Source organism: Natator depressus, chromosome 3, assembly GCF_965152275.1.
Source record: "Natator depressus isolate rNatDep1 chromosome 3, rNatDep2.hap1, whole genome shotgun sequence".
NCBI lineage: Eukaryota > Metazoa > Chordata > Testudines > Cheloniidae > Natator > Natator depressus.
The window spans coordinates 13,160,437-13,232,525 of record NC_134236.1 but is presented as its reverse complement, the minus strand read 5'-3'; the positions used below and the strand labels follow the sequence as shown (position 1 = coordinate 13,232,525).

Sequence of the window (72,089 nt, the reverse complement as noted above, 5' to 3'; positions counted from 1 at the left end):
GGAGCCATACATGAAAACAGCTGAGAGGGAGAAATTTTCACTCGGCCCTGGCAGAAGCACCTGTAGCCCAGAGAGTTTTGTTTTGTTTTGTTTTTCTTTTTTACATTGTTTTGCCCCAGGTGGGGGAGGTTTTGGTTCATCTGGGGGCTAAGCCACACACCCAACAGGGGACACTGAGGTACAGACGAAGTCTGATGATGAGAAGGTAAGCTGGACCCTCACAGCATGGATATAACCATGCTTTTCCATAGTAAAATTGTAATTTCAAATCACTCCAATCAAAAATGGCTGAACAATGGAACTCAGTTTGTGGCCTGGTCCTCTGTACAGTCTCCGTCCGGAAGGATCCAGTGTGAAAAATTGGAAATGATGAACATGTGAGAACTACAGATCCAGCAGGTGCAAGGCAGCATTATTGGAGCTGTGTAACAGAATTTCTGGGTAAAGAGCCTTCAAATACGAGGAGTCGCGTTGAGCATAAAGGTGCTCAAGTGTGTGTTTGTGGTATGGAGGTGCATTTGAGCACACGTGTGATGGCTGCCATGCCTTCTTGGCCAGCTGTCTGTGGTTTGAACCAGAGCTTTATTCTACTTTCAGTCCTTAATGTAGCTCAGTACATACTCAGAACCTTCACATTTCTCTTTTTAGAACGCCAGATCAATTACAAACCTTGGTGACTTCAATGCTAACATTGCCCAGAATTTATTTTTACTGGTTTAAAAATGAGGGTTCCTGGAGTAAAGTTAACATGGTCTCATTGCTTATCTGTAGCCAACTCTATCTGCGTTCTTCTTGTCACCTGCTGAATCTCCCTTTAACCTGTACAAGGTGCCTCCAAATGCTCACAGGGACAGGACTCAGAGAGAAGATGGGAGGGCTGAAACACTTTCCCAAACAACGTGGGCTTGTCTACACATAAACCCCTGCAGTGGCACAGTGGCACCACTGCATCGGCCCTAAAGTGCTACAGTGAAGATGCTGCTTGCACCGATGAGAGGGGTTCTTCCATCAGTGTAGGTACAGCAAAGGAGATGTAGGTACACCGTCCTAATTTCCTAGTATAGACCAGGACTAAAACACCAGAGAGGCAGCTTCAGGGCAGGGGATGTGAAGCTAGGAGCCCCGTGGTAGCAATGTCAGTGCTACTCTCCTGGCTGGTTCACCGAGCATGTACCAAGATTATTACGAGGCAGAGCTTCTAGCAGGAAACTGCCATGTGAATCAGGTCAGCTTTAGTCTTACATGAGCTGGAAGACAGAATAGTTCATGCATTCTTTAAGAATCACTTATTTATCACACAATTAACTAAGGAACTCCTCACTTAAAGTCATCCTGGTTAACGTTGTTTCGATGTTAAGTTGCTGATCAATTAGGGAACATGCTCGTTTAAAGTTGTACAACGCTCCCTTCTAACCTAATTTGTCAGCCACCTGCTTTGTTCATTGCTTGCAGGAAGAGCAGCCCGTTGCAGCTAGCTGGTGGGTGGTTGGACCCCGGGTGGACCGGCAGTCCCCCAGCAGCTCCCGGCTCCCCTAAATTCCCTGTGCAGCACCTGCCCCAGCAGTCTATCAACTGCAGGAAGTTCAGCTGTCCCTCCCCCCACTGCCATGTGCTGCTCCTGCCCTCTGCCTTGGAGCTGCTCCCCGAGACTCCTGCTTGCTGTGGAGGGGGTGGAGGGGAGGAAAAGGGGGCTAATGTCAGGATGTCCCCCTCCCCCTGCACCCTACTTTCCCCATCTTCCATAGAGCAGGGGGGGACAGAGGACAGGGCTCTCAGGAGGGAGGGAGCAGCAACTGCGGGCTCAGCTTGCAGATCTAATTAACAAGGTAGTGCGAGTCTCTGTCTCTGTCTGCCCTCCCTCCTTTCCTGCTGTCTTGTAGCATGTGAGAGTTAACCCTTGAGGGCTCAGCCAATTGCTAGTTCATTTAGCAGTAAGGCATTCCCTGGGAAATATCTCTGACTCCTCCACCTCAACAAGCTTCACAATCATCATCACTATGTACAAGTATTAAATTGTTTGTTTAAAATTTATACTGTGTGTGTGTGTGTGTGTGTATATATAATATAGTCTTTTGTCTGGTGAAAAAAATTTCCCTAGAACCTAACCCCCCCTCCATTTACATTAATTCTTATGGGGAAATTGGATTCGCTTCACATTGTTTCGCTTAAAGTTGCATTTTTCAGGAACATAACTACAACATTAAGTGAGGAGTTCCTGTATTTATTCTTTTAGTTTTAGCTATGGACAAAAATGTGTTTGAAAGAAAAGCTGCACATGGACGTGAGTCACATCCTTCTAGATCCTATACATTTTTGGTTTTATTTCTCTATATATCACAGAGATAATCAACATTTTTAAAGGTCACAATTTTGATTAAGTCCCTCAATGGAATTTCAAATTTAGACTTTTTTTTTACAGTTTTGATGAACATTCAGTGACAGTTATGTATCATATTTTAATATTTAATTTGCCAGGGTTCTTTTTTTAATCACCCAGCTACTTTATTGTTTGTGGTTGTCACTTTAACTGTGTAAAATGATAATAGGAAGGACTTTTGTAAGAAAATGAGAATCTGCTTCCTTTACTACAGAGTTAAGGGTAAAGGGAGGGGAGATCCAAGTTCAGAAGCCAGGCCATATTTACCTGGTAAGCCAGGTGGGCAGCCAGTACACATGTTTAGCTATATCTGACTATCTTCATTAAAAGTCTGTAGAAGAATGTTGCAGGAGAGAAAAGAATCCCCTGCTCTGGAGTTTACCAGGAATATCTGAACTCACCGTTCAGTGATGGGGAAATTCCTGCTCTGCTTTTGATTTGAAATGCAATGCCGCATTTTTCTTATGTTAATGGCTATAAACATAGAGTGTGAGAGTTTCTTCTCTTTTTGCAGTTCTGGGAGTGAGGGATGGCAGCAGAGATTGTCAATGCAGGATCTCTGGGAACCTGGCAGATGATGCCTTGCTTCTAAAATCCTTGGATCCTTTTCATCTGGACTGTCAAGAATCCCCTGAGCTGGAAGAAAACTATAAGGGAGCCCTTGTGTCACCAATAATAGCTTGTTATTCTCTTTTTAATAAAAGTAACTGGCTGTGGTGGTGTATTGCAAACATGCGTGGGAGTGATTTGATTGGCACACGGGGCTGTTTTGCTATTTCTTTTCCATAAAAATCCCTTTCTTCTTTTCTTTTAAATTAAATATAAATGAAATAAAAGGTCATTATCACATGTTAAATCTGCGCTGGCATGTTCAAGACCAGGGGACTTACATATTTGTATGTTTCAGTGAGCACACTGGTATAAATCTTTAAAGGTTCCTTACATCTTTAACAAAGCCGTTTGGCTGGTGGTATTGCCAGAGGGGTTGGGTTCAGTCATAGCTTTGCTACACGGTGTGTAACGCCCACACCAGTGCTCCACGGCATGTTGGCCCTCTCTGTGCTTCTCTCACCTCCCAAACCTCCTCACCACAAGGTCCCCTTCTCTTGTACCTGAGCTTCCAGACATGGCTATGTGCAGCAGGCTCCCTTCCAGGAATCAGGATGGGAGCTCAAATCCCAAATACCCATGATTATAGAAGCCTGACTAAATTTGCAAGTGTGGGTTTAACTGAGGCAGCCACAAGGGGTCCTCCCATGGAGAGGGAGAAACAATGGAACTCCCAGTCCCTTTGTCATTTCTGTGCCTCAGCAAAATATTGTTACCTCCACCCTTTCTCCACAAACCAGCTCCTTTTCTCAGTGCTCTATGCCCCAGCCCTGCTCCCAGCTCTCCCTCACAGCCCTTACTGTGACATCTGCAGGGACCAGTCCTGGAGGGACTTTTCTTTGCTGGGAAAAGGCACTGTGTTATAAAAGCTGTTAATACATGAAGAGGGAAGGCAGTGCAGCCTAGTGACTAGAGCACTGGACTAGGATATAGGAGACCAGTCTCTGCCTGTCTCTGACCTGGTGGGTGATCCATAAGCCTGCCCCCAAAACTAGTTTGACCAATTAGGGTAAATTCCGGGGTAGAGATAGGCATGTAACCCGAAGCAGGAGGTGTCATGAGACTCCCTCTAAGAACTCCTCCCACCACTCTTTGCCAATCAGAGTAGGGTTCAGGTGTATAACACTACCCCAAGAGTGGGTTTGACCAATCAGTTCTGGGATGGGTTGACCCATATGGAAGAGGGTCATGTGATGCCTCTAATAACTCCTCCTGCCACCCTCTACCAATTGGAGTGGTTTTTGAACCTGTAGGCCCTTGAGGAAGGGGAATACGCACCAATCAGAATAGTTATAGTGCAAAATGAAATTCAAGAAAGACAAATGTAATGTGCTACACTTAGGGACAAAAAAACAAATGCACAAATGCAGAATGGGGGATAACTGGCTTGGCATCAGCATGGCAGAGAAGGATCTGGGAGAAGTTGTGGAGCACAACTTCCTCCTGAGTTGGCAATATGATGCTGTTGCAAAAAAAGCAAATGCAGTTTTCAGTTGCATGAACAGAGGCATAGCATGCAAGTCAGGGGAAGGGATAGCACTGCTCAGCACTGGTTAGGCCTCAGCTGGAGAACTGTGCCCAATTTTGTCACCGCTATATAGAAAGAATATAGAAAAACTGGAAAGGATCCAGAGGCGAGTAACAATGAGTATCAAAGGGATGGAATGCAAGCCATGTGAGCTAAGGCTGGAGCAATTGGGTAGCTTAGTTTGGGAAAGAGGCGATTAAGGGGGGGATATGACAACTGTCTTCAAATACTTGTAAGGCTGCCATGAAAAACACAGAGAAAAATACAGTCCCTTCTAATCGTTTGGCTCTATGAGGGCAGGACAAGAGTCAATGGGTTCAAACTCCAGCACAGCAGATTTAGATTAAATCTCAGGGAAAACTTCCTACCTGTAAGAACAGTAGGACAATGGAACAAACAACCTTAAGAAGTCATGGAATCTCCTTCACTGGAGGTTTTCAAAAGGAAGTTGGATAGCCATCTGTCTTCGATGGTTTAGATACAACAAATCCTGCATCTTGGCTGGGGTATAGACTAGATGACCGTTACAGTCCCTTCTAATCCTTTGATTCTATGATTCTATGGGTCTAGGCTGGTCCACAGCATCATCCCCCATCATTTCATGGAAGAGGCTGTCTTGTTTCAAGAGCCTGATTTTAAGAAGTCGTTGAAACACCGAGAGGAACTATGGCCGCCTTTACTACCCATGGAAGAACTAAGGGATTTGTTGTAGCTTTCATGTGTTCCTGTAATAATGTCCCCTCCACAATACAGTTAAAACAAGAGAGACCCTTAAACCAGAGTGTAAACAAGCTCAAAATCAAAGAGAAAGAGACCACTGAAATGGAAAATTCTCCAGCATCAACAGCTGGCAGATGATGGAACCCCAGTAAATATATTTTCATTTTGTTGTTGTTGTTGTTTAAACAATTTTGATTTTAATCAAATACATAGGTGTGGGTGGGTTTTGTGAGAAAGAGAGATTGTAGAGGGATTTTTTGTGAATTTTGTAAAATGTTTATTTGATGCTAAATTGGAACATCTTTGTTTTCCTAATCAGGCCAGTGCAACTCTCCTGTTATGAGAACCTGGACTGGACATCACTGAAGCCATGTTTTTTGGGCTGGTTAGCCACCATTCCCTGGAAGCGAAAACACCACATCATCGGAAATAATTTGGCCTTTGTGTAAGCCAAGCAAGGAAACCAGCTGCACAGCTGCGGTTTTGCTAAGAATAAAGAAAGTGACAGATTCATAAGAAAGGGAGGGAGTGTGGATAACTGACCTTGGATCTGGGTGCCTCTGGTTATGAGTTTCTTGCTGTTGCTGTGACTAGAAGTTGCTTTGCTGACAAATAAAATAAAAGTTATTTGCTGAAGTTAGCAACATTGGTTATGTGCTGTATGTTTTCTTTGTTTGAATAACCTATACAAAAGATCAGTAAGAACATGCAATGTGGAGCAGTTCGGAGAGGATTTCTAAGAGCCAAGAGACTGACATCTTAATCCCCAGCACCTGGAAGGATGGTTGATCACCAGAAACCTGCTGTTGAACACTTGAAACCATCTCAGATTTTCCGTAACTGTATCTGGGGTGCTGTAGACCGGGATTCTCAAACTTCATTGCACTGCGACCCCCTTCTGACAACAAAAATGACTACATGACCTTATCAGATGCATTCAGTGGAAAATACAGTGAGGAAATCTCCTCACTGTATTTTCCACTGCATGCATCCAATAAAGTGAGCAGTAGCTCACGAAAGGTTATGCTCAAATAAATGTGTTAGTCTCTAAGGTGCCACAAGGCCTCCTTTTCTTTTTGCGGATACAGACTAACACAGCTGCTACTCTGATACATGACCTTAGCCACACTCAGCTTCGGTAATTATTGAGGGTTGGGGGTGTTTTACTAACCTGTTGCAGAGTGTGTAAGTGCTTGAGACTAAGTAAAGTGTAGCTTTAAGTGAAAGCACTCTTGTGTTGTCCTGTTTGTGCCAGCCATCGATCGATCAGATGGCCGAGTCTCCCCGGATTTATTTCCTGACACCATCCGGCACAGAGTAAAAGTTACCAAGATCTTTGGGTTGAAAGAACCCCGGGTAACACCACCTCCTTTTTTGCCTCCTAGAAAGTGAAAATTTGGTTAAATACCCAAATGGCTCAGGGTGTAATGTTTGTCATGGTTTTTTACAATATTTTTGTCAAATGATAACGTTTTGCTTTAAATAAAACATTTCTATATATTTTTTTAAAAAAATATACTATCTATGTGTAGTTTCTCTGATTTGCCATTGTAAAAAAATAAACAAAAAACCCCATCGGACATCAATTGTCTTTAAACTCCCACCTGGGGTACTTTATTGAGAAACATAGCTATGGAAGTCATTGCAAGATATACACAATTGGGCTTGTTGAAACATATTTTGAGTAAGCTGAGACAGAACCAGAGATTTTATTTTTTACAAAATACATCACCGTCCAGTCATTTTGCAGCACTAATTTATTAGAACACAGTTTTAAAATCTCAAGAAAAGATAAACTCTTGCTGTGGTGAAGTAAGAAAAACATGCAGGGATAGCCACAGGCAACAGAGCTGGGGTGGAGGGGGTTTTCTAATTGTCAAGTGTGAAACACAGTATTGGTGACTTTTTTCTCTAAATCTTTCATAATGCTTCTAGGAAAGAACACATAGTCCAGCTCCACCAAGCAGAAGGTGAGCCAATGTTCACCCTGTCGGTTGTGTAGGTATGTGTTGACCACCCAACCTTGGGTCTCTAAGATAGCCTGCCACCTTGAAGCCAGTCACAAGGGGAGACATCTAAGAAATTAATAAATTATCTTTCATATTAGGGTCTGCTGTAATTTCCACTAAAGGCATAGCACAACCAGGGACAAGTATTTTAGGTAGCTGCCTCAAGAACAGGTTCTCCTGGTTACTGATGCTGCTGCCTGTGGAGATGCTAAACACTTTCATCTCCACACAGTCCATGGGATATTTAGCATTAGCAATAAGCAGGGCTTCTAGTTGCCCCAGGCAGACACCTAGGGCCAACTGTAGTTTTTTCACAAAAAGGGATGCTGATATAACCTGTTTTTTTAAAGCCTGGGGTTGCATTGCCCATTAAGCAGAAGCAGATGCATCTCAGTTTAATTTTCACATCCATACCATTTCAACAGAAGTTTTCCTTGAACAAACAGGTTCCAATGTAGATGACCCAGCAGCTCTGTCTTCCTTCTCTGGGTCATCAGGTTTGCCCACCACACAAACACTTGATTCTCACCATCGAGCGCCATTGCTTTGTGTTGTCCAGGAAAGTCTTTATAACACAGACCAGCTGAAAATTGAGCGGTAAGGATGCCTGTAGCAAAGAGGTGTGTCCTCTCTCAGAGATTAACAGGAGGGAGGGCCTCACACATCCTGGTGGCCAGAACCAGGAAGTCCATGCCCAACATGCCGGAAGCAGAGGGGCCGGACAGGAACAGGAAAATGTAACAGGCAGGCCCTATAGCTTAGTTGTGCTGGAGCCACTGGGGGAGGCAGACGCATCCAGCCTGCTGATGAAGCCAGAGCCCGCAGGAGACTTCCACCGCCCTGAGGATACACTCAAGCTGCCAGACCTGCCAGACACACCTGATGCTGAGGAGCTTCTGGGATGACCACTGGCAACGTACTCCGGGGAGACAAAGGTGATGGTGATAAATGATGACGTGATGGTGATAAATTTGTTCCTTCCTCAGATGGGGATGCAGAGTCAAAGGGCTACTGAAAAGTCCCCCACAAACTGGTTTTCCACAATATCTATGTATATGTAAGCGGGGGAATAGTCCCGCTATTATTGTGGGGAACTTTCCTGGCTTCTGCACTACCCTGGTGAAGTGGGCTAGCGAAAGGATCTGAGTCCTCGCTCCCACTTCTTTTACCCAGTGGCCTCCCTGCCCTTGAGGACTCCCCTTCCACTCTCCTGTCTCATCAGTAAACATTTGTTCATAACTTTTTTCCAAAGCTCTTTTGGTTTTATCTGGTCTCATGTGATCACCTTTTCTAAAAGGGGCAACAGCCTGCTTTATTTTAAACCTATCTCCACAAACCATTTTCCATGCCTTCAGAGAATCTGAGGGGTTAACATCAGCGGGTCTTGTATGTGTTGCTCTGTTACAGCTTTGGTTGTAACTCTTTGTTTGTTTGAAACTCAAGTGATGTAATGAAAGGTCTTGTGGGATGTAAAATATCCCCTGCTTTGACTTCATTCTTGGTAACAAACTGGTAATCATGTCGCTTAAACAATTTGTTTAAATCTTCTTTTCCCCAATTGGTTTGTAATTTTTGAGGCACACAACCTTCCTTGAAAATAGCTCTGAAGGCCTTGGATACATTAGCACCCTCCTATCTTTAGGGCCTAAGGCCCAGGCATATTTAAATAGAATGTCTATTGCTGTTAAGATATCATTAAAAGCATTGTTGTGTTTGGAGAATTGCAACATATCCACTAAATCTGCCTGCCATTGTCCAGCCACATCTGAAAAAACACTTGCTTCTTTTCGAGTGTGTTCGTGTTGGTTTGTGTAAAGTATAAGCATCCTGGTGTGAAAGTCAAGGAGTTCCCTGTCTTCTATTCAAAGAATTATTATGTTTATCAGCCACTTGAAAAAGAGGATTCACCTCCCCAAACTTCCCAACTTCCCTGGGGATATAATATAGTTTCTGTGACAGAGTCACCTGTGTAGACATGACTGTTAGTTGCAATGCCTTTTACTAACGTGAGTACAGAGGGGACACATTCACAATGACACATTTATACAAAAACAAGTTTATTACTCACATAGTTTAACAGACCCTTTTCCAGTTGCCCGTGGAAAATGGAGGCCAGGACTCCAACCGTGATGGGTTCCAAGCTAGTTCATTCGTCCATTTTGTTCTTCTCTGGGGTCTCCTCTTGAGATCTGTGTCTCAGAGTGAGAAAAAACAACTGATGCAGGATTGATTTACCCCCACTGGAATATTCATATGTAGCTTCTCAAAGGATTCAAGTAAGGCATTGTTGATCTGTTGAGAAATTTTTAGAAAAGAAGCAGCTGTAAGTCCTCTGGTTTTAGATTTACGCATTCCCAATTAGATTCCTACCCCATCCTTGAGCCCAGTTTTCATCATCTAGTTACCCGAGTAACATCTTCTCCGTTCACCTTGTCCATTGGTGACTCAGAAGAGGATTGGACACTTTCCTTCCTGGGAGTAGATGACAAATAGCCATCACTCTCATCAGAGTGCCTCAAGAGTGGTCGGGTCTCAGGGTCAGATTCCAGTGCATCTATCAATGGCCTGGTCCAAAGGCCTCCTCTTAAGAACTGGGACTGATAGAGTGCTTTCTCTGCAGGTGACCAAGCAGCCTTGGAGCTCAAATGAATTCCAAAGTTCTCATGGGGGTAGTGAAGGAGCCATGTTTCCTCTCAACCTTTCCACAATTTCTGAAAATCACGTTCTTGAAACAAGACAGCCTCGTCCATGCAGCTATGTGGGGCAGTGCTGTCGACTATCAAACCATCAAGCTCCAGAGATCCAGGGCTCCAGCCTAGACCTTCATGCTATCCCTGTTCTGATTGGTACACATTTTCCTTCCAGGACATGAAACCCATACCAGTTGGGAGAGGGTGGTGGGAGGAGTTCTTAGAGGGGTCACATGATCCTCTTCCAGTTGGGTCACCCTACCCTGGAACTTGCCCTGATTGGTCAAACTCACCTTTAGGATGGTCTGAAACCCAGTCAAGCTGTTACAGTGTGGTGGGAGTTCTTAGCAGGGTTATGTGCCACCTCTTACTTCTGGTCACATGTAATACCCTCAGGGAGTGGAGCTTATGGTGGCAGTTTGGTGGGGTACCATGGGGATGGGGTCAACATTTAATTTACAGTACACTTCCAGACTAGTGCCCTTCCAGCTTGACTGTGAACCATTGATGATTGCTCTCTGAACATCGTTTTCCAACCAGTTGTGCACCCACCTTACAGTAGGTGCTCACAAATTGATTGATTGATTATTTGCTCCAATATCTTTCCAGCTACTGAAGTGAAACTAACTGGTCTATAATTCCCTGGGTTGTCCTTATTTCCCTTTTTGTAGATAAGTACAATATGTGCCCTATTCCAGTCCACTGGGATATCTCCCGTCCTCCACGAGTTCTCAAAGATAATCGCTGTTGCTAAATTGTATACTCAATTGCTTACCATCCTTTGGTTCATTACAAAATATATTCAAGAGGCCAAATAACCAGTTAGTCAGATTTATTAATATGGTACAGGAAAAGGGTTCTATACAATACTAATCTTCGATTAGCCGTCCCATGTAGCAATGTTATATTCACCTTATGCAGAAGGTGTTTTCCCCACAGTTAAACCTCTAAAGCCATCTTTTCATACCCAACTTGTTTACCAGTAAAAGGTACTGTAAACATCATTTGAAACTAGATTCAACTAATTAGCTGTTATCTTGTTTTTTCTGGTACCATGGTGTACCCCTTATCTTTGTTCTGAACCCATCAGGCATTCCAGATCATGATACACCCTTATGCTTGTTTTGGGTATATCCACTCCAGGTACCGGTCTGTGAAGGTTCTCCCCTAGCTTGCACTAAGACATAGGAAAATGTATCTTGATTTTGGCAAGTTTCCTATCTGCTTATGCCAACTCTTTACTTCAGCAAATGCAAAGAATTATATGATATTTACTATAATCCTGTTTATTTATGCTATCAGCCAATTTAGCCTGTGTCACTGTTAGAATATTTTTTGCGTATTGTTGGTGCTTAATGCATATTAATATATATAGTGTGTGGATAATACATATTATTAATATGATGATGAGCATATATCAGTCAAAATTGCTAATGGCTCAGAGATCTCTTCAGCCAGTTCCTTAAGTATTCTAAAGGGTATTTCACCAGGCCCTACTGAACTGAAGTCTAACTTGTCTAAATAATTCTCAACTCGTTCTTTCCCTATTTTAGTCTCAGATTCTATCCCATTAACATTGATGTTCACTATGTTAATGGGTCGATAAATCCTAACCTTTTTAGTGAAAACTGAAACAAAAAGGGCATTTAACACTTTGGCTATTGTGGTGTTTTCTTCCCTTTCCCTCCTCGCTGAGTAATGGGCCTTTCATGTCCTTGATTTTCCTCTTGCTTCTAATGTATCTGTAAAATGTTTTCTTGTTATCTTTTATGTTCTTAGCTATAGTAGAAAAGGATGTTGAGACATCAGCCCTTGTATCAGAGCCCCGGTGTAAGGCCTGAGGCCTGTACTAAAGTAGTGATCAAGCCTTGCTAATATAAAGCAAAGTTAGCAAGAGACAGGCTGTGAGCAGAAGTCAGGCTCTGCCTGAGTCCAGGATCACAGAACCTGTCAAGAACAGGGCTGATATTGCAAAAACACACACATTCCTGAGAAGTGCTAGGCTTGGTTTGCAATAAACCTGACTGAGTGCCTGTGCTATTAATGGGTCTCTAGTTACTGGGCAGTACAATCGGAGCCTGCTGTATGGGCTATCTGACCACAGCCAGTGCAACACGCAGAGAAAACACATACGCAGCTGTCAAGGCTAATTCCCCACTCTGGCACTTCAAGTGCAGAAGGTGGAGGCTCGCGAGTATTCTAAAAATTAAACCTGACCACTCCAGGTTTGTATTAAACTCCCAAGGTTACAGCTTTTCTCTGACCTTGGATGGATAGATGCTGCCATCACCCAAGTGCAGAACCCCTTTGAGAGCCCAGGAAGGCGCACTTGGGAATTCCTTCCTGTGGGGTACCCTCAAGCCCTTCCCCCCACACCCTTCAGGGAAGAGCTAATAAATAAAAAAAGGGAAACCAGCTGTTGCCACCAGCTAATTAAACAACATGTGCACAAACCTCTTAAGATACAAAAATCCAATTCTGTTCCTAACAAAGGTACATTTTATTAATAAAAAAAAGAAAGAACATACACCTGGGAACTCAGGCTATTCCTAGATTTTAAGAGAGTAATTACAAGGATTATGCACCAAGAATAGCTTTCTTGTGATCCAGTTTAAAGATTACAAGCAAAACAAAAGCACCTGGGGTTAGCACAGAGGAGTCCACAAGCCATAAAGAAATAAAGAGAAAAACCTAATTGCATCTTCCTAGACATTCCCTGATCTACTTAAATATCTGGGGTTTCAAATGAGTAGTTTCTAGGTATGATACCGAGGATTTTTCATACCTGGCCCCAAGCTTCTTACACCATAGTTGTTGCCCTGTTCGCTTCTCCCCGAAAGAACAAAACAGACAGCCAAATGGGGAGCCTTTGTTTCAATTTTAAAAAGTTCTAGCCTTCCCATTGGCTCTTTTGGCCAGGTGCCCCCTCCCTTCCTTTTACCTATGCATAGCACTGAGACTCTTTAACCCTTTACAGGTAGAGCAATTAGAAAACATCTACTAAGAGAGATTTTATAGCTACTGGCTGGCTGGGTGTCCATAAAAGGGAGCTACCCTCCTCCCTTCATTTATCACAGCAGCCAACCTCTGATGACACTAGTTTAATCTTGTTTTGTACCTTAGACTTTCTAATTTTGTCCCTTCATGCTTGTGTTGATATATATATATAAATTCTTCCTTTGTAATTTGACCTAGTTTACACTTTTTGTGTGACTCTTTTTTGAATTTCAAGTCATTAAAGTTCTTCTGGTTAAGCCACGGTGGTCTCTTACCATGCTTCCTATCTTCCCTATGCACTGGGATAATTTGCTCTTGCACCCTTAATAATGTCTGACCAATGGTGGTCAGAAAATAACGTCTGCCATTGGATTACACTGACAAAATTTAGAAGTGAGGGCTGTAAACTGAACATTTCATCACAGACTTAACTAAGTAGAGGGTGCCTCTTCCCATGATTGTCTTCATTGCCCTGCTGTAGAAGTCCAGCAGGCTGCACTGTGCTGGTTCCTACTCCAAGGCTGATATTTCATGAGGAGGAGCAGCTGTCTTCAGCCACCTTGGTCTAATGGTTAGCACACAGCACGCACAGCCAGGAGGTAACTAAAGGGCACATTAGAAAGGTAGATAAATTTCACCTTCTCAACTCCTCCTCTATTGAGGAGACCCTGATCTCTCCCTTCCCCAGATGTACAGAACTTCTCAACCCCCACATCAAACTGGGCACACTTGTCACTATGAGGAAATGGGGCTGGTGGTGGGAGGAGTTGGGCAGTGGGAAGTGGTTGAGTCCTGTCTTAATAGGCAGGGAGGGCTTGATGGTTGGGGAGGTGGGAGTCAGGGGCTTGGCTGTCCATGTGAGGATGACTCAGGTGTGTTTTAAGGCTGTAGGTGTGTGCGCTGGAAATCAGGTAATTGAGATTTTATTTTCACTGCTAACCAAGCTGCCTTGTTTACCCTGATGTAACTGATGCACGAGAGCTGCCCCAAGGTCAAACACAGTGAAGACAAGGTACTTTAGTTCTACTGCAAAGTAAAGTTGGCAAAGTCAGCCCTATACCCCCACCTGTTGTTGACCTGATGAATTTACCTCACAGTAGAATTAACGAGCACTGTCTTCAATGTGTTTTCACTTTGAAATAGCTCATGCCGGTTAGTCACCCCAAGGTGAGAAAAAACGCTTTTAGCAGTGAAGGTTATCCCTTACTTTCATCTCATGTGTCTCACACTGATTTGAGGATTATGCAGCATCATCAGTGAATCCCAGCCTGTGCCAAACACAGTGGTTACAGTTACCTAATAACTGCATTGTTCTTTCGTGAGTTTGTTCTGTGGGCCTGTCCCAAGGTCCTCCCAACCTGCAGCTTCTTCTGCTCAAGGATAGATTTCTATGCAACAACAGAATCCTTTTTTACAGGTGGGGAACGGGGGCCCAGAGAGATGAAGTGACTTGCCCCAGGTCACACAAAGAATGGGTGGCAGAGCTCAGAACTTATCCGTGACTTTCTCAGTTCCAGTCTAGTCAGTAAACCATCAGACCATCCTCCTGGGCTGTGTTTTACTTTCTGGCAATTACAGTCCATTAAGTCCAACTTCTACCCTACCAAATCAAAGAGTAAAAGAAGAGTGCCAGTGGAGAGGCTAATGGAGCCATGGGCAGGTTATGATAGAATTATACACTTATGGCTGAGCAGCACACGATAAATGTAATGTGTTTGAATTTCTCCAGAGAATTTAGTCCAATCAAAGGGACATTGTTCATTGACTTCAATGGGCTCTGAACCAGGCTGTAGGGTCCAAGCATCACAGGCATCTCTCTAGATAGGACTTTAAAGTAAGAGTTATTAAGTGGATTATCTGAGATGTGACTTTCGCAGTTGCCAGACATGGAGGAGGGGGCTCTCAGTAGCCAGATAATAACAGTCCCACTCGCTGTCTCACTCAGCCAGATATTTTCATTTCAGGGACTGATACTTTAACCAAAACAGCCTGTTTTATACAGATTCTGAAGGTTTGGTTTCTACTTGGTAAAACTGCTGGGGGCCAGTCAGAAAGTGACCATTTGTTCTAGTGAAGATTTCTAATGTCCAGCCACAATTTGGACTTTGGAATTATTGCAAATTTGGCTTTGGAAAATTCCATGGTCTTTGTGCAAAACATCTTGTGCCATCCCAGATGGTGTAAGATACGTTAGGCCACAGCGGTTTGTGAAAAACTTCTTGGGACATACAACGAACATTTATTGGTTTAGCTCCTGTCAGAAACTTACTTCTGCAGGCCACTTCCCATTGCCTCCCTGTGTTGTGTTCCTTAGCCAACCTGATATGACTCCATGTCCTTCTCCACGTGGCAGTTTCTTTGTCAGCACTTTGATCTGTTGCATAAAGGTCAATTTTGAAGTAAGGAGAGTTTACTTATGTAAAAGTCGTTTAGAATTCTGGAATCATAGAAATGCAGGGCTGACAGGGACCTCAAAGGGAGATCAAGTCCAGCCCCCTGTGCTGAGGCTGAATCAAGTAAACCTGGACCATACCTGACAGGTGTTCACCCAACCTGTTCTTAAAAACCTCTAATGATGGGGATTCCACAACCTCATTTGGAAGCCTATTCCAGAGTTAAATTACTCTTAGAGTTAGAAAGTTTTCTTAATATCTAACCTAAATCCCCCTTGCTGAAAATTATGTCCATTTCTTCTTTTCCTACCTTCAGTAAACCTAAGAAACAGTTGATCACCATCCTCTTTATAACAGCCCTTTACATATTTGAAGATTGTTATCAGGTCCCCCTTCAGTCTTCTTCCAAAACATGCCCAGTTATCTTCACCTTTCCTCATAGGTCAGTGTAATGGGGCACATGCCATGCCGCTCCTGTTTGGCCCCTCTCCCCCAAGACTCAGGGACACTTCAGGCTGGTGCAACACCCGTGATCTTTATTTGTGATCAAGCCCCCACCACCAGTTTCCAACTATATACAGGCTTTTTACAACAGCTTGGCCTACCACAGGCCTGGCCAGCAACAGATTAGGAGGCTCCCGGCTCCCATGTGAGTCTGAGCCTGATCTTCCCCTCCTGGTCTCTGCCCCCCACTCTTGCTCTCACTTCCTCCCAGCCTTATAACTCCTGCTAATGAGCTGGCAGGTGTGGTCTGTTGCCAAGTAAGTGTCAGGCTATCTACCCACCCCCAATCAAATCCCCCTGATTGGGACTGGAGTGGCAGGAGCTAATTAAGGCCTCTCTAGAAGCACCCTGCCACACACCTCCCCCCTTAAACTACCACCGGGGCGGGGCTGGTCTGGCCCCTTTTCCTCCTACCTGGGAGGCTGCTCTAGGGAGGCCCACTGATGCCCTCTGTGTGGGGTTGGTCCATCCCCCTGCCACAAAAGGCTCACTGGGTCGGGGGCAGACTGCCCCACAGGTCTACTGCTACCCACAGGTTCTCACACCAGTTGCAGCATCGCGGTCACCCTCTTGGCTGCTCCCACTTTTTTGTCAGCACGGGAGCCAGGTGGGCCTGTACCTTGTCCCGGCTGCCCGGGCCCACAAGTTCAGATACCCAACCCAAGGGAGTCCAGCTTTCCCTGCCTGGAGGCTCCATCTTCAGGCATTCCTTGGGGCCCCTCCCCTCTCTCGTCCTCGGGCCCCTTCCCCTGGGGTTCTATAATGGGACACTCCTTCGGTCCCTCATCCTCTGCTTCTCTCCCGTCTTCACTCTGGCTCTGTCGTCTAGGGTCTTTCTCCCCTGTCTTCTGGGGACCTAGGTCCTCCCCCTCTCTGGGGATGCCAGGTATAGGGTCTCCCCTCCAGTTCTCGAGGCTCCCCTCCCTTCTTGCCAGGGGGTCCCCTCCCATGGCCTCCTTTCCCCTTTGGGATGGGACCACAATCAGTCCTCAGTACAATGGGGTACAGCAACCCCTCTACCACCCCCACTTGTTGCTAGGCAAACCGGCCCTTGATCTCCAGAGGCACCTGGGATATGGGGCAGGGCCTCCAATCCCCGTGGATCCACTTGAGCACCTTTCTCGCCCCGGGAATAAACCACTAGGGCTTCACCAGCCCTCTCGGAATGAGGGAGTGAGCCGAGGCCATGTCCACTAAGCTCCTCTGGGGCTTCCTCCCCACCCACTCCATTTCTGGGCAATCTCTGCATTTATGTCCCGGCCACCCTCATCGCCAGCAGACCAACTGTCCCAGGCGACTAGGGGCTCCCTTGTTCTCCTCCTTTCTTTTCTCTGGGCTTCTCCTGGGGTGTGGAGGGATTCTCGGGGTTTCTTCCCCTAGTCCAGGTCCCGAACTGTCTGACCCTCCTTTCGAGGAACATCTGCCTCTGTGTATTCCTCGGTGAATTTGACAGTGGCCTCTACAGTATTTGGCTGGTATTTGACAGTGAGCTGTACCGCCTGATTGGGGCTGGAGTAGCAGGAGCTAATTAAGGCCTCTAGCAGCACCTTGCCACAGTCAGGTTTTCTAAACCTTTGATCATTTTTATTGCTCTCCTCTGGACTCTCTCCAATTTGGCCACATCTTTCCTTAAGTGTGGCTCCCAGAATTGGGCACAGCACTCCAGATGGGGTTTCATTAGTGCCAGGCAGAGCAGGATAATTACCTCCCGCGTCTTACATACAATACTTGTGTTAATAAACGAGAGAGTTTAGTAACCTTTTTTTTTTTTACAACTGCATCACCTTCTTGACTCATATTCAGTTTGTACTCCCCTAGGCCCCTAGATCCTTTTCAGCAGTACCAGCACGTAGCCAGTTATTCTCTGTTTTACAATTGTATATTTGATTTTACATTCCCAAGTCAAGTACTTTGCACTAGTCTTTATTGAATTCCATTGTATTTTATTCAGAGCAATTCTTCATTTTAGCGAGATCCTTTTATATTCTAATCCCATCCTCCAAAGTGTTTGCAACCCCTCCCAGCTTGGTGTCATCTGCAAATGTTATAAGCATACTCTCCACTCCATTATCCAAGTCATTAAGGAAATTATTGACTTGTACCTGACCCAGGACTGACCCCTATGGGACCCCACTAAATACACCCTCCCAGTTTGACAGCAAATGTATTCTTTGCATCTGATCTTCCAACCACCTGTGCACCCACCGTATAGTAATTTCATCTAGACCACATTTCCCTAGTTTGCTCATGAGAATCTTTTGCCAGACTGTCAAAAGCCTTACTAAAATCAAGACAGATCATGTCTTAACTAGAACCACAAGTACTTTGTTCCCCTGCCTTACAGGGACGTTGTGGGATAGGGTGTACCTGTATATCAATAGCAGTATAGCAACTTGTGTGTTTAAATGAGCCACTAAGAATAGAGCACATAAATCACATTTTGGATATACATCAAACTATACACCTGAGACAACACATCTGTGATCATGTAGAGTCACAAGAAACATGACAGTTGGGTTTTTTTTCCCCTTACATTTTTGTGTCTCCACACAAACATAGTACTGCTAGAGTTATACTACTCTAATTGCTGGTCTAGTTAAGCAGAGTAACCTCATAGTGAGGCCACAGTTTAATTGGGATAAATGTGCTTATTAGAGATTGTCAGAAATTTTCTGATAAAACTTGGTTGGAAACACCATTACTGGGGATGCAGAGAACCTTATGATCTGGAGAAATCCAAACAGGAGCCTTTGATCACCCAGAATGAGACTGATTTCCCCACTTATAATAAAATTTAGTTGTTGTGAAAACACAAAACTAACAAGTGCACGTTTCTCATGGTGGAAGGGGTGGGGGCCTGCTTTTGTCCTTCTCATTGGAAACCCATTTGATTTTTTTAAGGAAAGGACATTAAAAATAAAAACATTAATCCCTATTGAATGTTAAATTCACACATGAGTGATTAGGCCACTGTTAGAGAGCTTATTCCTTCACTCTCCCACTTCCCTGGTCCTTCTCGCATGAACAGAGAGCAACAATACCCGAAGTCCGAAGGTGCAAACAATTTGATGTTTATTGGGGTGAACTTCCAGCAAGTTAAATCCAAGTTCCTTTTTCCTTATTTTCGAATCCCTACTTACTCCCTGTTTGCCCCTAATTTATATAGTAGTATTCTTAGCTATACCACAACCAATCATTCTACTGAAATTTAACTAACCAATCCTAACATATTGTAACATGATTAGCTAACCAATTATATCCCACCACCTTAATTAGTTTACACCCAGCAAAATTAATTATACAGCAGACAGAAACAATTACAGAACCAGACAGAGATTATACAGACAAACAATAGCAAAGAGGGAACTATAATGACAAAACAATACAGAAGTGAGGATTTCACAACTACATCTATAAAGACATAAGGGTTTCCCAGCTGTGTCTATTGATAAGTGAGTTCTTACCAGACAGAAAACTATCAACCTAAATTTCCTTTTACATCTTCTAGGCTCTTCCCTTTCTCTGGAGGTGATAGATCGGATCACCTTCCTAACAGCCCCAGATTGACTAGTTTGGAATGTGAGGATGTGACCGGTCGCTTCCCAGCTTATGGCTGCCTCTGCTGCTTAGCCAAAGGCAATGGCCTAAGAACAGGGCCTCAGACTGTCACAGCGAGAGAAGGCCCTTACACAGATTCTTTTTTGTATACCTCTATTACTAGCTAAATTATAAACATATACCTATATTCTTAGAGTATAGGCCTTTACAGACAGGACTGAATATCTATATCCTAACACTCCACCCTTTTTTTTTTTCTTTTGGGATCCTCCTGCCCAGGTATCCCTGGAAAAGCATAGGACATATGGCGACACACTTTCTGATAGGGCCAGGCATCAAGGTGGAAGGTGTCGATGCTCCATCTGTCCCACTGCCCCTTGTGTAGTACCATGCCCTGCACCTTCTCTCGTACGGGCATACTACACCTATTCCAGTTAGTGTTCCAGATTTCCCAGTATAGTGGGCCTGAGAAGGTTGGGTTCGGGTTGTCTAGTACACGGGTCAGGGTGGGGTGGGGGGGCTTTACTACATTACTTATAGATTATAATTAGTGGCTGTTCTCTAGGGGGTTGTGCCCCCCTTGATCGTTTCCATATGCAATGTAACACACATATAGTTAACAATACACCAGCTGCTATGATAATCCACAGCAACACCGAGAGTCCTGACCACTGCAGTATGGTCCAACATCCTGGCCACCACCAAAAACACTGCTTCCCCTCCTTTGATAAGGTTAAAATTTTGTCAGCACCATCCTGTAGTGTGTATTGTAAGTGTGTCCAACTGTTGGCGCTTGCAGCAAGTTGCTCTTGTAATCTTTGTGTACTTTTGTCCATATTGTGTGTCCATTGAATATCCACAGTGAAATTTGGTATTGTCCAAACCAATTCAACTACTTGGTACGGTATGGGGTAATAGGTGCCGGCTCCCATTTCCCATTAAAACATTTGTACATTATGCTGCCATATCAAGGAAGATCTGGATCTACTGTATCTCTGTTATGGATTTCTTGACGTAAAGTATATAACCTGGAAGAAAAAAAGATAAAGGAAGAAGCCATTTCCCATTTTAACAAAACTGTGTGGTCAACTTAGCTAGCAACTGTTCCTGTTTCTTAATTTAACCCTCCCATGAAAATCAGAAGCAGCATCTGTAATCCGATGTGTTTTAAATGTCTAAGCCTAAATCATGCCAAGGATTCTGGCCTATTCATGGATGCATATCACATTATTATTAGTAGTAAATTCTATATTTTCTCATTAATAATCACATCTCACAAGTACCTGTGTTTCGCAAGTTCCACTCTGAATATACCTGGTAAATACCTATCTCATGATTCAAAGTCTGTTGAAGTCAATGGACAATGTCCCTTTGACTGGAATCAATTCTCCAGAGAAATTGAAACACATCACATTTATCGTGTGCTGCTCAGCCACTAAGTGCATAATTCTATTTAAAAAAAAAGAAAAGAAAAGAAAAGTGAAGTGTGCCTGGCAAAACTAGTTCTCACTAAACCCGTGGGGGGAAAGATCTCAGGAGAAGACTCTATTTCAATAGACAGATCTATTTGGCCTAGGTAATGAACAGACAACCCTGCTTTGCCAAAATGATCAATTTTGGCCATGTAATCCTTCTGCCAGGTAATGTAAGCAGGAACAAAGGCCGGGGTCAATATCTAGGGGTTCCTCTTAACAACACAAAACAGAGCCGGCTTGAGATCTCACCGACTAATCTAGGAAAAATGATACACCCTCCCCCCGCACAGGGTGCCTCTGAGAGGCAATACTTCCCCACTTGCGAGCACTGAGTGTCTATAATGAAAGAAACTTTTACTAAAGAAGAAAACACAACATTGATTTAGGAAGACTCTGCAACAAGGATTTGAATGTACACGACCAATAAGTAAAACACCCACCCTACAGTATCTTGAGCAGTGTCCCTTTTCTCAGTTTCCCACCTTGTGGTGTGAAAGCCCAAGGAACGAATGTCTCTTTAACATGCCAATCCCTTTTCCTTTCCACTGCCCCCCACTCTCAGTTTTTTGTCTGAGATCAGTAATGTCCCCAGAGTCCAGGTGTGTGTTTATCTTCCACCCCTGAGGAGAGAGGGTGGTTGAGTGATGCCTCCACCTCTGAACATGAGTGTCTCTGCAGTCACCATCACTGCCACTTCTCTCCACAACATTATATTCTGAGGTTCCACCACTTAGCCAGTGAAAACACAGAGACTTGAGCTAACAGAGAACCCTCTTCAGCTGTGTCATAAATATAAAGGGAAGGGTAACCCCCTTTCTGTGTACAGTGCAAAACAATCCCTCCTGGCCAGAGGCAAAACCCTTTCACCTAAAAAGGGACCCAAAATGACCAATGAGGGGACAAGATACTTTCAAATCTAGAGGAGGAGGAACAAAGGGTCTGTCCTTCTGTGTGATGCTTTTGCCGGGAACATATCAGGAATGCAGCCTTACTTACTAACTAACAGGAGTTGTAATCTAGCTAGAAATGCTTTAGATTTCCTTTTCTGAACACAAATCTTTCAGGGCTTTCAAGGCCCTCCTATGCTTTTTGCTCACCCATTGCAACTGCCCTATGACCAAGTGTCTGTGTATGGCCAGCTTGTTGGGAAGACAATGGTGTTGGGACAGAAATGTCTCCATGCTAATTCTTTAAATGAGTAATCTGTGCTTCAGGGTCTGCAGTTGGTGAACACACCTAGCAAGCAAAGGAATTCATGTGAGCAGGAAGTTTCAGTTTTCAACCTTCTAAGAAAAAGGTGTGGGGGGAAAGAACCCCATCCTGATGAAGGGAAGAATGAGTGTCCAGCCTTGAAACTGGTAGCAGCTAAGAATCTAAAAGCTAAGGTTTATGTTGATGCAAATTACTTGGCTGGCAGGGAGAAGAAGGACTTGCTAATAGCTGTTAGCACAGAGAGCACGCCCAATCAGCCAGTGAATTCTGTTAAGCAAGAGAAATCAGGGTTTGATCCTTCAGGACAGGAAGGAAAGAGAGACCTTAATTTTGCAAAGGAAAGCCACAGGCTAACCCTAAAAGGCCCAAACCCCCAGTGGTACTGAGCCAAAGGTATGGCATGACAAAAATTATTGTAAATGGACACTTGCAATGAATTTGTTGTTATTGCTAATGGTAATTCTTGTAACTAATGTGTTGCTGTTACGAAAAAACTGTAAAAATATACAGTGTTCCTATCTTTTGGAAGACTTGGCCAATCATGTGAAGCTAGCCAAGAGGGTGGGAATGGTCACCCGCAGCCAGGCCAAGCAAGCTGTCACACCTAGCTCTGTTCCGGAAACTTCTACCAGGACCCGGTCAGGGGTGATGGAACCGGACCCCATGCCAACGTCTGCAACAGCAGTAGTGAATCCAGTCCCAGAGACCCAGACAGAGCCAGTCCCAGAACCAGAACCGGTGGAACAACCAGCCATTAAACAAAAGGAAATCTAACACAATTCTAGCTAGATTACTTACTAACTTAACAGGAGTTGTAAGTCTGCATTCCTGATCTGTTCCCGGCAAAAGCATCACACACACAGACAGACCCTTTGTTCCTCCCCCTCCAGATCTGAAAGCATCTTGTCCCCTCATTGGTCATTTTGGGTCAGGTGCCAGCGAGGTTATCTTAGCTTCTTAATCCTTTACAGGTGAAAGGGTTTTGCCTCTGGCCAGAAGGAATTTTATAGCACTGTATATAGAAAAGTGGTTACCCTTCCCTTTATATTTATGACAAGCTGTCTTTCCTGCACTACTTGTGGCCAAAATGCTATCTCCATATTCCTTCTAACATCCGGTCCCCTTAAATTAGCTTATCAGCAAATTCAGATCTAGTAACCACTGAGGAAGAACCAGGACACTTAAAAGGGGCTATTCACCTCTGTCTTTAAACAGGCGGGGGCGGGGGGGGAAGGGAAAGTCACATGGTTTGTAGGACTCCTTAAACTAACCCACCTTTCCCAGAAAGGAACACCTGTCTCTAAATCCTCTCTAGCACTTACTCAGCTTTGGCATCGCTGCCCACTGCTTAGCAAGTGATGTTCAAGTTAGGGTAACCCTCTCATTTAGAGCTTGCTAAGTACAGTTCTGCTTCCCTTTACTAACACACTATAGATAAAAGCATTTCATTACCCTTCCATTCAACACTAAAGTTAATTTTAACCCCAAACAGCCAAAATTGTTCACTTTGGCAATACAGATCTATGTGTTGAGTCCCTAGGCAGAGTCACGTGTTTATGCAGATACAGTCTACTCCTGGGGTCTTTTCCACCAGTCTGTCACTAGGCGTCAGAGGAGAGTTCATTCAGACCCTGCTTACAGTTTGTTTGGGTGAAAACTCATGCTAGTGTAGAATGCAGGGGTAATGAAATCTTCTTATCCTTATTGCATAAATAAAGGGCAGCAGAACTGTTCTTAGCATGACCTAGTTGAATGGGTCACAGTGACCTCACTCACTAAGGAGGGGGAGTGATGCCAAATCTATGGAAAAGTCAGGAGGACCTGGGACAGTTGTTTCTGTTGGATAGTACGGACTCTGTATAAAGAGTGCTAGATACGAATGGATCCTTTTCTCCCCAGTGCTTAAAGACAGAGTTGAAAAGATTCAATTCAATTATTTCTTCTCAGTGATTACTAGAGATGAAATCATCTATGAGTGGATCGAGAGATGGAGCCTTAGATATAACACAGGGACAGTGTTGTGCTGTGAGAGAAGGCAGAGGCTGCAGTAGTAGGAAGGCTCCAGGCTAGCCAGTGAAATTGCTAAGAGCTGGGGCGTGTGATGAAACCTTAGGATGCAGCAGCAAAATCTTTGCTCAGATAACAGTAGCAAAGAGCTCCAAGTGGCAGCAAAGACAGCAGGCAGCAAGAAAGACATTACTTAACCCCTCATTAGCGTGAACCCAAGTGACTGCATCCCTTGAATTCTGGGACTTGTAGTCCAGCAATCATGGGAGGTGTAGGCTGCTAAAAAAGGCTGCTGGGTATGAAGGGCCTGCTCTCCTCAGTCCGAACAGAGTTGGTAGGACCTGCTGGGAATCTCTCTGGAAAGGAGAGCAGGGAAAGGCAGGAGGGATGTGATGATCTTAAGAACTACGATGAAGACTGAACCCTGAGTGATTGACCAAAAGCCTTATCCAACGCCACCCTAAAGACTCCCTGAAATTAACCTTGGCCATTGGACCACACCTCAGAAATGTCATACAGATTGGGGGATTATTATTTAAATCTATCCTTTAGGTGTGGAGGATTGTGAAGGGGGGGGAGAGGGATTTGAGAGACACACATGCTTTGTGGGTCAGCACAAGGGGGATGTTAACAAAAGAGCTGGCCAAATTCCCTGTGCTCTTCCCTCCTTCTTTCCTTTTCTCTCCTTTGCCCTCTTCCCTTCCTCCCCCACCCTCCTGCCCTACTCACCCCGGCACCACCTCAGGTCAGGGGGCACAGCAGGCTGTTTTCTTTCCAGGTGTCCCCCTTTCCCTGCAACGATCTGTCCCTTCAGTGACTCAGCCCTCCAGCCAGGTCTCACATTCAAGTCCATGCTTTCAGGGTATAGGCAAAGAGTTCAACAATGGGGTAGCCTTCTGGATTAGGCATGGGACCCCAGGCTTCCCCCTTTGGGTTGGGGTCATCTCCTGCCTGGACCCTACAATCTTTTATCTTATCACAGCCTTAACTAGGCAGAGGCTGTAGTCTTGCAACGATTCTCTCTGTTTTATTGCCACTAACGTGCAGCAGACTGTGCTTGGCGTGCAGCAGATTCCCCGGAAGAGAGTGCAGTGTGTTTGTCTCCCCGGTATCAGTCTGCACAGAAAGTATAGACAACAATTAGAAAAAAAATTTAAAAATTGGGGACCAGCGGAAGTAGATAGCAATGCGCAGAAATTAGAAGTAATAAACTGAATAAATATAAGTGAAGCTCAAGAGATCAGGAAAGACTCCATGGTGGCAGGGCCAAGGGGAACAAGGAGGTTTTATATAAGTATTTCAGGAACAAAAGAGATTCTAACACTGGTACAGGCCCATTACTCCATGGAGATGGTAAAATAATAATAATGATACAGAAAGGGCAGAAGTGTTCAATAAATATTGCAGCTCTGTATCTGGAAAGAAGCACAATGTTGTACATATATCACCTGTAAGAGTGTCCTGGACAGAAGTGCCACAGAACAGGTGTGACAGTGGCTGTCTTGATCACCAAATAGAAGCAGAGACCTCCAGAGTGACATGCAGGAGTCTCCATAGACTGAGGTACGAAGTTGGCTCCTGGGGGGGAGAGGGATGTGAGAGACACACATGCTCTGTGGGTCAGCACAAGGGGGATGTTAACAAAAGAGCTGGCCAAATTCCCTGTGCTCTTCCCTCCTTCTTTCCTTTTCTCTCCTTTACCCTCCTCTCTGCCTCCCTTCCTCCCCCACCCTCCTGCCCTACTCTCCTGTCTCCCCCTGTCCTTTCTCTCCCTGAACACTTCTCCTTTCAGTCTTCATCTTAACCCCTTCTTTTTTTCTTACCTATTCGCTCTCTTCCATGCCCCATCTTTTCTCTCCTCCCCTACCTTCTCCCTCATTTCCTCACCCCTTTTCTTGCTGGCCTCATTCCTAATTCCAGAAATCCTCCCAAATTGAAGTTCCCACAGCCATAACATTAGTTAGTTAGCAGGTGATTAACTAACACAGCACTACAGGGGTCACACACTATTCATTTGGATAACTAGTGTGTCTGGTTAAAGGGAATTTGGATTACTGGAATTATCCTGGAAATTGATTTTAACTCAGGTAGTTTTAAAATTACCACATTTTCATTTGGATAAATAAATCACATGTATTACTGCTACTTATCCATTAAAATTGGCAGGAAGGCGTGTTCTCCAGCATAGCTTCACTGGAGCCTTGAGTGGTTTCTGAAGATAGCTAGAAAGGTCATTCAGTTAGTTCATTGACTCAAGGGGTTATGACAGCTGTGTTCTTCTCTTTCTAGATCTCAAAGGCAACTCCCTAGACAGTACTTTAAAGGAAGAGTTATTAGGGGGATTATCTGAATTTATGATGTGATTTTAGCAGTTGCCAGACAAGGGGGCTCTCAGTATCCAGATGATAACAGCCCAACTTGCTGTCTCTCTCAGCCAGATATTTTTGCTTCAGTGACTGACACCAAAACAGCCTGTTTTATACAGATTCTGAAGGCTTGGTTTCTACTTGGAAAACTGTGGGGGGCCAATCAGAAAGTGACCCATGGTTCTAGGGAAGATTTGAAATGTCCAACTTCAATTTGAACGTTGGAATTATTGCAACTTTGTCTTGGGGAAATTCCATCATCTTTGTGCAAAACGTCTTGAGCCATCCCAGTTTGCATAGGACACATTAGGACACAGGGGTTTGTGCAAAACATCTTGGGACATATAACAAACATGTATTGGTTTAGCTCTGGTCAGCAACTTACTTCTGCAGGCCACTTCCCATTGCCCTCCCTGTGTTGTGTTCCTTGGCCAACGTTATATGACTCTATGTCCTTCCCCATGAGGCTGTTTCTGCCACAGAGAGGTCAATTTTGAAGTCAGGAGAGATTCTTTATTTAAAGTCTTTTAGAATCATGGAAATGTAGGGCTGAAAAGGACCTCAATCAGAAAATGACCCATGGCTCTAGTGAGGATTTGAAATGTCCAACCTCAATTTGAACGTTGGAATTGTTGCAACTTTGTCTCTGGGAAATTCCATCATCTTTGTGCAAAATATCTTGTGTCATCCCAGTTTGCATAGTACACATTAAGCCACAGTGGCTTGTGCAAAACATCTTGGGACATATAATGAACATTTATTGGTTTAGCTCTGGTCAGCAACTTACTTCTGCGGGCTACTTCTCATTCGCTTGCCCGTCTTATGTTCCTTGGTCAACTTGATATGACTCTGTGTTCGCCCCACCTGTTCTTACAAATCTCTAATGACGGGGATTCCACAACCTCCCTTGGAAGCCTATTCCAGAATTTAATTTAGAGAGTTTTCCTAATATCTAACGTAACCCCCCCTTGCTGCAAATTAAGCCCATTACTTCTTGTCGTACCTTCAGTGGACCTAGAAAACAGTTGATCACCATCCTCTTTAAAACAGCCCTTTACATATTTGAAGACTTATTAGGTTCCTCCCTCAGTATTCTTTCCAAAGGACTAAACATGCCCAAGTATCTTCACCTTTCCTCCCAAGTCAGGTTTTCTAAAGGTTTGATCGTTTTTGTTGCTCTCCTGTGGACTCTCTCCAATTTGGCCACATCTTTCCTTAAGTGTGGCACCCAGAATTGGACACAGCACTCCAGCTGTGGCCCCGCTAGTGCTGGGCAGAGCAGGACAATTACCTCCGATGTCATACATACGATATGTGTGCTAATACACCGCAGAGTTATATTAACTTTTTTTTACAACTGCATCACATTGTTGACTCATGTTCCATTTGTAATCCACTATAGGCCCTAGATCCTTTTCAGCAGTACAACCACCTAGCCAGTTATTCCCCATTTTACAGTTGTGCATTTAATTTTGCCTTCCTAAGTGAAGTAATTTGCACTAGTCTTTATTGAATTCCATTATATTTAATTAAGAGCAATTCTTCATTTTAGCAAGGTCCTTTTATATTCTAATCTCATCCCCCAAAGTGTTTGCAACCCCTTTCAGTTTGATGTCATGTGCAAATTTTTATAAGCACAGAAACATTGTACTGCTAGAACTAAGCTGCTCTAATTACCATAAAGTAAAGCAGTGTAACCCTATAGTGGGGCCACTGTTCTACTGGGGAAAAGGTGCTTATTAGAGATGGTCAGAAATTTTCTGATGAAAATTGGTTGGAAACACCATTACTGGGGATGCAAAGAACCTTGTGATCTGGAGAAATCCAAACAGGAGCCTTTGATCACCCAGAACGAGACTGATTTCCCCACTTACAATAAAATCTAGTTGTTGTGAAAACACAAAACTAACAAGTGCACGTTTGTCATGGTGGAAGGGGTGCAGGCCTGCTATTGTCCTTCTCATTGGAAATCCATTTTTTTTAAAGGAAAGGACATTAAAAAATAAAAACATGAATCCCTATTGAATGTTAAATCCACACATGAGTGATTAGGCCACCATGGTCAATGCAACTGTTTGTATTTCTACACGCTCACATGGACAGATCAGTATTTATTTTGTACCACTGCTACTAATCCATCTCATTTGTTGTTTTTAAGGGAAGCGAGTTCTCTCACAGCTTGATTTATAACCCCATCACATTGCTCCATGGTACTGTTTTCATGGCATACAAATGGAAAAGAAATAAAACAAAATTATCTTGCTGGAAGGTTGCAATGTAACGCTACTTGTTAGAATTCAGAACAATAATGCAAAAGAACTCCAAAAGAGATGGAGACAAAGCAGGCTGCTCCCTAAAACAGAGAGGCTCAACTCACTCCACCTTACTTTAGGCTTTTCCTCTGAAGACTGACTGCCAACAACACAGGTTGCACAGTTGCCTCAGAGCCCCATAGCCTGCAAGAGGGATCAGGATACCGCTTCCAAACTTGAAGTGTTAGTTTGTATTTTTAACAGTTTTCCATACACCACACATGGCAGCCAGATTTCCAGTCTTATCATTATAATAAAGAAATAAAGGAAAACACCAAGGGGTGTCTGTGCTGGGCCCTTTGCACTGTATTCCCCCTCTATAGTGCTCATTGCTTTGCTGTCAGCACCTCCTCCACACAGCCCTCCCACTTCTCTTCCACATTGGTATCTCTAGAGCTCTGAGGGCAACACTCTCCATACAGTGCCTACATCCTAGCTCTGCCCCTTTCACCCCCTCAACACCTGGGACTTATTCCCTCCAAAAAAAGCCTTTATGTAACCCCACCTGGAAACTCTGCAGCACCCAGATCTCCTTTCCAATGCCAGACACTCTGCAACAGGTTCTCCTATTACCAAGCCCAGGGGAAATATGGGCTTTCCATGTTTTCAGAGGAAGTGCCCTCCCTCCCAATAAACCCACCAGGCACATCCCCTTCACCACTTCCTATCCCACCTCTCTCTTCTATGCCTGGTCAGGAAATTGCATAAGGACTAGGTCTGTGCCAACTGCTCCCATCAGTATCTGGTCTCCCAATTCTAATGCCTGGCTCCTATTTCCCTCTTCAGAAAGATCCCTCCCCCCCAACACACACACTTCAAAGCCCTGACTCCCCAATATATTCCCCCCCAAAAGGGCTCAGCTCAGTCTGGTGGCCCCCAAATCCCTTCTGTGTGCCTCTGAGTCCCCCCAGTCTCACCTCACAAGTCCCAGTTTCCTGGATCCCCCCATGTAACTCTATCCCCTCTAATTTCCACACCATGTGCCGCTGACCCCCCTGATCCCACCACATGTCCCTTTCCTCTTCATCCCACCGCTCCTTCTTCTCCTTCAGCGCCCCCCCATCTGCCTCTAACTCCCAATCCCCAGATCACAAATCTCCCCTGCCTCTCACCTCAGGGTCTTTTCAGAGGGGCCCCAATGGCCTCTCCCTCCCTTCTCTCTCCAGGCTGCTAGGCTACCCCCATCTCTACTCTTCAGCAGGATCCCAAGAGTGGGTGCTGCCCTCCTAATCCACAGAGAGGCTGACGGATTTTCAGGGGGAAGGACAGGGCCCAAGCCTTCATGAAGACTCAGCTCTGCTGGAGCCAGCTCTGCTGATTTGCGGGGAGCTCTATCAACTATAGTCATGTTCAGATCCCGGCTTTGTCATGGCAAAGACTGTCAAAGTCATTTTAGAGGGACCTGTTGTGCCCTTGGTCTCTACGACATACAAAGGCTAAGGGAAAACCAGGCAGGCCCCACTGCATTCCACAGAACTGTGTTTATTACTAGGTACAAAAACACTAGGCCTGGCTTCCCATGGAGACTTCTGCTCAAACAATTTTGATGGCTGCATGAGTAGGAAACATGGAGGCCAACTGGAGGGATCCCAACGGTTTAAAAGGATAATACTCAATTCTTATACACCACATGATGCCCCCACCCACACACATACATTCATGACGCAGAGTATCCTCAATATTATTAAGAAAAGGAGTACTTGTGGCACCTTAGAGACTAACAAATTTATTTGAGCATAAGCTTTCATGAGCTACAGCTCACTTCATCGGATGCATGCAGTGGAAAATACAGTGGGTAGATTTATATACACAGAGAACATGAAACGATGGGTGTTACCATACACACTGTAACAAGAGTGATCAGGTAAGGTGAGCTATTACCAGCAGGAGAGTGGAGCGGGACTTGGGGGGGGAAACTTTTGTAGTTGTAACCCTTCTGCCAGGCCGAGTTGATAGCAGCAAGGGCCGGGTTCAGTACACAGAGGTTCCCTCTCATCAAAGCAAATGCAAAACTGGCTCGAGCCCCCCCCCCAGTGACCTGGGAAAATCTTACACACACCCCTGGGCACATCAAAGAGGCAATACTTCCCCTCTCGCAAGCACAGAGTCTCGGTGTAGCAGAGAATCTTTAATAACATGAGGTAAATGACATCAGCATTAAATTGGGAGAACACACAACTAGAGTTCATCAACCAAACCATGAGCAAAGACCCACCCCAGCAAATTGGGCCATGTCCTTTCCCTCGGGTTCTTGAGTCCAGCAACCCAAAAATCACCCAAAGTCCAAAAAGTCCAACAACCCAAAAGTCCAGCCCCAGAATTCAAAAGTTCATCTGCAGAGTGTTACTCCCCAGTCTGGGTGAAAGTGTGTGTGGGGGGGGAGAGGAGGGGCAGGAAGAGGTAAGGGGCACCTTACATGATCTGAAGCTGACTGCCCCGCAGCTCCATGGCACTTCACGCCGCTCTGCTCCACCAGCCGTCCCTCAAACCGCTCCGCAAGCAGCTCCCGCCATCCCACGAACTGCTCTGCTTCAAAATAGATCTTCAGGCTCCCCACTACTTAACACAGCTCTCAGTGATTTCAGCTTGTAGTATTGGGAGCTTCAGTACTGGTGCACTATAACACCAAAGTGAATTCAGCTCAGGAACCTGTAACTAGACTCCTAATAGACCCAAAATTAGCTCTGATTTTCCACAGTAGAGAGAGAAAGAAATGCAATTGATGTTTCAGGCCCTCACAAAGGGGGGCCTCACACCACCAAGTACTAATTCCTGCCTCCAGTCTCTGTCCAGTCACAGAGTTTTGGAACCCATGTCCCTTGCCTAGCGAGTGCTACTTAGTTGATGGCGAGTCCCTCCATCATAAACAAAAGGCCAAGTACCGTTCCACTGTCCTTGATTCCTGTAATCAGGATAATAACAATTTATTCTTCCTGCCCCAATAACAGAGACACTGGGGATTCCACAGCAGCCAAAGTGACCATTTGGGCAGCTATGGGCTCATTCTAGGTGGGGTGGGTGTGCCTATGCAAATGAGATCAGCCCCTGAAGTTCTTTTCCACAACTTGCCACACCTCACCACCAGATGTCAGGGTGGAGCTCATCCTGACTCTGCTTACATAGTGATAATCAAGGTGGGCCATTTCCAGCAGTTGACAAGAACATGTGAGGAACGGGGTGGGGGGGGATAAACATGGGGAAATAGTTTTACTTTGTGTAATGACACATCCACTCCCAGTCTTTATTCAAGCCTAAGTTAATTGTATCCAATTTGCAAATTAATTCCAATTCAGCAGTCTCTCGTTGGAGTCTGCTTTTGAAGATTTTTATTGAAGAATTGCCACTTTTAGGTCTGTGATCGAGTGACCAAAGAGATTGAAGTGTTCTCCAACTGGTTTTTGAATTTTATCATTCTTGACATCTGATTTGTGTCCATTTATTTATTCCTTTCCAAATACAAACAGATGGACATCATACCAAAAGGACTCAAGGTAAAAAATCCATTACAATCTACATACCACACAGACTATGCTGAAAGATTGTGCCACACGCTCTCAAAGAAACTGCGGAACCACCTGATCAACATCCTCTACAGCAAACAGGGAAAGATTAAGAATGAGCTCTCAAAAATGGATACTCTCATAAAAAACCAACCTTCCACGCAAACTTCCTCGTGGCTGGACTTTACTAAAACTAGACAGGCCATTTACAACACACACTTTGCTTCTCTACAAAAGAAAAAGATCACTAAACTATCTAAACTACTACATGCCACAAGGGGCCACAACAGTGGTTCCTTTAACCCACCCAGCAATATTGTTAATCTATCCAACTATACTCTTAGCCCAGCAGAAGAATCTGTCCTATCCCGGGGCCTCTCCTTCTGCCCCTCCACCCCCACGAACATGATACAGTTCTGTGGTGACCTAGAATCCTATTTTCGACATCGCTGACTCAAGGAATATTTCCAACACACCTCTGAACAACATACTAATCCACAGAGACCTTTCTACCAAGACTACAAAAAGAAGGATTCTGGGTGGACTCCTCCTGAAGGTCAAAACAACAGACTGGACTTCTACATAGAGTGCTTCTGCCGACATGCACGGGCTGAAATTGTGGAAAAGCAGCATCACTTGCCCCACAACCTCAGCCGTGCAGAACACAATGCCATCCACAGCCTCAGAAACAACTCTGACATCAAAATAAAAAAGGCTGACAAAGGAGGTGCTGTCGTCATCATGAATAGGTCGGAATATGAACAAGAGGCTGCTAGGCAGCTCTCCAATACCACTTGCTAAAAGTCATTACCCTCTGATCCCATTAAGGGTTACCAAAAGAAACTACACCATCTGCTCAAGAAACTCCCTGAAAAAGCACAAGAACAAATCCGCATAGACACACCCCTGGAACCCTGACCAGGGGTATTCTATCTGCTACCCAAGATCCATAAACCTGGATATCCTGGACGCCCCATCATCTCAGGCATTGGCACCCTGACAACAGGATTGTCTGGCTATGTAGACTCCCTCATCAGGCCCTATGCTACCAGCACTCCCAGATATCTTAGAGACACCACTGACTTCCTGAGGAAACTACAATCCATCGGTGATCTTCCTGAAAACACCATCCTAACCACTATGGATGTAGAAGCCCTCCACACCAACATTCCACACAAAAATGGACTACAGGCCGTCAGAAACAGTATCCCCGATAATGTCACGGCAAACCTGGTGGCTGAACTTTGTGACTTTGTCCTCACCCATAACTGTTTCACATTTGGGGACAATGTATACCTTCAAATCAGCGGCACTGCTATGGGTACCCGCATGGCCCCACAGTATGCCAACATTTTTATGGCTGACTTAGAACAACGCTTCCTCAGTTCTCATCTCCTAATGCCCCTACTCTACTTGCGCTATATTGATGACATCTTCATCATCTGGACCCATGGAAAAGAAGCCCTTGAGGAATTCCACCATGATTTCAGCAATTTCCATCCCACCATCAACCTCAGCCTGGACCAGTCCACACAAGAGATCTACTTCCTGGACACTATGTTGCTAATAAGCGATGGTCACATAAACACCACCCTATACCGGAAACCTACTGACCGCTATGCTTACCTACATGCCTCCAGCTTTCATCCAGACCACACCACACGATCCATTGTCTACAGCCAAGCTCTACGATACCACCTCATTTGCTCCAGCCCCTCAGACAGAGACAAACACCTACAAGATCTCTATCAAGCATTCTTACAACTGCAATACCCACCTGCTGAAGTGAAGAAACAGATTGACAGAGCCAGAAGAGTACCCAGAATTTCCTACTACAGGACAGGCCCAACAAAGATAATAACAGAACGCCACTAGCCGTCACCTTCAGCCCCCAACTAAAACCCCTCCAACGCATTATTAAGGATCTACAACCTATCCTGAAGGACGACCCATCACACTCACAGATCTTGGGAGACAGGCCAGTCCTTGCTTACAGACAGCCCCCCAACCTGAAGCAAATACTCACCAGCAACCACACACCACACAACAAAACCACTAACCCAGGAACCTATCCTTGCAACAAAGCCCGTTGCCAACCGTGTCCACATATCTATTCAGGGGACACCATCATAGGGCCTAATCACATCAGCCACACTATCAGAGGCTCGTTCACCTGCACATCCACCAATGTGATAAATGCCATCAGGTGCCAGCAATGCCCCTCTGCCATTTACATTGGGCAAACTGGACAGTTTCTACGTGAAAGAATAAATGGACACAAATCAAACGTCAAGAATTATAATATTCAAAAACCAGTTGGAGAACACTTCAATCTCTCTGGTCACTCGATTACAGACCTAAAAGTGGCAATTCTTCAATAAAAAAACTTCAAAAACAGACTCCAATGAGAGACTGCTGAATTGGAATTAATTTGCAAACTGGACACAATTAACTTAGGCTTGAATAAAGACTGGGAGTGGATGGGTCATTACACAAAGTAAAACTATTTCCCCATGTTTATCCCCCCCTCACTGTTCCTCACATGTTCTTGTCAACTGCTGGAAATGGCCCACCTTGATTATCACTACAAAATGTTTCCCCCTACCCCGCCCCCTGCTCTCCTGCTGGTAATAGCTCACCTTACCTGATCACTCTTGTTACAGTGTGTATGGTAACACCCATTGTTTCATGTTCTCTGTGTATATAAATCTCCCCTCTGTATTTTCCACTGAATGCATCTGATGAAGTGAGCTACAGCTTACGAAAGCTTATGCTCAAATAAATTTGTTAGTCTCTAGGGTGCCACAAGTACTCCTTTTCATTTTGCGGATACAGACGAACACGGCTGCTATTCTGAAACCTAATATTATGAAGGTTATTCTGTTATTTTTCAAGAATTTGAAACATCTCTGAAATGGATTGGATGCATAAAAATAGGAAAAATAAAAAAAAAATGCACTAAGAATATTAATCAATACTGTATGAAAAAGGTGCACAAGTAATACACACACACACACACACACACACATAGAGTTTGGTCCCAAGTTATTACTATTTTTAATAGTGTCATATATGTCCAGGGATGAGCAAGAATCCTTTGCAGAACTTAGGGCTAAGCCCTTAAAACATATCTAATAGCAGATGCTGCATCTGTGGCTCACAGAGGAGTTAGATTGAGTAACAGCAGCAGTTGTTAGCGGAGGTAACCACAAACTCTCACTCACTTGTGAAGTAACTTCATCTTTTATCAGTTTCTCCTATATTATTTCCTTTATATCTAGAAGTCCAGAGCAGATAGACAAGATCAAGCTGGGACTTGATGGGGAAGCATAATGTCCATTTTAGAAACTATATAGAAAATTAAAATCTGTCTGGAGGTTTCTACAACAGAGCCCTGCAGTTTGAGGAAGTTTCATTACCCAGGTGATCTCACTTGAAAGAGTACTGAGAGCATTTTGGAAAAAGTTGTGTGTTTTAAAGGAGTTGGCTGAGAAGCTGGCTGGACCATTAAAGTTGGTTTTCAATAAGTCCTGAACACAGGGGAAGTTGCAGAAGGCTGGTAGAAAGCTATTGTTGTGCCATACTTAAAACGGGTGAACTGGAAGCCCTGGGTTATTATAGGCTTGTCAGTCTGACATCAATCACAGGAAAGATAATGGAGTAGTTGATACAGACAGGATTAATACAGAATTGAAGGCAGGTAACAGGATTAATGCCAATCAGCATGGGTTTATGGAAAAGAGATCCTATCAAACTAAATATATTTTTATGAGAATACAAGTTTGGGTCATAAAGATAATGTTGTTGATACAATATACTTAGTGTTCTGTAAGATATTTAACTTGGTACCACATGACATTTGGTTTAAAAAAATGAATTATACAAAACTAACATGGCATACATTAAATGGATTAAAAGCTGGCTAACTGATAGTTCTCAAAATGTAATTGTAAACAAGGTATCATCACTGATGTGGTATATGTCTAGTGGGGACTGGTAGGGATTGGTGAATTTTAAAGAGAAAAAATAGATAGATAGATAGATAGATAGATAGATAGATAGATAGATAGATAGATAGATCATAGCTCATCATGCTGCAATATAAAGTCACTTCACTCAGGTTGTTCAGTTTCCCACTAATAATACTGGTAACATTAATGGCACAAAACTAACAAGGAGTCCGGTGGCATCTTAAAGACTAACAGATAAATTTGAGCATAAGCTTTCGTGGGTAAAAACCTCACTTCTTCAGATGCACGGTAAAAAAAAAAACAGTTCTCCTCTCTGTACCCTTACCTGGTTATTCTCTACACTTCATCTGCTACTTAGAAGGATGGCTTTATGAGATCTCTTCAGAAATGCCAGTCCAATGGATCATCAGGTGAAATGGCCAAATAGCACTGATGAGATTTCAGTGGGCTTCACTTTACAGGTGTTCACTTTTCATTGGTTTCACAACATATCAACAGAGTGTATCAGCTCCCTTATTACAAACAAATGTCGTGGTATACTAGATAAGTAATCACTGATAAAGAGAACAAGAAGTGGCTGGGCTATAGCTGTAGCCAGGGAAACTGAAGGAAATTTTGAAGGCTTCTGTAACGGAGTCAGTGCTCACTGGGGGCCCAAGTAGAATCAATGAGGGAGAACAATTGTACCCCTAACAACGGTTAGTTTTTCACCCAGTGAAGCAGATCTGTGAGTTTTTAAGAGCTAGGCGCTGCCATACTTAGGGTATGTCTACACTTCAAGAGCTATAGCAGCACAGCTGATCTCTTAGGCTGAAATTTGACCCCTAATCCAAATCACAGGGAATGTCTGCACAGCGACGAGACCCCCGTGGCGGGCCTCAGGCCTCAGGCTTCAGGCTGTGGGGCGGTTTCGCTGCTGTGTAGATGTCTGGGTTGTGGCTGCAGCCTGGGCTCCAGGACTCTGTGAGGTGGGACGGTCCCAAAGCTTGGGCTGCAGCCTGAGGCCAGGAGTCTACACAGCAATGAAACCATCTCAGCCAAACCCCGCAAGCCTGAGTCAGCTGGCATGGGCCAGCTGCAGTTTTCCTTTTTTTTATGGTGTAGACATACTCAGAGAGCATCTGCAATATTATTTTAATATTAAAAACTCTTAGCACTGGGGCCACTCTGCTCCCACCATCTGAGCAGGTAAAACACAGCACCCCTGGAGCAGAGCTAAGGGCCTTTTGTTTTAAGTCTTTATGATAAGGGGACCACCTGCCTGAATCATGAAACTTTATCCCTAAATAAGTCAAAGCAGAGATTTGTTCTACAGGGTGGCCTTCTCTCTTCCACTCAACTTGCGGGGGGTTCTTCCCAGAAATCATGACTTGGTCTCATTATAAATGAGAACCAGGTCTTGAGAGTTAAAATAGGAGGAAAAAGTGATTTCAGAAGAGGCCTCTTGGAGTTTGCAATAAAACAACCATGCCATCAGCATATAATATCGCCGAGATAAGTCTACCTTTAAGGTGTGGTGGAGAAAATTTATTTTCTTTTAAATGTCCATCGCATCATGAATATATAAATTAATAACAAGAGGTGCTAGAGGGCATCCCTGGTGTTCTCCCCAGGCCACTGGGAAAACATTCTCCGTTGCCTTTACCCGACCCACATCGCTCTGGTGGAGAGCCTCCAAAATGCTCAGAAGTCTTAGATCGATACCCATCCTTCTTAATTTTGCCCAAAGATTGTCTAGATCAATAGAATCAAATACCATCTTTAAAACTCTAATTGTAGCATACAGTTTGTACCCTTAACCATAGTATATTTATAAATCACAGAGGAGAAAATAAAGCAATTATCCATTGTGGCTCTACCTGTTTTTATCTAACTTCTCTGTGTATAGGGCAAGAACATAGCAGGGAAATTAATAAGTGTGAGGTGGAAGTCAGGGTGACATGCCCACTCTTTGTGTCTCCCCTCGGCAGAGAAACATCCAGTGCCCCTTGACCTTTCTCTATGGAGAAAGTGGCAGGTGAGAAGACCAGCACCTTCCAACAACACAGAGCCAGTTGAAATAGAGGGCACTGACTGGGAGATGAGAGGGACACCTCACTGCCCTGTCACAGCTCCTCATTGCCCTGTGGATGTCCTCCTCCCCATGGATTCTCATTCTTCATTCACTCCCCTCAACTTTTCTATTAGGTGCTTCCAAATGGGGGGAAATGGGGGAAAAGAGGAAGAAGGTGAATCAGAAGGGGTCTGTGAAGCTTTGCAGGGGGTTGTATTTTGTAGGCTCTGAATCCTGGTTAGATTGAATCCCCCAGGGAACTTGGAGGTGTCTGGATCCAGTTTAAGCCCAGTCACTTCTTCTCTCTGTCCTGAAAGAATGAGACAAATCCTGAGAAGTGCTTGGCACCTGCAAATGCCACTGGTTTCCCAATTTTTGATGCATCAACATTTTTTGTCTCTACTTTAGATAGTTATCGTTAATGCTGATGCTTGTTATGAGGGGGAAAAGAAAGGGTAAACTCATGGTTTTCTCCCATCATTAAATGTAAAATTCCTCAATTTAGATAAACAGAAACAAATCCATGGATTCCTGGCACACAGTATTTATAATGTTATTCACTTTATTTCTCATAAATCTCTCTTTAAGAGGATTTTTAACCTCTTTGGAATGGGTTTTGATGCATGAAATTAGGAAATTTCCTTAAAGACAAGTAAAATATTGATTAAATATTGTATAAAACAAATACACAAATGCACACGCCCCACTGCCAATGCTTCCAAGGTACAGCTGTATTCTGAAATTGTTCTCTGCAAAAGGACCCTCATTTCAATTTAATGGGAGGCTTTCCATTTTTTCAGAGGCTATCAATCAGGCAGTAGAGGTTTGCTAGTTGTAAATATTCATATTGTAATTTCCTCAAGGCAGGAACTTGGCTACTATGTTTCCCTGAAATTCTCCAGGAATGTTTATGATGCTGTGCAAATTATAATTATGATGATAATTATAAACAGATTGCAGCACAAACTTAGTAAATGTGACATGCTTCAAAAAAGATTTCAACAGATCAGCATTTCACAATCCCTGTAGCCCATAAATAGAGACTCTCCATCTCCTGTCTATTTTGCAGTCTTTTCTCTCCAGCAACGTTGAGTTCCCAGGCAAACTTCAGCCATGAAGATTGTCTACCTGCTCTTTGCTGTCTTTTTCCTGGTGCTGCAAAGCACTCCAGGTAAGATCTTAATGAAATGAAGGGAGAATATAGAAGGACATTTGTGAGTCTGTACGAAGATTTCTAAACAATTTTATTGTAATTTTTCCAGTTGTATGGTTTTCAGTAGATACTTGACATTTAACAGGAGAATAGTCCTGGGGTGAGAAAGGTGCCTTTAATGTTCCTATTAAGATCCAATCAGATTTGGCTGAACTATGACCTGTAATACTATCACCAACATTCTACCTAGTGGAGTCCTACAGGGATTGGTTCTTGCCACCACACGAGTCAAACTTTTTATAAAGGACCTGAAAAAAACCATAAAATCATCACCTATAAACTTAGCAGGTGACAAAAATTAAAGGACAGGTCACTCATAGAGAGGGATTTGGATCACTTGGTAAGCTGGGAACAAGTTAACAATCATACAGCTAAATCTAAATGTATAGATCTAGGAACAAAGAAGGATGGCCACAGTTATAGGATGAGGGACTCCATCCTGGGAAGCAGTGACTCTGAAAAATGTGTTGGGGGTTGTGGATGATTAATCAACTTAAAATTGCTAAAAGGATTAATACATAACTCGTATGCAGAAAGAGGGAAATCTTGAGTAGGAGTAGAGAGGTTATTTTACCTATGTATTTGCACCTCCAGATGTGACCACATCTTGAATACTGTATCCAGTTCTGGTGTCCACACTTCAGGAAGAATGTTGATCAGTTGGAGAGAGTTCAGAGAAAAGCCACAGGAATGATTAAAGGATTAGAAAACATGCCTTGCAGTGATAGACTCAGAAAATTCAATCTCTTTATCTTAATAAAGAGAAGGTTAAGGGGTGACTTGATCACAATTTATAAGTATGTGTATGATGAAAAATATTTAATAATGGGCTCTTCATTCAAGTAACTAAAGGTATTTTGTGATCCAGTGATTGGAAGTTGAAGGTAAACAAATTCAGTCTAGAAACGAGATGTAAATTGTTAACAGTGAAAGTAATTAACCATTGGAACAATTTACCAATGTATCTCCATCCCTGATACTTTTTCAATCAAGAAACATTGGGGGGCTTTTTTCCTAGAAGATACCCTCTAAGCAATATTTTGGGGAAGTACCTTCAGACTAGATGATCACAATGGTCCCTTCAGACTTGATCCCAAACATACTTCAGTTCCAGGCAAACTGGTTGAAACTATAGTAAAGAACACAATTATCGGACACATAGATGAACACGATGAGCTGGGGAAGAGTCAACATGGTTTTTGCAAAGGGAAATCATGCCTCACCGATCTAGAAGAATTCTTTGAGGGGGGTCAATGAACATATAGATAAGAGTGATCCAGTGGATATAGTGCAATTAGACTTTCAGAAAGACTTTGACAAGGCTCTGAAGCAAAATAAGCATTCATAGCATAAGAGGGAATGTCCTCTCATGGATCAGTAACTGGCTAAAAGACAGGAAACAAAGAGTATGAATAAATGGTCAGTTTTCAGAATGGAGAGAGGTAAATAGTGGTGTCCCCTAGGGGTCTGTACTGGGACCAGTACTGTTCAAAATATTCATAAGTGATCAGGAAAAAGGGGAAAAAGTGAAGGGGATAATTTTGTAGATGATACAAAATTACTCAAAGATAATGAAGTCCAAAGCAGAGTGCGAAGAATTACAAAGAAATCTCAAAAAACAGGGTGACTGGGCAACAAAATGGCAGATGAAATTCAATGTTGATAAATGCAAAGTAATGCACTTCGGAAAACATAATCCCAACTATACATATAAAAAGATGGGTTCTAAATTAGCTGTCACCACTCAAGAAAGAGATCTTGGAGTCATTGTGGAGAGTTCCCTGAAAACATCTGCTCAATGCACAGTGGCACAAACAGAAAAAACTAACAGAATGCTAGGAACCATTAGGAAAGGGGTAGATAATAGGACAGAAAATATCATGATGCCTCTTTATAAATCAATGGTACTCCCCGATCTTGAATACTGTGCGCAGATCTGGTCACCCCATCTCAAAAAAGATATATTCTTATTGGAAAAGTTACAGAGAATGGCAACTAAAATGATCCGGGGTATGGAACAGCTTCCATAGGAGGAGAGATTAAAAAGACTGGACATTTTCAGCTTGTGTCCTCGTCCTCTGGCCTAACCCAATGAAAATTCCCTTTGGTCCAGGGGAGTGTTTGGATTGAAGTGTTTGGCAACCTTCACTTGAGATAACAGGCTCTGTGCATATCCTTTTCCTTTGATGAAATGACAGACTTTCTAGGAGCTTGTGTTGTCCAGGATGGTACTGAACAGTACGAGATGCACATTTCTGGGGGACGAGGCTGGGACTGGGAGTTTGCTGGTGTCGCTCTGCACAATAATTCAGAAAGGTCTTGTTAGGGGGCTTATTCCTTCACCCACTTACTTCCCTGGTCCTTCTCGCATGAACAGAGAGCAACAATACCCGAAGTCCAAAGGTGCAAACAATTCGATGTTTATTGGGGTGAACTTCCAGCAAGCATGATTCCAGTTTCCTTCCTTAGTATCCCCCTTCCCAGGTCTGACACCACAGAGCCTTACACCTGTGTCCCTGTTCCCATTCCTGCCCTTAGCCAAACATGATTCCAATTTCCTTACCCCCATTCCCTGTTCCCATTTCCCCCTTTAGCAAAACATGATTCCAATTTCCTTACCCCCATTCCCTGTTCCCATTTCCCCCTTTAGCAAAACATGATTCCAATTTCCTTACCCCCATTCCCTGTTCCCATCTCCCCCACCCACACACCCACTCCCTCCCTCACTTTCTGATTGACTGCAGACTATATAGTAAAACTTGAATTCTGCTTAGCTATACCTTAACCAATCATTTTCCTGAAATTTAACTAACCAATCCTAACATATTGTAACATGATTATGTAACCAATTATATCCCACCACCTTAATTAGTTTACACCCAGCAAAATTAATTATACAGCAGACAGTAACAATCACAGAACCAGACAGAGATTAGACAGACAAACTATAGCAAAGTGGGACCTATAATGACAAAACAATACAGAAGTGTTTCAGAGTAACAGCCGTGTTAGTCTGTATTCGCAAAAAGAAAAGGAGTACTTGTGGCACCTTAGAGACTAACCAATTTATTTGAGCATAAGCTTTCGTGAGCTACAGCTCACGTCATCGGATGCATACTGTGGAAAGTATAGAAGATCTTTTTATATACATACAAAGCATGAAAAAATACCTCCTCCCACCCCACTCTCCTGCTGCTAATAGCTTATCTAAAGTGATCACTCTCCTTACAATGTGTATGATAAGCAAGTTGGGCCATTTCCAGCACAGATCCAGGTTTTCTCACCCCTCCCCCCCACACACAAACCCACTCTCCTGCTGGTAATAGCTTATCTAAAGTGACCACTCTCCTTACAATGTGTATGATAATCAAGGTGGGCCATTTCCAGCACAAATCCAGGGTTTAACAAGAACGTCTGAGGAGGGGGGGGAATAGGAAAAAACAAGGGGAAATAGGTTACCTTGCATAATGACTTAGCCACTCCCAGTCTCTATTCAAGCCTAAGTTAATTGTATCCAATTTGCAAATGAATTCCAATTCAACAGTTTCTCGCTGGAGTCTGGATTTGAAGTTTTTTTGTTGTAATATCACAACTTTCATGTCTGTAATTGCATGACCAGAGAGATTGAAGTGTTCTCCGACTGGTTTATGAATGTCATAATTCTTGACATCTGCCATTTACATTGGCCAAACTGGACAGTCTCTACGTAAAAGAATAAATGGACACAAATCAGATGTCAAGAATTATAACATTCATAAACCAGTCGGAGAACACTTCAATCCCTTTCTCTGGAGGCGATAGGCATTATCAGGACAGGATTGTATTCCTAACAGCCCAATAGCACCTTCTTTCAATGTGACTAGTTTGGAATGTGAAGATGTGACCGGTCGCTTCCCAGTTTATGGCTGCCTCTGCTGCTTAGCCAAAGGCCTTAGCCTAAGAACAGGGCCTCAGACTGTCACAGTAAGAGAAGGCCCATACACCGGCAGACAGTGATTTTGATTCTTTCTTTTATACCTCTAGAACTAGCCAAGTGATAAGAATACACCTAAATTCTTAGAGTACAGGCCTTTACAGACAGGCCTGAATATCTATATCCTAACAGGTCTTACTGGAAGTTTTCCTATAATTCAGCTGGGAGTGACTTTACATGCTAGGGGCTGTGCATGAGCAGGACCAGAAGTGGTTGCTGTCACAGCAGAACAGTGTAGGAGGCATCACAGGTTGGAGAACTGAGGGAATACGGATGCTCAGTGGTCCAGATTGTACCCTGGGGAATGTCACAGTGGATACTTTAAGGAAAGCACAGCTAAAATCTAGTTTAAAATAGTCTAATATTAATACCCTAAAGGACATATGAACCACATTCTCATAAGGACCAGCCTGTTTAGAATGTCTAATTTGGCAATTGGTCATTGAGTAAGTATTCCCAAGTGCTGAATCTTCACAAGAATGTCTGTGCCGAGTCTCACAGACAATCAGGCATTCAGACTGCAAGGGACTGGTTTAAACCCTTCTCTTTCTAAAAGTTTCAGCGACCCAGCCCAGTCCTGAGCCAGTTCAACCCTGCTCAGCCAATCAGTATGTAGATACTGCTTAGTACATCAGTGTTTGGAATCAGAAAGAGTCCAAACCATTGCAGCAAAACCACTGCCCCACTATTAGAAGTTGGTGATGCAGGCAGCTACCTGCTTTCCATCCTGTACAGCTGTGGGGCTGTGAAGGACTCCCATGCTCTGTGCTACAGTTCTAAAGCCTGCAGCCAGAAGGCCAGCAGATCTGCTGAATTAATTCACTCTGCTCAATTCTTAGTGGCAGCCTTTGAACGGGCACAGAACTACAGACATTTATATCTTATCAAAGATCGAGTGCAAGGGGTCACAGGAAGATCTCTGGGCTGACATGGCCTTGTCTCAGTGAACTGGAAATTCAGCTAATGGGAAACACCCGTCATGCTGCAGTCACAGCTCCTGTTTACACTTATGTGTGCATGAAAATCACGACTCTTTTTCTCTATGCAGGATTCACCAAGTTTATCAATAACCCCTTTGCTTGTGTACGTGCTGGGGGCTTCTGCACCTATACATGTTACACCAAGTACAGTTGGTTTGGAAACTGCGGTTCTGGGCAGATATGCTGTAGAAGGAGATGGGTAAGTTCAGGATGCCACAAGGGAGACATTACTGTGTAAACAGAATATGTGTGTCTCTCCTTTCTATAGCTGCTGTTTAATGACCTTGCAGGCTCAGAGCACACGGCACAACCCTGGGACATGAGACAAAGGAATCTTTTGTGCTGTTCGGATACTGGACTATCTGGGGTTTACATGTTAGAGTTAGAGTAATCTTATAGCTTCTTTACTCAGGCTGCCTATGGTCTGTCCACAACCCAGAGCAGCCCAGAGTCTCCATCGTGCTCAGTGCTACAGAGCTTGCCCCTCTGAGACCCAGTAACACCCAGCACCTCCCCAGGATAGTGCTTGCAAGGAGGGCAGAATAGGGGCAATTCTGTGAGCCAGGTATTGCTCCTGTATTGCAGTTTCTCTCCCCAACCCATTTTGAAGCCCCTCTGGCTTGCCAACATGGCATCACAGACAGGGTCTGTGGCCAGTCTGTGGCGTACGTCTATACTGGTGTTTCATTTAAGAATTTGGAAAACAACGGGGAAGGACTAAAGTAAATTTCCCAGGAGAGAGTACGGGCAGTGATGAGCTGCCAAAATCTTAACAACCAGTTCCCTATAAAAAGTTCTGATTTAAGGGATGTGCCCCAGTATGTATTTTTTGTACCAACAGGGTTACCATACGTCCGTATTTTCCCGGGAGGAATTTTTAAATTTTAAAAATTCCTCCCGGATGGCGATTTAAGAACCAAAAAGCCTGACCTGTCCGGGAAAATACGGATGTGTGTTAACCCTCCCTAAAGTTCTTTTTTAAAAAGACGGGCCAGAACTAGAAATGAGCTCCGTTTCACATGTGTGGGTCCCCACCACTCCCTGGGGGTGTGCTAGGGTGACCAGATGTCCCGATTTTATAGGGACAGTCCCGATTTTGGGGTCTTTTTCTTATATAGGCTCCTATTATTCCCCACCCCCTATCCTGATTTTTCACACTTGCTGTCTGGTCACCCTAGGATGTGCACATGTGTGGGTCCCAGCTGCTCCCTGCCCCCCTCATTGAAGCAGGTGTACAGGGTTACTGCCCTGGGAACTGCAGGGCACCAGTGGACGTGGGGCCAGCTGCAGACAGGGGCGTGGGGCAGGGCTAGCTGGAGGCAGGGGGTGCAGGGCTGGCTGAGGGCAGGGCAGGGGGTGCGGAGCTGTCTGGAGACAGGAGGGTGCGGGGTTGGCTGGAGACATGGGCTGGCTGCGGGCAGGGCAGGGGGTGCAGCAGGGGCTGGCTGGAGGCAGGGCAGGGGGTGCAGCAGGCGCTGGCTGCAGGAAGAGGGTGCAGGGGTGGCTGGAGGCAAGGCAGGGGGTGCGGCAGGGGCTGGCTGCAGGCAGGGGTTGCGGGGGTGGCTGGAGGCAGGGCACGGGGTGGCCGGAGACAGGGGCTGGCTGCAGGCAAGGGGTGTGGGGGTGGCTGGAGGCAGGGCAGGGGGTGGCCGGAGGCAGGGGCTAGCTGCAGGCAGGGAGTGCGGGGGTGGCTGGAGGGAGGGCAGGGGGTGCGGGGGTGGCTGGAGGCAGGGGCTGGCTGCGGGCAAGGGGTGCGGGGGTGGCTGGAGGCAGGGCAGGAGGTGCGGGGGTGGCTAGAGGCAGAGGCTGGCTGCAGGCAGGGGGTGCGGGGTGGCTGGAGACGGGGGCTGGCTGTAGGCAGGAGGTGCGGCAGGGGCTGGCTGCGGGCACGGCAGGGGGTGCGGGGCTGGCTGCGGACCGGGCAGGGAGTGGCTGGAGGCAGGGGCTGGCTGCAGGCAGGAGGTGCGGGGGTGGCTGGAGATAGGGGCTGGCTGCAGGCAGGGGGTGCGGGGGTGGCTGGAGATAGGGGCTGGTGTGGGCAGGGCAGGGGGTGCGGCAGGGGCTGGCTGGAGGCAGGGGGTGGCTGCAGGCAGGGTGGTGGGTGCTCGCGGGGAGAGCGGCTCGGAGCAGCCCAGGCCCAGCAGAGCAGCCGGGGACGCACCAGGCAGCAGCGGGAGCCCCAGGGCCAGGGGTCGGGGGAGCAGCAGCAGCACCAGGGCTCCTGCTCAGGGCCAGGTGGCAGCCCACGTGGCTCCCGCAGCGCAGCACCCCCGGCGGCCGGAGGAGGAGTTACGTCACTTCCCAGCCGGAGCCCATCAAAGCCTCAGCGCCGCCTGCAGGGAAGCGGGTTAGCAACCGGTTCTAAAACTGCTTCACCACTGAGTGTGGGGGATGTGTCTCCTTTGTATCATTGTGCATCACCTATGAGATCAAAATGGCTGCTCTTTACAACACTAGCACTTAATTTACCAAAAAGAAACGTGTACAAGTATGGAGCTATGTTTCGGGGGAGGGGAGGGGTCATATCCCAGTGTAAAATGATCAAATCTGTCACAGAAAAATTAGAATAACTAGCAACACGGCTTCAGATTGACTCTTATACTTTTAAGCCGTTCAGAAGTGTTATGTCACTCTTCCAGTCACTGACAGAAGGATCCTAATTTCAATAACTACCCGAGGACACATTCAAGCATGGAATTTTCTTGGGAGCATTCACCATAATGACAGCTGCCAATCTGATTCCATTATAACCCCTTTTTCTCACACACTCATCCTTTTCTGGAAAGGTCTCCTTTCTGGATATCATTTCTGCATTTGAAAGGCCTGCTGTCCTCAGATTGACTAGAGTTGGTAGGACCTGTTGTGAGTCTCTGGCAAGAAAGAGAGCAGGGAGGGTGATTTGACAAAAATAAATGGCTTAAAATGAAGCCTGCAAAAGCAAACTGAGAGGAGCTCAGAGAAGAGCTGAGCAGAGAATTTGGGAGTCCTACATGAAAGCAGTTGAGGGGAGGAAATGGTCACTCAGCCCCTGAGGAAGCATCTCTAGCCCAGAGACTTTTTGTGTTTTTCTTTTTAATGTTATTTTGCCCCAGATGGGGGAGGTTTTGGTTCATCATGGGGGCTAAACCACTGACCCAACAGGAGAAACGGAGGCACTGGCCAAGTCTGATGCTGAGAAGGTAAGCTGCACCCACACAGTATGGATACAACCCTGATTTTCCCATAGAAGAAAAGGTATTTTTCAAATCATTCCAGTCAAAAATGGAAGAACAATTAAACTCAATTTGTGACCTGGACCTCACTGTAGGGTCCCTCCAGAATGACACAGTGTAAAAAACTAGAAATGAACACAGTGATGAACATGTGAGGATTTCAGATAACCAGGTGCTGTGCAGCAGTCTTGGAACTGTGTTAAAAAACATCTGGGTCCAGATACTGCAAACATGAGGAGCCTTGCTGAGGAGAGTGTTGCCCCTGTGTGTTTTTGTGGGACAGAGGCGATTTTGAGCACATGTGTGAAGGCAGCCATGTCTTCTGGGACCAGGACTCTGTGGTTTGAACCAGAGACCTCCAGAGCTAAATGTGCAAGTATCTTCAGCTTGAACAAAAGAGCCAGTCTCTAGATGGAGCCTGTAACAGACTCACAGCCTCCACCTAGGGGAATCTGTAACACACACTGACCAGTGGGTCACACACGTATATTATCAGATGTGCTCACTCTGCAATACAATTCAATAAGCACTAGTGCACTTTAAGGACTTTAAGGACTGATGATATGTTCAGTCTTTAAGGTAGCTCAGTACATACTTGGAGCCTTTGCATTTCTCCTTTTAGAATTCCAGAGCAAACACAAACTTTGGTGACTTCAGTGCTAGCGTTGCTCCGAATTTCCTTTTACTGGTTTAAACATCATGTTTCCTACAGTTAAGTTAACTTGGTCTCATTGCTTATCTGTAGCCAATTCTATTTGTGTTCTTCTTGTTACCTGCTGGATCTCCCCATAACCTGTACAAGGTGCCCAGCATGCTCAAATTAATGTCGCAGCAGGGATAAGACTCAGAGAGGAAGTGGGGAGGGGTGAGAGGCTTTCCTAGACAGTTTGGGTTTCTTCTCTACATCTAAACTGCTACAGTGACACAGCAACACCGCTGCAGCTGAGCCAAAGCGCTTCAGTGGAGACGTTACCTGCACCGAGGGGAGGGGTTCTCCCATCTGTGTAGGCACTGCCCCTCCCCAAGAGGTGGTATGTGTATCAATGGGAGAATGCACCCATCAACCTAGTGCTGTCTTCCCCAGGGGTTAGATCGGTTTCACTGTGTCACTCAGGTTGTGTATTTTTCATACTCCTGAGCGACGTAGTAACACCAATCAAATTCCCTAGTGTAGACCAGGCCTAAAGTACCATAGAGGCAGTTTTGAGATAGGAGATGTGAAGATAGGAGCTCCGTGGTAGCAACTGCACTGCTACTCACCTGGCTGCTTCACTGAGCACGTACAGAGATCATCATCAGGTAGGGAACTGCCATGTGAACAGGGTCAGGCTTCAGGCTTACATGAGCTGGAAGACAGAATAATCCATGCATTCTTTAAGAATAACTTATTTATCCTCTAATTAAATATTTATTGTTTTAGTTTTTAGGTATGGAGAAAAATGTGTTTGAAAGGAAAACTGAACATGGACATGAGTCACGTTGTTCTACATCTTACATGTTTTTGGTTTTATTTTTCTATCATAGAGATCATCAATATTTTTAAAATTCACAATTTTGATTAATTCCCTCAATGGAATTTCAAATTTCAACATTTCTATGATATTTTACATCATATTTCCAGGAGTTTTTATATTTAATTTGCCGGGGTTCTTATTTAAATCACCCAGTGACTTAATTTTTTGTGGTTATCACTTTAACTGTGTAGACTCTTAATAGGAAGGACTTTTGTAAGAAAATGAGAATCTGCCTCCTTTACTGGAGAGTTGGGGCAAAGGGAGGGGAGATCCATGTTCAGAAGTCCGGCATATTTACTTCAGAAGCCAGGTCAGCAGCCAGTACATGTTTAGATATAATAGATAGATTGAGTCTGCTCTATAGCCTTAGCTAACGGCCAGTTAACTTTTAGCTCATGTGGTAAGAGGCTCATGCACAAAGCTCCAGAGACCCCAGATTCAATCCCGCCAGACAGTGACCAAGGTCTGTTGGTGTTTCATATACACACACTATTCAATGATGGGGAAATTCCTGCTCTACCTTGCATTTGAAATGGAACGTTATGTTGTCCTTGTTTTAATGGTTATAAACATAGAATGTGAGAGTTTCTTCCCTTTTTGCAACAGAGAGAGTGAGCGATGGCAGCAGAAATTGTCAATGCAGGATCGCTGAGAATCTGGCAGGCGGCGCCTTGCTTCTAAAATCCTTGGATGCTTTTCATCTGGGCTGCAAAGAATCTCGCAAGCTGGAAAAAACCCACAAGGGAGCCCTTGTGTCACCCCTAAGAGCTTGTTCTTCTCTCTTTAATAAAAGTAGCTAGTTGCTGTGGTGCATTGCAAACAGGCCTGTGAGTGTTTTGTTTGGCAGACGGGGGCTGTTTTGGTATTTCTTTCCCACAAATATCCCTTCCCTCTTTTATTTTAATGAAATATAAATAAAATAAATGGTCCCTGCCATATGTTAAATCCACCCAGGGGTGTTCCTAGACCAGGCAACATACATATTTATCTGTTTCAGGGAGCTCCCCTGGATAAATCTTTTCCCTTCCCTTGGTCCTTTGACAAAGCCGTTTGGTTTGTGGGGTTGTCCGAGGAGCTGGGTTCCGTCCCAGCTTGGCTGCACAGTGTGCAACGCCCACAGCAGTGCTCCACGGCATGTCGACCCTCCCTCTGCTCCCCTCGCCTCCCCATCGCGAGGTCCCTTCTCTTATGCCTGAGCATCCAGACCATGCCCTGTCCAGCAGGCTCCTCTGCAGGAGCCAGAATGGCAGCACAAATCCCAAAGACCCAGGCTTAGAAACCTGAATAAATGTGCCAGTGAGCGTTTAACTGAGGCAGCCACATGGGGTCCTGCCCTGGAGAGGGAGAAACAATGGAGCTCCCAGCTGCTTTGCCATTTCTGTACAGCAGCAAAATATTGTTACCCATTTAGGGGAGGCCTCCCACCCCCCAGTTTTGTACCAGATTTCGGGGAAATGTGCAGCGGAAGGGAAGATGCTGCCTTTCCTCCCTCCCACCCCCTGCTGCCCTGCTCCGCTGTTGTTTGCAGCCATGCTGCCCCTGCCCCCCACCATGGGGCCACCGCTGGCATAGCTCCTCGCCTGCTGATATGCTGTGTAGAATGGGGTGGGGGCTGATGTTGGGGTGTTCCTTTCCCCCCACCCATTGCGGAAGTGGGTGGCCAGCGCACACCCCTCACCCCAACCACTGACCCGCAGAGCTGCCCCCACTTTGCCAGCTAGGGACTGATCTGTGGCTGGCCCTGAAGCAACAGCACCTCCTTGGTCACAACCCCTCCCTGCACCCTGAGCTACACCCCTCTTGGCCCCTACGTACCCCCTGCCAGCACCCTGAGCTACACCCTCCCAGCAAACATTCCCTAGCTACCCCCTCACTGCACCCAGAGTTATACCCCTCCCTGCATCTGGAGCTACGCGCTATCTGCACACAGTCCATAGCTATCCCCTACCTGCACCCTGAACTACACCCCTGCCTGCATACAGCCCCTAGTTGCCCCCTACCTGCACCCTGAGCTACCCCCCTCCAGGAACACAGCCCCTAGCAACCTCCTGCCTGGCCCCTGAAGTACACCCCCTCCTGGAACCTGAGTAACTCCATGCCTGCACACAGCTGCTAGCTACCCCCTCACAGCTCTTCCAGTGACCTTTTCAGGGACCAGCCTGGAGGGACTTGTCTTTACTGGGAAAAGGCATTGTGTGAGAAAAGGGCTTAATGTATGAACTGGGAAGACTGTGCAGCCTAGTGGTTACAGCACAGGACTGGGACATAGACGACCTGGATTCTGTGTCTGTCTTGGGACTGTTCGGTGACCCATAGGCCTGCCCCAAGAGGACTTTGAACAATTAGAGCAAGTCCCGAGGCAGAGACTGACATGTAACTTGAATCAAGAGGTGGCATGTGAATCCCTCTAAAAACTCCTCCCACTCATTTCTAAATAAATATTATTTCTATTTACGAAGAATTGCTGCTTGTGTACCTATTCTTGATTGCAGGGCTGTATCCGTGACCTTTCAAGGAACAGCAAGGCTAACTTGCTCTGGGGAGCCCTCTGTATAACAGAGACAAGCACCCTGGTAATATCTTGGAAATTCCATTAGGGCAGATCACAACCTTTGTTACCGATTCAAATAAATTCTAAATTAAGGTTTCAAATTAAAAGCTTTGTTTCTAGGTAATATAATTGGATTGATAAATTAGATCCAAACATTCAGATGGCACAGTAGGACCACCCCAAGAGCAGGTCTGAGCCAACAGGGAAAGTTTCTGGGTGGACTGATCCATCCAAAAGAACTACGGGATGCGTTTGAGCTTTCATGTGTTCTTCTACTAAATGTTGTTCCCTCCACTATACAGTCAAGTCACAGGATGAAAGTTCCTAATTGGGGGAAAATAGGTATTGAAAGAGTTTGTCAGGATCCCCCAAGATGCTGGTATTTGGTGGGTTTGTGACTGTCTAAGCCTTTTCAAAACATGTTTCCCTCTCAGGTTCCCAGTTTTAATCAGGGAATAGTGATCAGCACATTCCTGGTTGGGAGACGGGCCACAGGCAAAGCAGATGTAACCCTGTGAAAACTCCTCACGGTTGATGAACAGAGAACAATCTTTCATGTGTTTACCAGCTGTCTGTGTGTACCATATTTGTCTCAACAGTTCCCACCCACAAAGTGTAGTTGCAGAAGCTTAGCTCTTATCTCTTCACCATCCACATATAAAGCCACAAAACTGATATCATAATGTTAAAAGTGAAAGGGGTTTTTAGTGTAATTTCCACTGAAGGGATCATTGTCCACAAAAGCAAGGGCAAGCAATTTGGGTAACTGCCCCAAGAACAGGTTCTCCTGGTTACTGACCCCGCTTCCTGCAGGGATACTAAACACTTTCATCGTCACAGTGTCCAGGTGGCATTTTAGAATCATAGAATTGTACGACTGGAAGGGACCTTGGGAGGTCATCTAGTCCAGTCCCCTGCACTCATGGTAGGACTAAGTATTATCTAGACCATTGCTGACAGGTGTTTGTCTAATCTGCTGTTAAAAAACTCCAATGATGGAGATTCCACAACGTCCCTAGGCAATTTATTCCAGTGCTTAACCACCCTGACAGTTAGGAAGTGTTTCCTAATGTCCAACCTAAACTGGCCTTGCTGCAAATTAAGCCTGTCATAACCATAGGGGTAGCCTAAATTCCTCCTTACCTGTAAGGACTTTAAGAAGTCTTTACAGGTAAGTCTTCTGTACTTTAAGAAGCTAAAGTAACCTGGTTGGCACCTGACCAAAGGAACCAATGGGGACAAAAGATACTTTCAAATCTGGGGTGGGGCGGGGAAGGTTTTGTTCGGGGTTCTTTGTTTCTGTGGCCGTTCGCTCTTGGCACTGTGCCAAGAAGGACCGGACATCAATCCATGTTCTCCAAATCTTTTTGAACAAGTCTCTCATATTTCAAACTTGTAAGTAACAGCCAGGCAAGGCATATTAGTTTATCTTTTTTTCTCAACTTGTGAATTTTCCCTTTGCTAGAGGGAGGTTTATCCCTATTTTGTTGTAACTTTGCAACTAAGGCTAGAGGGGGTTCCTCTGTGCTCTTTGAATTTTCTGATACTCTGTAAGGCTAACTACCAGCCTAAGTTTACAGAAGTGATTCTTTTACCTTTTTCTCTTTAAATAAAATCCTTCTTTTTAAGAACCTGACTGAATTTTCCATTGCTCTAAGACCCAGGGGTTTGGGTCTGTAGTCCCTTTGTAACCAATTGGTGAGGATATATGCTCAAGCTTTCCCCAGGAAAGGGGGTGTAGGCCTGGGGGAATATTTTGGGGGGAATAGGACTCCAAGTGGTCCTTTCCCTGATTATTTGTTAAATCACTTGGTGGTGGCAGCAATCCCAAGGCAAAAAAGAAATCTGTGCTTTGGGGAAGTTTTAACCTAAGCTGGTAAGAATAAGCTTAGGGGGTCTTTCATGCAGGTCCCCACATCTGTACCCCCGAGTTCAGAGTGGGGAAGGAACCCTGACAAAGCCCACTGCTTCTTGTCCTGTCTTCAGAGGTTAAGGAGAACAATTTATCTCCCTCCTCCTTGTAACAATCTTTTATGTACTTGGAAACTGTTATCATGTTCCTCCCTCAGTCTTCTCTTCTCCAGACTAAAGAAACGCATTTTTTTTTCAACCTTCCCTCATAGGTCATGTTTTCTAGACCTTTCATCATTTTTGTTGCTCTTCTCTGGACTTTCTCCAATTTGCCCACATCTTTCCAGAACTGTACATAATGCTTCAGTTGAGATAGGGTGATCATCTGTTCCGTTTTTAAAGTGACAGTCCCGTTTGTTGGGATTTTTTTCTTACATAGGCGCCTATTACCCCCCACCCCCATCCCGTTTTTTCAGAGTTGCTATCTGGTAACCCTAAGTTGAGGCCTAATCAGCGCAGAGTAGAGCGGAAGAATTACTTCTCGTGCGTTGTTTACAACACTCCTGCTAATACATCCCAGAATGATGTTTGCTTTTTTTGCAACAGTGTTACACTGTTGATTCATATTTAGCTTGTGATCCACTGTGACCCCCTGATCCCTTTCCGCAGTACTCCTGCCTAGGCAGTCATTTCCCATTTTGTAGGTGTGCAACTGATTGTTCCTTCCAAAGTGGAGTACTTTTCATTTGTCCTTATTGAATTTCATCCTATTTACTTCAGACCATTTCTCCAGTTTGTTGAGATCATTTCGAATTTTAATCCTATCCTCCAAAGCACTTGCATCCCCTCCCAGCTTGGTATCATCTGCAAACTTTATGAGTGTACTCTCTGGGCCACTTTCTCAATCATTAATGATGAAGATATTGAACTGAACTGGACCCAGAACAGATCCCTATTGGACCCAACTCAATATGCCATTACAGCTTGACTGTGAACCATGGATAACTACTCTCTGGGAATGGTTTTCCAACCAGTTATGCACCCACCTTATAGTAGCTCCATCTAGGTTGTATTTCCCTAGTTTGTTTATGAGAAGGTCATGTGAGACAGCATCAAAAGCCTTACTAAATCAAGATATACCACATCTATGGCTTTCCCCACATCCACAAGGCTTGTTACCCTGTCAAAGATAGCAATTAGGTTGATTTGACATGATTTGTTCTTGACAAATACATGCTGATTGTTACTTATCACCTTATTATCTTCTAGGTGTTTGTAAATTGATTGCTTAATTATTTGCTCCATTATCTTTCCGGGTATAGAAGTTAAGGTGACTGGTCTGTAATTCCCTGGATTGTCTTTATTTCCATTTTTATAGATTGGCACTATATTTGCCACTTTCTAATCCTCTGGAATCTCTCCCGTCTTCCATGACTTTTTGAAGGTTATCGCTAATGGCTCAGATATCTCCTCAGTCAGCTCCTTGAGTATATTCTAGGATGTATTTCTTCAGGACCTGGTGACATGAAGGCACCTAACTTGTCTAAGAAATTTTTAACTTGTTCTTTCCCTCTTTTAGCCTCTGATTCTACATCATTTTCACTGACACACACTATGTTAGACGTCCAATCGTTACTAACCTTTTTGGTGAAAACCGAAACAAAAAGGTTATTTAGCCTTCTGCCATTTCCTCATTCTCAGTTATCATTTTAGCATTAGCATTAAGCAGGCCTCCACGTGATCCAGAGGGTACCCAAGGCCACCGGTACTTTCTTCACAAAATGGGTTGCTGATATAATCTGCAGTTTATAACTTTGATTTCATCACCCATTAATCAGAAGGCATCATTACTGTGTGTCAGTTTAATTTTCACACTCAAACTATTCAACAGAAGTTTTCCTTGAGAAAATAGGTTGCTATGTAGATGACCAATCCACTGTAGCTTCCTCTTCTGGTTCATCTGCTTTGCCTGTCTCACAAACACTTGATTCTCACCATCCAGCTCCATTGCTTCACCTTGTCCAGGAATGTCTTTGTATAACAGGCCAGAGGAAGATTGTGTGGTAAGTGCGTCGTCGCTGTAATTTAGCATTGATTCGATAAAGACCCTGTTAGGGTAACAGATATTGCTTTGTCTTATGAGGTGGTCTGTCAATGTGACATCCAACTGACTGCAAATAAGACCACAGGGTAATTCAACCAGAGGCCAGAGTCCCCCCGTTGAGAGTGGTTCCATCTTCTTTTACAATATCTCAACAAAGGAACAGTGGCATGTTGTTTACATGCATATAATCTACACCATTCCCTGCTATAAGAAAATCAAGGTGGGCAACATTAATAATGGCTGTAGATGCTTTTCTTGATGCTGGTCTCTGTAGGGGCTATTTAGAACAAGTCTAGTTTGATTTTGGTAGTCTTCAGACCCGCAGTGAACTAACGCCAGGTTGATTAAAATATCTCTCTTTTAATATGTGGAAAGTGCCTCCTCTTTCTCCCAGTCTTCCTCTTAGTCTTTCACGTATGGCTGGCCCTGCCCTTCTATTAAAGGTTTTGGGTGACCTCTGTATTGCAGTTGTGATGAATTTCTCTTTCTCTAAAGCTTCCTCCTTTCAATATATAACATCCCTGATCCTTCCTGCGTACCCAGTTTATTAACATTCTCCAGAACAGCTTAGGACAATGGATGTGTTTTGAGCATCTCTTTTTCAATGAGGTTTAGTAGTCTTCGAAGAAGTACAGCTTTGTGAAAGAGTCTACGGACTATTCCACCCACGCCAGCCCTGTACATCATGGGGCCTCCGTGATATCCAGAAAGGGCATATCCAGCCTTGCATTGTAATAGTTTCTGTACTCAGGGGGTCCCCTTAATAGTGTAGGTCACTGTAATGTTTTGCTTTTTAAAATCCCTGCAGTCTCTGGGAGCACAGGTGTAGCTTGATGACCACCTTCTCAAAGTGAAATGAGACGTGTCTGTTCTGACAGTGGTGATGGTGTCAATGTGGTGTTTACTGACTGGGATGTAATGAGGTTTATCATATATGATGGTGACAAACTTGTTGCTCCTTCTTCGGATAGGGATGCAGATAAACAGGGGATGGAAAAGTCCCCCACAAACAGTTCTACAATGTCCGTGTATAGACACAAGAATTTGAACCCCCCTGTAATGTCTGCTGAGAAGGTGATTTTCGGACACCCCAATTGGGGACCAAACCCAAAATATTAGCTAGCTCCTTGCCAGTAGAAAACGCATGAGAAACATCAGATGGCTTGATTCTATATATTCTTCCTTTGTAATTTGACCTGGTTTCCACTTTTTGTGAGAGTCTTTTTTGAATTTCAAGTAATTGAAGATCTCCTGGTTCAGCCAGGGTGGTCTCTTACCATACTTCTGTCTTTCCTGTACATTGGGATATTTGCTATTGCACCCTTGATAATGTCAGACCAGTGGTGATGAGAAATTAACCTCTGCCATTGGATCACACAGACAAAATTTAGAAATATGGGTTATAAACTGAATGTCTCATCACAGACTTAACTTAGCAGAGGGTGCCTCTTTCCATGATTGTCTCCACTGCATTGCCACTAAAGTCCAGCAGGCTGCACTGTGCTGGTCCTTCCTCCCAGACTGATATTCCATATAGAGGAGCAGCTGCCTTCTGCCACCTTGGTCTAATGTTTAGCACACAGCACTCACAGTCAGAGGGTAAGTAAAGGGCACATTAGAAATGTAGATAGATTCCACCTCCCCCACCCTTCCCTTAATGAGGAGACCATAATCTCTCTCTTCCCCAGATGTACAGAACTTCTCAACCCCCATACTGAACAGGGCATATTGGCATTAGGAGGGAATAGAGGTGGAGGCAGGAGGGAGGTGGGAAGTGCTCGAGTCCTGTCTGAAGAGGCAGAGAGGGCTTGATAGTTGGGGAAGTGGTAGTCAGGGGCTCGTCTCATGCATGAGTGGAGGACTCTTTTGCATTTTGAGGTCATGGGTGTGTCAGCTGGAAATCAGGCAATCGAGGCCTTCTTTTCACTGCTGAACAGGGTGATGAGATAGCAAGTATGAAAAATTGGGATGGGGTGGGAGGTAATAGTTGCCCATATAATAAAAAGCCCCAAATATCGGGACTCTCCCTATAAAATAGGAGAGTCTGTGCAACTAATCTTCTCCTGAGATCTTTTCCCCCGGTTCGTCACTCCATGTGAGGGGAGGGTTCATTCAGACCCTCCGTACGGTAGGTTCACCTCATAAATACAGCTCTGCCTTTGCGATTGTCCACAGCTGATCAGGCCTTTTGGTTTTTTAGACTTTATAACATTTTAGTTGGATTCATTTTTAGAGATTTTCACTTCTCAACATATCGACTGAATGTATCACTTTTTACAATATAAAACGGAGGCCTTTTCTCTTTCTGATTTATCAGACATAAATATATATTAAATTATCATAATTGTATTTAAATAAGATAGCATTGTAGGAGGTGTTTGCAATATTCTTTGAGGTCAGATCTCCTTAATACAAGAACATAAGAATGGCCACACTGGGTCAGACCAAAGGTTCATCTAGCCCAGTATCCTGTCTTCCTACGGTGACCAATACCAGGTGCACCAGAAGGAATGAACAGAACGGGTAACCATCAAGTGATCCGTCCCCTGTCGCCCATTCAGAGCTTCTGGCAAATAGAGGCTAGGGACACCATCCCTGCCCATCCTGGCTAATAGCCATTGATGGACCTCAGAGACTAACCAATTTATTTGAGCATCCAATGAAGTGAGCTGTAGCTCACGAAAGCTTATGCTCAAATAAATTGGTTAGTCTCTAAGGTGCCACAAGTACTCCTTTTCTTTTTGCGAATACAGACTAACACGGCTCCTACTCTGAAACCTGTCATTGATGGACCTATCCTCCATGAATTTATCTAGTTCTTTTATGAACCCTGTTATAGTCTTGGCCTTCACAGCATCCTCTAGCAAGGAGTTCCACAGTTTGACTGTGTGTTTTGTTTGTTTTAAACCTGCTGCCTATTAATTTCATTTGGTGACCCCTAGTTCTTGTGTTATGAGAAGGACTAAATAACACTTCCTTGTTTACTTTCTCCACAACAGTCATGATTTTATAGACCTCTATCATATCCCCGTTAGTCGTCGCTGTTCCAAGCTGAAAAGTCCCAATCTTATTAATCTTTCCTCATACAGAAGTTGTTCCATGCCCCTAATCATTTTTGTTGCCTTTTTCTGTCTTATCTAACTCTTTCTTAATGATTCCCAATATTCTGCTAGCTTTTCTGACTGTTGCTGCACATTGAGTGGATGTTTTCAGAGAACTATCCACAATGACTCCAAGATCTCTTTTTTGAATGGTAACAGTGAATTTAGACCCCATCATTTTTATATGTATAGTTGGGATTATGTTTTCCAATGTGCATTACTTTGCATTTATCAACATTGAATGTCATCTGCCATTTTGTTGCCAGGTCACCCAGTTTTGTGAGATCCCTTTGTAGTCTGCTTTGGACTTAACTATCTTGAGTAGTTTTGTATCATCTGCAAATATTTCCACCTCACTGTTTACCCCTTTTTCCAGATCATTTATGAATATGTTGAATAGGACTGGTCCCAGTACAGACCTCTGGGGGACACCACTATTTCCCTCTCTGCATTCTGAAAACTGACCCTTTGTTTTGTATCTTTTAACCAGTTACTGATCCACGAAAAGACCTTCTATCTTATCCCATGACAGCTTACTTTGCTTAAGAGCCTTTGGTGAGGGACCTTGTCAAAGGCTTTCTGAAAATCTAAGTACACTGTATCCACTGAATCACCCTTGTCCACATGCTTGTTGACCCCCTCAAAGAATTCTAGTAGGTTGGTGAGGCATGATTTCCCCTTACAAAAACCATGTTGACTCTTCCCCAACAAATCATGTTCATCTATGTGACTGATAATTCTGTCCTTTATTATAGTTTCAACCAGTTTGCCCGGTACTGAAGTCAGGCTTACTGGCCTGTAATTGCCAGAATGACCTCTGGAGCCCTTTTTAAAAATTGGCGTCACATTAGGTATCCTCCAGTCATCTGGTACAGAAACTGATTTAAACAATAGGTTACAAACCACAGTTAGTAGTTCTACAATTTCACATGTGAGTTCCTTCAGGACTCTTGGGTGAATACCATCTGGTCCTGGTGACTTATTACTGTTTAGTTCATCAATTTGTTCTAATACATTCTTTAATGACATATCAATTTGGGACAGTTCCTCGGATTTCTCACTTAAAAAGAATGGCTCAGGTTTGGGAATCTCCCTCACATCCTTAGTCATGAAGACCAATGCAAAGAATTCATTTAGTTTCTCCGCAATGTCCTTATCATCTGTGAGGTTATCTAATTAAAATATAATTGTGCAAATCATTATTAGTACCATTGTTATATAATTGCAATGACTCTTATACAAAGTATTTACATGTTTCCCTGGCCTGTTCATAGAATATCAGGGTTGGAAGGGACCTCAGGAGGTTATCTAGTCCAACCCCCTGCTCAAAACAGGACCAATACCCAACTTTTGCCCCAGACCCCTAAATGGCCCCATCAAGGATTAAACTCACAACCCTGGGTTTTAGCAGGCCAATGCTCAAGCCACTGAGCAATCCCTCCCCACTTATAAATAGTGTAACACATAGCCAGAAAGGGTTAAGCATCCTGCAAGCTAATTGACCCAGCTAAAAGAGACATGTTAGAAATGATAATTAAGGACATTCTCTGCTAGATAGGCTAGAACTTTGAAGTGCAAACCTGTATGATTAGAGAATTAAAGGTGATACTAATTGTGTGTGTTTACTATTATCTTAGATGATAAGCCATGTAAACAGACAGTTGTTCAGCCAGGACTGTATGGTCAAGTGGCTGCTGGAAAACTTTATAAAAGACCCTTGGGTCCTGATCCTGTCATCTCTGATCTGCTTAAGCTTCATCAGGGGAAATTTGAGTCGCAAGATTGATATCCATATTGGACATTGGACTATAACCTATTGATTAAATTCTAAATAAACTCTTTGCAGCTACAAAGCTCAGCATCTCTGAATTTCAAGATTGTACTCATGTCTGTGTGTACACTGATCTTTTAACCAATACTCTCTCTCTCTTTTGTTTTTTAATAAATTTTAGTTTCGTTAATAAGAATTGGCTGTAGCATGTATATGGGTAAGATCTGGAATATTTATTAACCTGGGAGTTAATTTGTCCTATCTTTTGGGATTGGTAGAACTTTTTTATATGATGGATAAGATTTTCAGTAATCCTCATCATATCTGACTTGGGTGTCTGGGTGGAGGCCTGAGGCTGGGTTACTTTAAGGGAACTGTGTTATTGACTTCTGGGTAACCAGTAAGGTAATAAAGAAGCTGTTTTGTGCTGGTTTGGTAAATCTAAGTACTGGAATATTCGTCAGCTTTGGGGATTGTCTGCCCCATTCTTTGCAGTTCACCCTAATTGAGTGACTTCAGTTGGCTCCCCTGGGACTCCAGTCACATCATCCTTGAGTGCTCCTTTAGCATCTCGATTGGCCAGTGGCCCCACTGGTTATTTAGTGGGCTTCCTGCTTCCGATGTACTTAAAAAAAATTGCTATTACCTTTTGAGTCTTTGGCTAGCTGTTCTTCAAATTCTTTTTTGGACTTCCTAATTATGTTTTTACACTTCACTTGCCAGAGTTTATGCTCCTTTCTATTGTCCTCATTGGGATTTAACTTCCACTTTTTAAAGGATGCTTTTTTGCCGTTCACTGTTTCTTTTACTTTGTTGTTTAGCCATGGTGGCACTTTTTTGGTTTTCTTACTATGTTCTTTAATTTGGGGTATGCATTTAAGTTGAGCCTCTATTATGGTGTCTTTTAAAAGTTTCCATGCAGCTTGCAGGGATTTCACTTTTGGCGCTGTGCCTTTTAATTTCTGTTTCACTAACCTCCTCATTTTTGTGTAGTCCCCCTTTCTGAAATGAAATGCTACCATGATGGGCTGCTGTGGTGTTTTCCCTGCCAAGCAATATTAAATTTACTTATATTATGATCACTGTTATCAAGCGGTCCAGCTATATTCACCTCTTGGACCAGATCCTGTGCTCCACTTAGGACTAAAACAAGAATTGCCTCTCCTCTTGTGGGTTCCAGGACTAGCTGCTCCAAGAAGCAGTCATTTAAGGTGTCAAGAAACTTTATCTCTGTATCCCTCCTGAGGTGACATATACCCAATCAATATGGGGATAGTTGAAATCCCCCACTGTCACTGAGTTTTTTTATTTTAATAGTCTAATCTCCCTGAGCATTTCACAGTCACTAGCACCATCCTGCTCAGGTGGTCAGTAATAGATCCCTAGTGCTATATTCGTATTATTCGAGCATGGAATTACTATCAATAGAGAGTCTATTATACAGTTTGGTTCATTTAAGATTTTTACTTCATTTGATTCTGTGCTTTCTTTCACATATATTGTCTCTCCCCCACCAGCACGACCTTGGTAATAAAACTTCCTCAAACTGCGCACCCTGGTTACAGAACCCTCATTAGAGCTTTCACATTTCTATATCGTTCCTTAAACTTTTATTGACAACCTTTATATCTCTCTTTTCCTATTAAAACATTGATGCAGTATACGGCCTTATCAAGTAAGAGCTGGATCTACTGTATTTCTATTATGGATTTCTTGTTATAAAGTATACAATCTGGAAGAAAAAAGATAAAGGAGGAAGCCATTTCCCATTTTAACAAGACTGTGTGATCAGCTTAGCTATCAGCTGTTGCTGTTTCTTAGTCTAACCCTACCATGAAAATCAGAAACGGCCTCTGTAGTCTGACGTGTTTTTAAGGTTTAGGGCTAAATCATGCCAAGGATTCTGGCCTATTCATGGATGCGTATGATGTTATTAGTAGTATGACATTCCATATTTTCTTTTTAATAATGACATCTCACAAGTCCCTCTCTTGTGTAAGTTACACTCTGAATATACCTGGTACAGCCTGGCTCAAAGTCCATTGCAGTCAATGGATAATGTCCCTTTGACTGGACTAAATTCTCTGGAGAAATTCAAACACATTACATTTATCGTATGCTGCTCAGCCACAAGTGTATAATTCTATTTAAAAAAAAAAAGAAATAAAGTGAGGTGTGCGTGGCAAAGCTAGTTCTCTCCAAACCCATAGGGGAAAAGATCTCAGGAGAATACTGTATCTGCATAGACACACCTATTTTGCCTGGGTAATCAGCAGACAGCCTGGCTTTGTCAAAGTGATCAGTTTTGGCTGTGAAACCCTTCTGCCACATGGCGTAGGCAGCAAAAAAGGCCAGGTTCAATATCTAGGGGTTCTTCCTACCAATATGAAACAGAACCAGATGAAGCCCCCACCCAACAATCTAGGGAAAATAACCACCCCTAGGTGCCTCGAAGAGGCAATACTTCCCCAATTACAGCCGCTAAGTCTATCTATAACAAAAAAACCCACAATCTTTTATTACAAAAGAAAACACAGCCAGTAATTTATGAAGACATTGCAACAAGGATTTGAAAGTATCCAACCAATAAGTAAAACAGACATCCCACGTTATCTTGATCAGTGTTCCTTTCCTCAGTTTCCCACCACGCAGTATGAAAGTCCATGGAAGGAATGTCTCCTGAACATGCCACTCCCCTTTTCCCTCCACTGCACCACGCTCACAGTTTGTTGTCAAAGAGCAGCAATGGCCCCAAAGTCCATGCGTGTGTTTGGGTGGGTTTGTCTCCTGCTCCTGAGGGGAGACGGTGGTTGAGTGATGACGCCACCTCTGCTCATCTCTGCCTCTGTCTCTGCAGTCACCAGCACTCCCTTCTCTCTCCACAACTTGCATTCTGAGGTTCCACCATTTAGCCCAAGTCTCAGTGTTTTCACGGGGTAGTGGAAAACCTCCCTACAGCTGTCTCTTCCACCTTGTCTTTTCACCAAAATGCTCTCTCCATATCACATCTAAGATCCAATCCCCTTAGATGAGCTTATCAGCAAGTTCAGGTCTAGTGATCACTGAGGAAGAATCAGGACTCTCAAAAGAGGCTGCTCGGTTCTCTCTTTAAACACTGGGGGGAAAGTCAAATAGCTTCTAAACTCCTTAAAATGACCCAGATTCCCCAGGATGGAAAGCCTCTCTCTAATCCTCTCCAGCACTTACTTGGATTTGGCTCACTGCACTACTTAGCAAGTGATGTTCAAGTTAGAGTAATCTCCTCAATTAGGGCTTCATCCCTATCCTCGTACAATAAGGATAAAAACATTTCATTACTCTTGCATTCAAAAAAAAATTTTTATTAAAGCTAATGTTAAAATTACATAATACACAGATTAAGGAAAGAATGTCTCTACATCTGGGCATAGTGCTTAAATTATCCAAAAGTACAAAGGTTGGTTTAAAAGTTATACAATACATATAGTACATAATCAGCAATAACCCAAATTTAGATTTTTAAAAGTAATGATACAGTTTAGCTATTAGCATACTAAAGATTCCCACCTTGTGCCAAAGATATAAAAGGGGGTGGAACAGAACAAGGGAGGTCCCAGTCATGAGAAAGCCCCTGCTTTTCATCTAAGATGCCTGCTGGAACTAACAAGGACTGTACCATGGGAAAGGATTGAGTCCAGACTAGGAAGGAGTCTAGTCTGTGAAAGAAGCTTATTGGAACATCTCTGAGGGTGAGATTTACCTTTAATCAGTTTCTTAATGTATTAGGCTTAGACTTGCATGTTTTGTTTTATTTTGCTTGGTAACTTACTTTGTTCTGTCTGTTATTACCTGGAACCACTTAAATCCTACTTTTTACACCTAATAAAATCACTTTTGTTTATTGATAAACCCAGAGTAAGTGATTAATACCTGGGGGAGCAAACAGCTGTGCATATCTCTCTATCAGTGTTATAGAGGGTGGACAATTTATGAGTTTACCCTGTATAAGCTTTATACAGAGTAAAACACATTTATTTGGGGTTTGGATCCCATTGGGAGCTGGGTGTCTGGGTGCTAGAGATAGGTGTCCTGCTGAGCAATTTTTGGTTAAAGTCTGCAGCTTTGGGGGCGTGGCCCAGACCTGGGTCTGTGTTGCAGCAGACTAGAGTGTCTGGCTCAACAAGGCAGGGTTCTGGAGTCCCAAGCTGACAGGGCTCAGAGGTAATCTCAGCACATCAGGTGACAGTTCCAAGGGGGTCTCTGTGACCGAACCCGTCACAATGCCAATGCTGAGTAAAAGTCAGATGGTCTTAGAAACAGCTGTTTTTGTGTGGTAGTATGGACTTTGTAGAAAAAGTTCTAGATATTAATTGATCCTTTTCTCCTCAGTGTTTAAAGAGGGAGCTGATCAGATTAAATTCAGAGTCCTTATTTCTGCTTAGTGATTATTACAGATGAAATTGCTGATGAGCAGATCTAGAAATTGAGCCTTAGCTATACTAAAGGGATAGTGTTGTAGCGAGAGACGTGGCAGAGGCTACAGTAGTAGTGAGGTTCCCTCAGTGAGATAACTAGCAGCTGAAATAACGAAGATCTGAGGGAAGTCGTGAGCCCTTAGAACGCAGCAGCAAACAGTGGTTGAGATAACAGCGGCAGTGAGTGGCAAGCAGCAGCAGAGACAGAAGCCAACAACAAAGACATTATTTGACCCTTCCCTCCCTTTAGGGGGAACCCAGGTGAACTCACCCCTGAATTCTAGGACTCCTCTGGCTTTGCACAACTTCACTGTGAGTGTGGGTGCAGTGGAAGGAAAGGTTAATGGAATTTTAGAGGAATATTCATCCATCAGACTTTCACACTGCAAAGTGGGAAACTGAGGTAAAGGGTACTACCCAGCAAACTGTGGGTTGGGTGTTTATTTATTATTTGCATACTTTTGAATAATTGTTGTCATGCTTTCCCAAATAAATGCTGTGTTCCCTCTCCTTTTAATAAAAGAGTTATTTTGTTATACATAGACTCGTCTCTTGAGGTATAAAGTATGCACCAAACATAGCCAGAATGCTTTCGTGGTCATCTTTGTGATTGTCTTCAGGAAAGTCAAAAGATTTAAGGATATGCTGTGCCTGGTTCCCCACAGCATAAATTAAAGAACATACCTATATAACTTTAATTTCCTTATGACATTTTGTAGCCATTTGAAATCTTGCAAAATACTGTTTCCAGTCTGTCCATTGTGAAGGTTTATCAAAGCTGAAGTTCTCTGGGGGCATAGAAGAATGGCATGTTTATGAGATACTGCAACCCTTGTTGCTTTTTTCTTTCCTGTCTGGATCCTTTCTTGCTTTGTTCCTTCTGTTTCTGTTCTCCTCTGGCACCACTAATTTACTTCTGATACCAGGTCATGTAGTTCTTGTAAACAGTAGGTTGCAGGGCTGCTACTAGCAGGTCAGGCTTCTGTACCAGATATGGACTGGCCACAGAGCTTCCTTCTCAGAGAGGTACAAGCCAGATGTGTTCACTGTAAGATCCTTTAATATTCTGCCAGGTATGGTGGAGGTTAGTTTAAATAAGGTGATACACAGCACCACCTAGAGGCTTAATGGAATAATACAGTTTAGGATGCCAAGTCTCAATAATGGGGGGAAAAATCAGTAAATGGGAAATGCTCTGTATGCTAAAATAGCAATTATTATTTGCCCTGCTTTGCTGAAGTATAACTAAGGTTCATTATTTGTACAAGATTCACCCAAGCTCAGAGCTACCTATTGCAATGTCATTGGGGGTGAATGCTGCAGGGCAACCCTACAGATGCTGCACGCCACTGGGCATTTGCTGTGTAACGTACATTCAGGATGGCACAAAGGAGACGTTACCGCATTGCAAGCAATATTTGTTATTCTCCTATTTCCAACCAAGCTTTCTGTTTAATGCTGTCAGTGGCTCCGCACAGAAAGAGGTGGAAAAGGAGGCTTTAAGCTACTTCTCAAGTGCCCAGGTTCTGGGATGCCTTGGGGTTGCAGTGTCTCCAGTATGTTGGAATAACCCTGGCAATTGTTCTTACTGCTTCCTTACCCAGGCTACCTATGGCCGGCTCCACAGCTTGGAAGAGCCCAGAATTTCCATAGTGCTCAGTGCTATAGAGAAAGGCCCTCTGAGACCTGCCAACCCCAGCTTCTGTATGCCAGGGGCTGCAAGACTGGCCATGTAGGGCCAATTACAACTCTGTCCCTGCTCATGCACTGATGCCACTCTTCTCTCAGCCCCTTTCCGGACTTTTTCAACCCTAATACTTTGCTGGAGCACCTTATACAGACACAGGCTGGGCAAGAAACAACTCCATTGTCTACATTGTTTAGAATAGAGAAAGCAATAAGGAAGAATCAAAGGAAAATCCCCAGGACATTGTGCAGGTTGTGTTTCACCTCAGGACCAGTCTGCAGCAATTCTGAGACCAAAGTGGCTGCTCTCTGTAGATAGGCAGTGTGTTGTTGATAAATTGTATATTCAATTGCTTGACCACACTTTGGTTTGTTATGAAATATACTTAAGAGTCCAAATAACTAATGTCAGTCAGGTTTATTAATAAGGTGCAGAAAAAAGGTTCTTTACGAACCAGTCTCCAAAGAGTCGTCCCATGCAATGATGTCACATTCCCCTTATGCAGGTGTGCTCCACCAAAGTTACGCCTCTAAAGCCACCCTACTTGTTTACCTGTAAAAGGTAATGTATGAGTCATTGGAAAGTAGATTCAACCAACTAGCTTTTATTTCATTTGTTTTGGTACCATGTTGTACCCCTTATCTTTGTTTTGAACCAACCATGCATTCCAGGTCATGATGCACCCTTATCTTTGTTTTGGGTACATGCATTCCAGGTACCACGGTGCATGAAGACATCTCCTAGGTCTTTACCACGATAAATAGGTTTGTGAGGGTAACACCCTTTCTGTTACTATAAGGAAACTATTGTATGTCCTGATACTGACTGTTTTCCTATCTATTTAAGCAAAGCTTACCTTAGATAATGCAAGGTCATGGGATGCTTAACATAAGTGAACAAATGTACAGGCTAATTTGGGCTATGTAACTTCTATATTTTTAATGTGTTCTTAATGTTTAATAGATATGTATGTTAGCTAGTGTTTAGAACTTAAAATGTAGAACACAAAAAAGAAAAGTCTAAGAGTTTTGAGCTTAGTTACACCTCAGAGGTGTGTGTATGTGTGTGTGCAAGATCATCCATCCTCCACTTCATCTTGAACCCCATGTTAGCTGTCACCAGTGTCCTCCCTGGCCTGGCCTGGTGCCCTTCAGATGGACACCCAGAGGTGTTTGCTTTGGATGGTGGGGGACAGATCCAACTGGGGTGGGGGGCAGATTGAGTCCCAGCCCATGGTGCTCGATCCCTAATGTGGGGTTGGGAAAGGTAGCTGGCTCCTTGGTGTGGGGGACCCCAGTGGGGGGCCTTACAGGGGAGCCTGTTGATGGAGGAGCATGCTGCTGTAAGGAGTTCATAGCAAAGGGACGACTCACTGATGTTCTGCCTAGGGTGGCAGATTGTCTATGTGGTGTAAGTCCAGCTCACTCCTGGGCTGTGGCTACTGTTCAGATGTTAATGACAGCATAGCTCAAATCTAGTTTAAAATATTCTAACCTGCCTACCCTAAAGGGCGAGGAGATGAACATTCGAGCCACATTCTCACAAGGACCAGCCTTTTCGGCATCTCTATAACTGGCAATTGGCCATGAAGAAACTATTTCTGAGAGCTGCATCTTCACAAGAACATCTTCACAAAGTCACAGACAATCAGGTATGTGACCGGAAGGGCCTTGTTCAAACCTTTCTCTTTTTAAAAGTTGTCACCATCCAATGCTGTGTTGAGTCAGTTCAACCCTGCTCGGCCAATCAGCATTTATGATGCTGCCTGGTATATCACTGTTAGGAGTCAGAATGGATCAAGACAGCATCCATGAAGGGAAGTTGGCGATGCAGGCAGCTACCTGCTTTCCATCCCTAAAAGGCATGGAGAGGTGACGGACACTCATGCTCACATCTGTGATTCTCAGCTCTGCAGCCACCAAGCCAACACACCTGTCTAACTCACTCTGTTCTCTTCTAAGGGGTGGCCGTTGAAATTGTACTGAATCACGGCCGTTCCTGACGAATTCAAGCTGTAGTGAAATGGTGCGTGGGAAGATAGTTGGGCTGACTTGGCTGAGTCTGAGTGAAGGGGAAATGCCGGAGATGCTACAATCACAACTCTTATTTATGCTGCTCTGTGTATGAAAATTAGACTCTTTCTCTTTCTGCGGGATTCACCCAGGGTGCTGGAGACATCTTGTAATGTACACATTTAGGAGGTAATTGTTACCATGATGCCTGTCAACCCTCCTCCCTCCCCCATCCCCCATCAAACTGTATTGATTGGATGCTGCAGTTGAAGGAGCTATTGCCGTACAAAGCAAAAGTCAGTTTAAGATTCCAGATGGGAGACATTACAGTGTGAGCAGAAATATTTAGTAAGCTCCTTTTTTTTATCCCAGCTGTTGTTTCATTAACTTGTCATGGTGAATGGTGATTATTATGCCACTGTGGGATCCTCTATAGTCAAATCCTATTTTCACCTGTTAATATTATGGTTTGTGCTTAGAGGTGATTCCCTGTTACTGCTACTTGTTCCTGCTTCCTGAATTCCACACCCAATCCTATCCCTGGTTCCCACTCCACCGCAACCTGCTCCTAGCTCCTGCCTCACCCCTGCCTTCATTCCTAGTTCCCACCGTGCGCCCACTCCATGCCTGATCCTTGCCTCACCTCCAGTCCCTGCCCTTACGCCTCTGTTCCAACTATTGGTTACTACTTCGAGCTCTGATTTCTGACTGACTCTGGCTTGATCCTTGGCTCAGGCATTTGGTATCTGATCCCAGCTCAAACCCTCAGCTTTGACCCCTGGCTCTGGTAATCAGCAGTTGTCTCTGGTTATGACCCGCCACTTCATTCCCTAAGGTGGATGCCTGACTTCTCTGACCTCTATGCCTGACCTCCTATGTCCCAGTACCTAACGGCTTGCTCAGACCACTTCCCTTAGGGAGGGTCCTGCAGAATGGAACCAGCAGGGCTCACCTTTCCTTCCCAAAGGGAACTGGAAAACCCGAGTAGGTAGCCTGCCTCTGGGTGGTCTACCAGGCAGCGCAGGGCCATCTTACCAAGTTGACTGCAGAGAATCAGGTGTTATGCCTGCAGGCTCTTCAACTCCACACACAGCATGCTGGTCTCTGGATCCCACCTGCTGCAGTGCCCCTGGAGAAGGGACATGTGACTCCGTTACCAGAACGTTTCAGTGGGCACCATGAGATGTTCTGTTGGTTTATAAATCAGTGTTGCCTCCAGTTCCTACTGCACCTCCAAGTGCACTCTCCCCACAGGCAACGTAGGTCTGGTAGTCAGCCTGCTAGTCAGGGCAGCACTGGATTGGGCCTCTGCCTACTAGAGGGCAACAGCCTGGTACTAACCAGTTGGAATGGCTTCCTACATTCAATCTCAACAATCTTCGACAACCCCTCCTCTGGCCACGCAACTGAGGGTATGTCTACACTACAGAATAAGGTCGAATTTATAGAAGTCGGTTTTTTAGAAATCGGTTTTATATATTCGAGTGTGTGTGTCCCCACAGAAGTGCATTAAGTGCATTAACTCGGCGGAGTGCTTCCACAGTACCGAGGCTAGAGTCGACTTCCGGAGCGTTGCACTGTGGGTAGCTATCCCACAGTTCCCGCAGTCTCCGCTGCCCATTGGAATTCTGGGTTGAGATCCCAATGCCTGATGGGGCTGAAACATTGTCGCGGGTGGTTCTGGGTACATATCGTCAGTCCCCCCTTCCCTCCCTCCCTCCGTGAAAGCAAGGGCAGACAATCGTTTTGCGCCTTTTTTCCTGAGTTACCTGTGCGGACGCCATACCACCGCAAGCATGGAGCCCGCTCAGGTAACCGTCACCTTATGTCTCCTGGGTGCTGGCAGACGCGGCACGGCATTGCTACACAGTAGCAGCAACCCATTCCCTTGTGGCAGCAGACGGTACAATACGACTGGTAGCCGTCCTCGTCATGTCCGAGGTGCTCCTGGTCGCCTGTGTGAGGTCGATCAGGAGTGCCTGGGCAGACATGGGCGCAGGGACTAAATTTTTAGTGACTTGACCAGGTCATTCTCTTAAGTCCGGCAGTCAGTCCTATTGAACCGTCTTATGGTGAGCAGGCAGGCAATATGTCCTTCTGCACCGTCTGCTGCCAGCCAAAGATGTAAAAGATAGATGGAGTGGATCAAAACAAGAAATAGACCAGATTTGTTTTGTACTCATTTGCCTCCTCCCCTGTCTAGGGGACTCATTCCTCTAGGTCACACTGCAGTCACTCACAGAGAAGGTGCAGTGAGGTAAATCTAGCCATGTATCAATCAGAGGCCAGGCTAACCTCCTTGTTCCAATAAGAACAATAACTTAGGTGCACCATTTCTTATTGGAACCCTCCGTGAAGTCCTGCCTGAACTACTCCTTGATGTAAAGCCACCCCCTTTGTGGATTTTAGCCCCCTGAAGCCAACCCTGTAAGCCGTGTCGTCAGTCGCCCCTCCCTCCGTCAGAGCAACGGCAGACAATCATTCCGCGCCTTTTTTCTGTGCGGACGCCATACCAAGGCAAGCATGGAGTCCGCTCAGCTCACTTTGGCAATTAGGAGCACATTAAACACCACACGCATTATCCAGCAGTATATGCAGCACCAGAACCTGGCAAAGCGCTACCGGGCGAGGAGGCAACGTCAGCGCGGTCATGTGAGTGATCAGGACATGGACACAGATTTCTCTGAAAGCATGGGCCCTGCCAATGCATGCATCATGGTGCTAATGGGGCAGGTTCATGCTGTGGAACGCCGATTCTGGGCTCGGGAAACAAGTACAGACTGGTGGGACTGCATAGTGTTGCAGGTCTGGGATGATTCCCAGTGGCTGCGAAACTTTCCCATGCGTAAGGGCACTTTCATGGAACTTTGTGACTTGCTTTCCCCTGCCCTGAAGCGCATGAATACCAAGATGAGAGCAGCCCTCACAGTTGAGAAGCGAGTGGCGATAGCCCTGTGGAAGCTTGCAACGCCAGACAGCTACCGGTCAGTTGGGAATCAATTTGGAGTGGGCAAATCTACTGTGCGGGCTGCTGTGATGCAAGTAGCCCACGCAATCAAAGATCTGCTGATATCAAGGGTAGTGACCCTGGGAAATGTGCAGGTCATAGTGGATGTCTTTGCTGCAATGGGATTCCCTAACTGTGGTGGGGCCATAGACGGAACCCATATCCCTATCTTGGCACCGGAGCACCAAGCCGGCGAGTACATAAACCGCAAGGGGTACTTTTCAATAGTGCTGCAAGCTCTGGTGGATCACAAGGGACGTTTCACCAACATCAACGTGGGATGGCCGGGAAAGGTACATGACGCTCGCATCTTCAGGAACTCTGGTCTGTTTCAAAAGCTTCAAGAAGGGACTTTATTCCCAGACCAGAAAATAACTG

The 72,089-nt window shown here is 44.4% G+C and overlaps 1 long non-coding RNA gene across 1 annotated transcript; it reads left to right on the top strand.

Moving 5' to 3' along the window:
• The first annotated feature begins 39,319 nt into the window (after positions 1 to 39,319).
• Positions 39,320 to 49,979, top strand: LOC141983753 (uncharacterized). The gene is made up of 3 exons (XR_012638494.1): positions 39,320 to 39,452; positions 44,516 to 44,646; positions 49,780 to 49,979. It is a non-coding gene; the product is annotated as an uncharacterized LOC141983753 (long non-coding RNA).
• The last annotated feature ends 22,110 nt before the right edge of the window (positions 49,980 to 72,089 follow it).